At 40.7% G+C, this 72,089-nt stretch overlaps 1 protein-coding gene across 1 annotated transcript; it reads left to right on the top strand.

The window, feature by feature from the left end:
• Positions 1–48,506: 48,506 nt before the first annotated feature.
• MSL3 (MSL complex subunit 3) lies at positions 48,507–61,933 on the top strand. The gene is made up of 13 exons (XM_036271684.1): positions 48,507–48,653; positions 49,942–50,024; positions 50,424–50,519; positions 50,851–50,948; positions 51,782–51,867; positions 52,398–52,520; positions 53,076–53,236; positions 53,988–54,146; positions 55,458–55,720; positions 56,329–56,438; positions 58,629–58,728; positions 59,090–59,174; positions 61,171–61,933. The coding sequence occupies exons 1-13, from the start codon at positions 48,552–48,554 to the stop codon at positions 61,268–61,270; spliced, it is 1,566 nt and encodes a 521-aa protein (XP_036127577.1). The 5' UTR covers positions 48,507–48,551; the 3' UTR covers positions 61,271–61,933.
• Positions 61,934–72,089: the final 10,156 nt, after the last annotated feature.

Genomic DNA, 72,089 nt, shown 5'->3' with positions numbered 1-72,089 from the left:
TTGCTCCCATACATCAAGTAGGAAGTTGCTTCTTATTTCTGCAGTTTGGGTACATATACTTTCTTTCTTTTTTAAAATCCTCACCCGAGGATATTTTTCCATTTATCTTCAGATAGAGTGGGAGGGAGGGAGGGAGGGAGGGAGGGAGGGAAGAAGAGAGAGAGAGAGAGAGAGAGAGAGAGAGAGAAACATAGATGTGAGAGAGACACATCAATTGTCTCCCTCCTGTACGACCCTGACCAGGGCCAGGGATGAACTGCAACTGAGGTATGTGCCCTTGACAGGAATCAAACCGGAGACTCTTTCATCCAGAGGCCGATGCTCTAACTGCTGAGCCAAACAGGCCAGGGTCACACATTTTCTTTGGAAATGATCTTTGCTGCCCAAGTTCCCTTTGCTGTAAGACTTCTTAAGTTCAAACATTAATTGACATAAATTTTTAAAAAGATGTTACTTAAAATATTAAACAAAACAAGCTATCCTTGAGCCTAATCATCTATGGAATTCATCAGCTCTTAGTTATCTGCACTATGGCAAGGTTTACAAAAGACTGAGACTTCCAAATGATGAAAGAGTAGAGAATTGTGAAAACATTTACATTTGCTTTGAGATGTTATTTTAGTCTTTATCTCAGATGTCCTGGGGACTTACAATACTTTAAAATAATGGAATCACCCTGTTAGGATCTCATGGTCTTCCCTACTATGCTTTCCCTCCATCGCTCTTCTGATATTCTAATATGAGAAAACCAAGCAATAACAGAAAGCAAGGGGGGTGTTTTCTGAAAGGTACAAAGAAGGAAAGAAGAACATTTCTGAGAACCCACTGCATACTTGACAACTTACCTACATCCTTTCATTTAACCCTCAGAACAATCCTATGTGGTCAAAATTGGCAATAGGGTATGGAAAGAGTCTGGCGTCAGACAGTTGAAGATGGCAGATGCAGGTTTTGTACCCAAAGCTGTATCTAAAGCCAAAGACATGTCTGTACACATCATCTCTGGAAATGGATTTTTTTTGTTTGTTTGTTTATACCATCCTAGGACAAAGGGGTAATTATGTTGACTTAAAATTTTAGTTTACAGACTGGCCGTTGTGGCTCAGTGGTTGAGCGTTAACCCATGCACCAAGGGATCACTGGTTCGATTCCCGGCCAGGGTTGTGGACCTGTTCCCCAGTAAGGGGCATGCAGGAGGTGACCAATGGATGTTCTCGCTCATCAATGTTTCTATCTCTCTCTCCCTCTCCCTTCCTCTCTAAAATCAATAAAAGAAAAAAAATTTTAAATAATAAAATAAAATAAAATTTTAGTTACAGCCTCTAATAGACTATTTAAAGATTCTATGTATATTGACTGACTGACTCGTTAAGTTGGTGAAAATGTCACTATACTCTTGAATAATTGAAATCTGATTTTGTTATTGATATTTAATATTCATTACAATTAATTTAATAGTGATATGAATTTTGTTTCTCCCATTTCCAAAGAGTTGGTTCAACTTTCTTACCAAGTAAATCTGTTTGTCTTTTTGGTGTGAAGAATTTTTTGTGCGATTTTTTGATATCCACTAATTTATTTGCTACTAGTTAAACATTTTACTGTAACACACGTGATTTCTTAAAATAGGAGCTAGAGTTATTTTTACTAAAATAATTCCTCCTTAGAAGCCCATTTGCAAAAGTCTATTTCAGGCATGCCTTTTGAACTTAATTTTGATCTGTGTTTACTGTGTATCACTAGTCTTCTATTTATAGCTAGGGGATTAACATTCCCATGTTCCCTTTGACCTATTATTCCCAACATCTAATTCCTTCGCTGAGACCTAATTAAATGTAAATTAAAGTACTTAAGATTCCAAATTACTTAATGTGGTCTGTGTTCAGTAAGAATTTAAACATTTTCTTAAAGAACTGAAAGCTGACTTTATTTACCCACAATTATAGTTTATGCAATATTGAAGATCATATTAGTGTTGTGTGATATAAGAGCTGTAAAAAGCAATTGACCCATTGGAGCAGCTAAGTAAATCTACATAGGGTAACTGCCCTTAGAACTTTTGGGCTACTATAACTGAATACCATGGACAAGGTGGCTTGCAAATAACACAAATTTAGTTTCAGAGGCTGGAAGTCAAAGATCACGACACCAGTAGATTCTGTCTGGTGAGGGTCAGCCTCCTGGTTCATAAATGCCCATCTTCTTGTCAGGTCCTCACATGGTGGAAGGGGCAAGGGCATACCCTGGGGTCTCTTTTATAGGAACACTAATCCCATTCAAAGGTCTCTGCCCTCATGACTTATGGCTTCACCTCCCAAAGGTTCCACTTCCAAATACTATCACATTGGGAATTATGTTTCAACTTATAAATGTGGGGGGACATAAACATTGCCTATAGCAGTTACTAAGCATTTTTGAAGTATATATTAAGGGGATTGGTATCAGCAGAAAGCTGTATCAAAGAAAGAATCCAGATATGCAGACTTTGCTCAATACCTACTCTCTCTTTCTTCCCAGAAGTCTCATTTTCCCAGTCTGACTTGGAGCAAGGGTTGGCCATGTGACACTAAGATGATATGTGTAACATAAGCCAAAGCTTTCAGAGGGTTCTGAAAAAGCTTCTCTGCTCTCATGATGAAAGAAAACAGCTGGCATGGGCCTTTCCCATTCTTACTGCCTTGAATGCGAGTATGAGGTGTTAAACTGCAGCATCATTTTGAAGCCATTTACCAACAAGCATGAGGGGGAAAAGGCAAGAGAATCACAGCCATATTGGGCTTGATATCATGGAGTCACAAAACCAATGCTAGCAGCCATCTGTCACCTCTAGATTTCTTGATATGTGAGAACAAATCCTGATAAGCCATTCTTAGCTGTTGTGTTACATACAGCTGAGTGTATTCCAAGCAATACCACTTGTGAACTTTCCTTCTCAGACTTTGCCACTCAAAGTGTGGTCCATGTGACATGGAGGGACCTGGAGAGTGTTATGCTATGTGAAATAAGCCAGTCAGAGAAAGACAAGTATTACATGATCTCACTTATATGTGGAATCTAATGAACAAATTAAACTGATGAACAAAATAGATCCAGAGACATGGAAGCAGGGAAGAGACTGACAAACCTCACAGGGAAGGGGGGCAGGAAGAGATAAACCAAAGAACCTATATGTATATATGCATAACCAATAGCCACAGACAATAGTGTGGGGAAGGCAGGGAGGGAGGGGAGCAGGGAAGAGGGGTCAATGGGGAGAAAAGGAGGAATATCTGTAATACTTTCAACAATAAAGATAAATTATTTTCATTTAATTAATAAATGTATTTCAGCAAACTGCAGAAAGAAAAGCACCGTAAAGGAATACAAATGAATGAGAAACAAAAAAGAAAGTGTGGTCCATGCACCAGCAACCTCAGTGTCACCTAGGACCATGTTAGAAACAGAATCTCAGGCCCACCTCAGACTCTCTGAATATAAATATGCTTTTAACAGGATCCTCAAGTGGTCTGTATGCACATTACAATTTGGAAATAACGGTTCTAAGACATTATAGAAACAGAGAGAAAAAATATAATCTGTGTACAATACAGAATAACAGTGACTTTTCCAAGCAAGGAATCATAGGGAAAATGGGGGGAATAGGGGGCTTAGTTTCAAACATTTGTCTGTACACCACCTTCCGTGCCAGGCATTTTATATATATGTTGACTGCAGTTTATACTCATTATACTATTTAAACTTCAGAAATGGTAAGCATTTATTCATTGATTCACATAATGAGAAAATGAGGCTTTAAAAAGTGAAATAATCTGCCCGGCTGGTGTGGTTCAGTGGATTGAACGTCATCCCATGGACTGAGCGGTCCCAGTTCGATTCCCGATCAGGGCACAGACCTGGGTTATGGGCCCAATCCCCAGTAGGGGGCGTGCAGGAGGCATACAATCAATGTTTCCCTCTCACATCAATGTTTCTATTTCTCCCTTCCTCTCTCTCTAAAATAATCAACAAAAACATTTTTTTTAAAGTGAAATAATATCCAGAGCCATCCAGACTGAGCTGTTTGTTGAACCTAGGTCTTCTTGACTTCATAGCCCATTTTTTTCTGCTCTACTACGCTGACTTTCTGGACAGAGAATGAAAGGAGGTAGAAAATGAATAAAACTTTGAAGGGAGAAAAGATGTGCTTTAATAGGGAGGGACCAATAGAATGAACTCCTAGGGTCTGCATCTCTGGGCAGCATTTAGGAGGTTAGGGAGATCAAAGGCTCCTGGAGGAAAAGAGAACAAGATAAGGAAATATGGGAGAGAAGGGAGTTTACATTGTCAATGGCAAATTACAGGCACACACTTAATTCCAATGAAAAACTAAAGCTGTTACGGATAAAGAAGCAACCAATGTTATAAAATTGACTTGCTTTAGAAATCCTCAGCCAGGATTTTAAACTCAAGCAGTGTTTTCTGGCATGATGTCCAGGAGATCATTTCTTATCTGAAACACTCATTTTTGTTCATATTCATAGGCAGTTTTGCTGACTCTGCTGTTGGCTTAGTATTGCACATCTGGTCGGGGCCTCATTTGGGCAAATCTGAACTGCCTAAAATGGTGTTAATTCACATAACCTGTGAAAACACAAGCTGAAATCAACAAGCATTAGGACATATTTACTTTTGCTCAGGAATGATAGTGTTCAGTGGAAATGACCGTGAGGGAAGGTGGACAGACATTGACACTGTATGGATTAAGGGGAGGCCCTTTTTCCAAAAAGCCTTGGCAACTCCAGCAACATCATCATTAACAAACACCCAAAAAGAAACTTCCTGTTAACCTACACTGGGAAGGTGATAACATGCCTTGAACGTCTCACTTTACTACTTGAATCAAAATCTCTATTATTAGAGATCCTCTTAATTAACTTAGAAAACAAAGTTGAAGAATCATCCTCAGAAAAGCTCCACCCAATAAATGTTTTATAAAACTCAGAGAATGAAAGGCCAAGAGAGTCTTCTTTTCATTGGCCTCTTAATATTTATTAAACCAAGATAAATGGAACTTCCTAATACATTATTTTGATGGTGATATTTCTTTGCTTTAACAAAAAGACGATGACATGAATGTGTCCCCAGCCCTCCGTCATCCTCTTTCTTGTCATTCTATTTTGCATTTTCACCATGATTGTTATTATCTAAAATGATCTTGTTAATTTATTTTCTGGTTTATCTTTATCTGTCTTCTCTTTCCTATAACAAAGGCTCCAGGGCAACAGAGACTCTGAGCATCTTAGTCATCACTCCACGACCAGCTCCCGGAACTGTGCACAGCACTCCATAAATACTTGGTGAATGAATGAGTCATGTCCAGTATAAACAAGATAAACTCCAAACTCATTCCTATTTTCACATTTGAGACCTTTCATAGGCTTATTCCAACCTCAGTTATGCAGGCTTACTATTTCCCTTCTTTCACAGTTGACTGCAGCCACACTTGCCCTGTCATTGGCCCCCAAATAGGACTTTCTCTCCATCAGGGTTTCTTACTGAGTACCTCCTGCCTGCTGACCTTCCTTATCCTCTGCCCACGCAAATCCTGTCCATGACATGTTGATGTGTTTCTTTTTTTTGTGAAGCCACCTGAAGTACTGCCACCCATACACACCTGACTCTTTTCTGTACCTGCATAGTATCTGTTCATTCTGTGTACTGGTCAATCATACATGTTCTGCCTGCATTTTCCTGCTCCTCTCACATTGATCTAGTTCTTATTATCAATTTAATATGTTATTTTTAAATTTCATGTGTTTTTCCCAGTCGCTGTGGCTCAGTGGTTGAGCCTCAAATCATGCACCAAGAGGTCGCTGGTTCAATTCCCAGTCAGGGCACATGCCCAGGTTGTGGGCTCGACCCACAGTACGGGGCATGCAGGAGGTGGCCAATTGATGCGCTCTCTGACCAGTGTTTCTATCTCTCTCTCTCCCTCTCTGTTCCTCTCTCTCTAAAATCAATAAAGAAAAAAATTTGAATTTTGTCTGTTCCTATTTTTTTACACTACATGTATACTAAGCAACTATATTTTTTTCACTTTACTTCTCAAAATTGTAAGTTACACAGGGTTTTTCACATAATAAACTTTTTTTAAAAAGCTATTTATTGAATAATAAATTGAATTTGCTAATTGACACTTTGAAGTTATAAGAACCTAAGGAAAAAGTTCCTCATGATATGGGAATGTTAAGAGAATAATAGAAGAGGAATTGTCTTCTGACTGGTATTAGCCTATAGACAAGGGAGAAAGAATAAATTTCCTTTCAAAGGACACATTAAAAAACAAACAATTCTCAAAAAGCAACTTCCCATGCCATCTTGCTGAAAGTAGCAAAATCCATTGCACTTAAAAGTCCTGTTTGATTTTAAATGGGACTATTTTGGTGACTAACAGATTTTAAAAGTTATGCTTACCATGTTTGCCCTCAATAGATAATACATGGAAAACAACAGATAATCAATAGAATTGTAAAAGATTCACTTACGATCATCTCACCCACTAGATGATTTGGAAATGTATGTTATTATAGATAATCATTCTCAAAATCCAGTGTTAGCTTGGTCATATCATTAATAGCCACCTAACAAGTATCTGAACCGATTGGTCTTTCGGACATATCATCTAATGCAATGGTTGCTCCCCCCATTGTTATTTCCTATACAGCAGGATGTTATTTCTAACTGTGTAAATGATACAAAGTCAGTGCTTTTTATCAAGATGAATAGGAAAAGGATCACAGGTGCTGTCTTATTACCTCTTGGCTCATTTTCTTTTTCTTTTCTTTTTTTTTGGGGGGGGGCGGGGTACGTGCCCCTAGCGGGAACCGAACCCAGGACTCTCTGGTCCACAGGCTGACACTCAACTACTGAGCCAAACTGGCCAGGGCTCTTGGCTCATTTTCAAAGATTGACATTTATGTCTCAGTTACCTGAAGCATTTTTCTAAAGCACATATCTAGTCATGTCAGTTCCCTGATAAACTCATCCCATGGCCTCACCTTGGCTACAGGATAAATCCTACTCTTTAGCATGGCATATAAGGCCTCCAAACCTAGCCATAGCCCATGTTTCCAGCATAAATAATCATATATACTTGCCCTCATTCCCCACACCATGCTGGGGCTGCCTACATAACTACCCATAGAGCACTTCCCCACATCCAACCATCCAGCCTCTTCTTCATGCTGTTTCTTATTTCAACAGTTCCTCCCCACCCTGTCTACCTAGAACGCCTCCTCTCATTCCTTAAGATACAATTCTCATGCCTTTTTGGGTAGAAATGTATCACCATCACATAGGCAACTCTTTTAGGATTCAAGACTCACACAGGATTTATTAAGCATCTCCTTCCAAAGCCCTGATTCTTAGGGGCAGAGTTGCCTATGCCCTGAGGATAACAAGTTTGTATTTTGTGGCTGATTGTGCTAGAATAGGAATGCATGGTTGGGTACGCAGTAATGTAGGCTAAAATAATTATGGCTGTCTATCCTTTATGAATGTGATGGAGTGTTTGATAAGAATAAAAAGGAACCGAAGAATGTAACCAAAAACCTGTTTAGACAGTCCAAAGGAAGACTGTCCAGAGGTTTTCAATATTAAAAAAAAAATGTAATTTCATATATGTACCATTATTTGAAGCCCGCCTAAAGAAACCAGGTATAATAAAATAGCTGACTATAAATAACAATACCTGCAGCTTCATCTGTTTTCTGGTTCGTTTCCTGGTGGTATTGTTTTTTTATTTTTTAAATAAAGTTCAAGGAGGATTGAAAATTATGTTTTTCAGCCCTGGCCAGTTTGGCTCAGCGGTTAGAGCGTCCGCCTGCGGTCCTGAGAGACCGGGGTTTGGTTCCCACTAAGGGCACGTACCTCAGTTGCAGTTTGTCCCCAGCCCTGGTTGGGTCGTGCGGGTGGCAGCCACTCGATGTGTCCCTTTCGCATCGATGTTTCCCTCTCTCTCTCTCTCTCTTCCTCTCTCTCCCTCCCACTCTGTCAGCACAAAAAATGAAAAAATATCCTCAGGTGAGGATAAAAAAAAAAGAAAATTATGTTTTTCATATTTCATATGAGGATAAACAATTGTACTGTGGTCATCTTTTGTAAAAGGTGTAACTTTTCCATCAGAGTCCAGTCAGGGAAAGTGAAATCACACCAGGTATTTGAACAGAAATAATTGGATGTAAGAAATTAGCTGAATGGGTATAGGAATACTGAAAGGGCATAAAGGGTTCACTGGGGTAAGACAGACATAGTAGCTGCAAGAAGTAGCTACCATTCTAGGGCTGAGGGAATAAAGAGAAGACAGTTTGGGGTTGTTGGAACCTAGGAGAACAGAGGAGGAGCTGCAGAGAACGGGGGCCAGGCCTCTGAAGAGGGGCGCTGGTTGGCTGGTGCTGGTATCTCTGAGGCAGTGCAATAAGGCTGGTTCTGGGAATATGAAAAGAAAAAAAAAAACCTGGAAATTTGAAACAACTGCCACTGCCAGGCAAAGAGCCATTGCAGGAGTGACACTGTTGGAAACAAGAAGCAAAGAGTAAAGAGTAAGCCCCTTGTGCCTCTTTCAGCATTGTCGTCTCCCAGCTGCCACCCCACCTTTGTCCCATCATAACAGGGAGCCAACTGGCAGAAGAGAAATGAAGTTTGCAGACTCTCAGCCCCAACATCTGAGAGAAGAGTGTTGAAGACCAGGTTTGGGCTGTGAGACAACAGCTTAGTGTTCGGCACATGTCCTAGTGTTGGTTAGTTCCGTGTTGAAGTAGTGTAAGAAAAAATTCCATGCAGGAACAAATGTATGCAAATTTCAATTCTAAACATCTATCCGCTTCCATCATTAGAAGTTAATCATAAGTTACATACTCTGTTAATGTACTGGATTCATAATTTCAGGGCTCCTGTCAATTTTCAGTAATAGATGCCTTAAAAATTCTAAATCCAATTTGGGAATAGAATCAACATCAATGAGATGTGGATCTACTGAATGCACAGTTCAGAGTTAGCATCCCTGGCTCCTGCTCACAAGATGCCAGCAATGCCCCCACCTCCAAACTGTAACAACCAAAAAATGTCTCCAGACACTGTTAAATGTCCCTAAGGGGTAAGATCACCCTGAATGAGAACCACTGGTCTCCCGCCACATGAGCACAATGTTCATTAAATGTTTTTGACAACGAGAAATGAGAAATGGGTCTCGTATTTTCACCATCCCTAACTGGAATGGCCACTCTGCTAACTCAGTGTGCAACTTCTGTTTTTCAAAATCCTGTAAGCTTCATTTTGAAAAAAGTGATTTCTCATCTTTGGGGAGACCATTACTATATCTGGGCCAGATTCTTTCATCTATCCTTGTAACTAAACAGAGAAAATTCCTGAGAAAAATTTGAGTGTGCCTTGTTGCATTCCCCAGTATGAAGTTCAAAACACTGAGTTATGTTTTTTGTTTTTTTGTTTTTTAAACTGCTCCATACTATTTATCTTAGGCTTTTGTGGTCGAAAGCCAGAGTTCTCAGATATCTGAGTTGTGAAAGCTCTTAAACTGAATTTTTTTTTAAAGGTAGGTGAAAGTAGAAAATAATTTCCCTTAATAATCAGTTTTTAGATTCACAAGTAAAGGGACCATTGAATACAAATATTAAAGGCATAAATTTTTTTTTTCTATTTAGCAAAATACCAGGAATATTTGACATAATTGTAGCTAATATTTGAAATGTTGGTTTTTCTCTCTCTTTTTTTAAAATATGCTTTCAAGAGAAAACCTGACAGACATAAACACAGCACAAAAGAAATGAAGGTTTCCAAAGTACATTTGGTTAGGTGAACCAATAACTAATTTTGCTTAAATTTCCTTAAATATAGAAAGAGGGTCACTTAGCCCACCAAAGCTATTCCATACAATTAGTAAATATTCCATACAATTAATTCTATACAATTAATGAAGCCAATACTAACAGTCATAAATAGTTCAATCAAAAGCATGTCTCTATTCACTGATGATGTTAAAATAGTTTCTGTCCAGGGAGCTTTGCTCTGTCTCTTTTCTTTTCCCTCCTTTCTTCTCATTGCAGTACATAATACCTCCTGAATATGGAAAATTTACAAAATAAAGAAGAAAATAATCTCAAAAACCAGACAATATTTTAATGCATTTCATTTATTACAGCATTTTTTCTCTCCACTAGTTTTGTCAATATGTTATTCATTTATCAAAAAAATAGCTACAAATTGAGATTATACTTTCTTTAAGTTTTGTAGCTGAATGTTTAAAAACATATTTTCATTGATTTTTTTATATATAGAGATAGAAACATCCATGTTAGAGAGAAACATCGATCAGCTGCCTCCTGCACGCCCCCTACTGGGGACAGAGCCCACAACCTGGGCATGTACCCTGACCTGGAATCAAACCAGGACCTCTCAGTCCTTGGGACAATACTCAGTCCACTGAGCCACACCAGCTGGGCTGTAGCTGAATTTTTTATTTAACATTACATTATGTACATTTTTCCATAGGGTTAAATATTCTTCAAAGAGATCAAGTATTTTTGACTTGTTCATGTTAGAGTAACATTATGCTTAGTCATGTTTATGATTTTTTTCCTAAAAGTATTCACACTCATGGAATTAGCTTCTTTGATTTATTCAGTGTTTATATGACTTTTAAATTAAATTCCAAATCAACTGTAAAAAAGTTTCTAATTTTGTATTTCCTAGATTCTCACTTTATTTTCTGTATCAAAAAAAAAAAAAAAAAAGCTGAGATTTGGGAATTTGTAAAACACCCCTCGCTATGTATCTCTGATGTAAATAACTCCTGCTCATGTGAAACAGTTATCACAGTGCTGGTATATAGATTTCAATAAAAGTTTGTATTACTAGAATTCTCACAATTATTCCATTTGAAACTTCAGCCTTAAGAATGAAGTGAATTCAATAAACGGAGTACCTAAATATAAATTATTTTCATGTATTACTCTAGGTTGGGGTTTCTCAACCTCAGCACCATTGAAATTTGAAACTGGATAATTCTTTGTTGGGGAACTACTTTGTACATTGTAGGATGTTTGGCTGCATCCCTGGTCTCTATCTACTCATTGCCAGTGGCATGCGCCCCCCCCCCATACATACACACACAGTTGTCACAACCAAATGTGTCCCTAGACATTGTCAACTACCCCAAGTGGAGAAACTATCTTCTAGGTAAACTTGTTGAAACCATAAAAATATTCCTTTATAAAGACCTTCTGCCACGTCCAAACTTTAGCATGAATGTTTTATTCTATACAGGGTGAGGTTGCCTTTTCTCCTGAGAAGTCTCTTAAGCTTCCTTATGTTCTTCAGATACTACAATGTGGATGGTGCCAGAACTAGTCACCAGAGTTTCCTGACCTAATAGACTTGAACATTCATATAAAAAAGATATCTGACTGAAGGCCCGTGCCTTTGGAAAATAAACCTCCTTCCATTCTCATCAAAAAACCAGGACAGGACCCCATGAGGTTGGAATGATGAACGGCAATGCCTATGAAGAACACATCGCCTTCTCCATCTCTTTAATCTTCTCCTTAATTGTATAATATAAAGATCACAAATTACTTCAATATTTATAGCAATATCAAAGTAAGCCAAAATTAGTTTTAAATTACTAATATAACTAATATACCTGGAATACATAAAAAATTTTTATTGTGGAGGAAACAAAGTATATAGTATGTATCTCTATAGTTTGTCCAAAGTTGGGATTATATATATGTGTGTGTGTGTGTGTGTTTGCTTTCCATCTATCATTAGCTTAAAATCATATTCAAATTTAAAGGTATAATTAGCAGAATATCAACTTTAATGAGAATATAATAAAAGGAAAACCAAGCATGCCTTTTGAATGTATTAGTTAGAGTGATGCTAGCCAAGGTAGCAAATGAACCACTTAAATGTAATGCCTAAACTAAACAAGACAGAAATTTTGTTCTCACTTTCATAATAGACCAATTTGTTTATTTCCAATCACTAGGCAGACAGTTTTACTCCATGGAGATCTGCCGTTCCCTAAGGTCTCAGGTCCTCTGCCTCAAGCAAAGAGAATAGAAAAGGTGCCAGTGTCTTTGAAGACCCAATCTGAACTAACAAACTCAATTTTCTCCACTTTCCATTGGTGAGACCTAGTGGCAGTCACAATGGAAGCAAGGGCAGCTGGGCAGCTGCCTCGTGGCGAGCACAATTTTTGGTGGATAGTTAGCTTCCTGTCATAATGAATAAACTTCTTTAACTCAAAGTAGTTTTAAAAAATATTTAGTAATTGTTATGGGTTGAATTTTGTCCCCCCAAAAGATATGATAAAGTTCTAACCCCCAGTATCTCAGAACATAACCTTATTTGGAAATAAAGTCATTGCAGATATAATAAACATGAGTTAAGATGAGTTCACACTGGAGTAGGGTGGGCCCTTATCCAATATGACCGGTGTCCTTATAGAAAGGGGGGAGACATACAGGAATAAGACAGCTGAGATGACAGGGACAGAAATTGGAGTGATGCATCTACAGACCAAAAAAACACCAAGGATTGCTGACAAACAGACGAAGCTAGAACAGGCAAGGAAGATCCTCTCCTAGAGGCTTCAGAGGGTGCAAGGCCCTGCTGACAACTTGACGTCTGGCCTCCAAAACTGAGAAAAATAAACTTCTCTTGCTTTAAGTCATCCAGTTTGTGGTACTTGGTTATGGTCACCCTTGGAAACTAATATAGTAATCAAATGACAACATGTAATATAAAATAGTCATGTTCTGTCTACCTTTGACTCAAGTATCTCTGCTTCTGATTTGCCAAGGGAAGCATGGCTGATGGTGGAGGAAAGAGGAGGGGAGCTGGTTGGAGAAATAGAGCTATTTGGTCATGATTTCATTGGCCTCAACCAAAGTCCCACACAGAGGCAGTTACATCTCAGTGCATGTCTTTCTAAATTTTGGTTTCTTGAACTTCTGGAAAATGATCCTCTGCACTTAGCCTCTTGGGGTACTAAGAAAGCCTCATTTATAAAAGGAAGAGTTAGCCTGGCCAGTGTCTCTCAGTTAGCTGAGCATTGTCCATTGCACCAGGAGGTTACTGATTTGATTCCTGATCATGGCACATGCCTGGGTTGAGGGCTTGATCCCCAGAAGGGAGCGTGCAGGAGGCAGTCGATCAATGTTTCTATCCCTCTCTCCTTCTCCCTTTCTCTCTCTGTAAAATAAATGAAAACATATTTTTAAAAAGAAAAGGAGGAGTTACTCTAAGATGCAATAAGCAATATTGGACAGGAACTGTTCATCCTCACAGGCCCCCAAGCTTTCAGGATCTGCTTCTCTGTCTCCCCATGGGTCCTGTGACATCTCCCTCATGGAACCTCTGCTTTCTTCTGTCTGCTCCACTACTCTCTACGTCCTAACTGGCCAACGCTCACTGGATTCTTTCATCCAGATTTCACCAGGAGCTGGTCTCATCTACTAAACTAGTGTCCTCTGCCCTATTAGGCAAAGCCTTTACAACAAGTCACCCCAGAGGACTCCCCAAACTGTGGAGACTCCATAGTTTGTTCTTGGGCCACCTCAGTTCCAACAGAATAGCAACACCTGTGCAAAGAAAGAGCCATCAGTGATTCTCCATCAGAGTGCTGTGTATGGGGTGTGCCAAGCTAATAAAGAACCCTGTATTTTGCTGGTTAGTACATGTGATGCATCCAACACAGATCTAACATAGGCTCTGTTATTCTTTGCTCTATTTTAATAGCTTATTCTTTTTTTTCTTAATTATTTTATTTTTGTTACAGATGTTTCTCCTTTCCCCCCCACTGATTCCCCCCTCCCCCTTCCTTTCCGCCCTCTCCCCACCTTTGTTGTCCCTGTCCATTTTCATGCATACATGCATATAAGTTCTGTGGTTTATCCCCCCCACCCCCTCGGCTGGGGATAGTCAGTCTGTACCCCACTTCCACGTCTCTGGGACTACCCGATTCCTCAGACTGTTATGTTCATTATATTACACAAATAAGTGAGATCATATGATACTTGTCTTTCTCTGTTTGGCTTGTTTTGCTTAGGATGACACTTTCCAGGTCCCACCATGTCTTCTCAAAGGATAAGAGATCTTTCTTTCTTACAGCTGCATAGTACTCCATTGTGTATATGTACCACTGCTTTTTGATCCATTGGTCTACTGATGGGCATTTGGGCTGTTTCCAGATCTTAGCTATTGTAAATAGTGTTGCTACAAACATGGGGGTACATATATTCTTTTGGATAGGTGTTTCAGGCTTCTTAGCATATATTCCTAGAAGTGGGATCACTGGTTCAAATGGAAGTTCAATTTTTAATTTTTTGAGGTAACACCATATTGTTTTCCATAGTGGCTGTACCAGTCTGCATTCCCACCAGCAGTGTATTAGAGTCCCCTTTTCTCCACACCCTCGCCAACACTTGTTGTTTGATGATTTGTTGATGGCGGCCATTCTGACAGGTGTGAGGTGATACCTCATTGTTGTTTTAATTTGCATCTCTCTGATGATTAATGATGTTGAGCATTTCTTCATATGTCTCTTAACCATCTGTATGTCCTGTTTGGAGAGGTGTCTATTTAGTTCCTCTGCCCATTTTTTAATTGGGTTCTTTGCCTTCCTTTTGTGGAGTTGTATGAGCACTCTCTATATATTGGAAATTAACGCCTTATCTGATATATCATTGGCAATTATGCTCTCCCATACAGTGGGTAGCCTTTCCATTTTCATGATTGTATCTTTTGCTGTACAGAAGCTGTTGAGTTTGATGTAGTCCCATGTGTTCATTTTCTCCTTACTTTCTGTTGCCTTAGGTGATGTGTCAGTGAAAATTCTGCTGCGTATGTCTGATATTTTGTTGCCTACATTTTCGTCTAGGATTTTTATGGATTCAGGAGTCACATTAAAGTCTTTTATTCATTTTGAGTTGATTCTTGTGTAGGGTGTAAGTTGATGGACTAGTTTCATTTTTTTTGCATGTAGCTGTCCAATTTTCCCAGCACCATTTATTAAAGAGGCTGTCCTTACTCCACTGTATGCTCTTGCCACCTTTGTCAAATATTAATTGAGCATATTGCCTTGGGTCCATTTCTGGGTTCTCTGATCTGTTCCACTGGTCTATATGCCTGTTCTTGTGCCAGTACCAGGGTGTTTTGATTACAGTAGCTTTGTAGTATAACCTGAAATCTGGTCATGTGATCCCTCCAACTTTGTTCTTCTTTTTCAAGATTGCTGTGGCTATTCGAGGTCTTTTTTGGTTCCATATGGACTTTTGAAGTATTTGTTCTAGTTCTATGAAATATGTAGCTGGTATGTTTACAGGGATTGCATTGAATCTATAGATTGCTTTGGGTAGTATGGACATTTTAATTATGTTAATTCTTCCAATCCATGAACAAGGTATGTGCTTCCACTTTTTTATATTTTCCTCTATTTTTTTTTTTTTTCAATGACCTATAGTTTTCTGCGAATATGTCCTTTATTTCTTTGGTTAAGTTTATTCCTGGGTATCTTAATATTTTGTCGCAATGCTAAATGGGATTGTTTTCTAAGTTTCTCTTTCTGTGAGTTCATCATTAGTGAATAAGAATGCCATCGATTTCTTGACGTTAATTTTGTATCCTGCTACATTGCCAAATTCATTTATTAAGTCTAGTAAATTTTTGATGGAGTCTTTGGGGTTTTCTACGTATAGTATCATGTCATCTGCAAATAATGACAGTTTCACTTCCTCCTTTCCAATTTGGATCCCTTTTAGTTTTTTCTTCCTGTCTCATTGCTGTGGCTAAGACTTCCAATACTATGTTAAATAAGAGTTCAAAAGTGGGCATCCCTGTCTTGTTCCTGTTCTTAAGGGAAATGCTTTTAGTTTCTGCCCATTGAGTATGATGTTGGCTGTAGGTCTTTCATATATGGCCTTTATTATGTCTAGATATTATCACTCTATTCCCACACTGCTGAGCGTTTTTATCAGAAATGTATGCTGGATTTTGTAGAAGGCTTTTTCGGCATCTATTGATACGATCATGTGGTTTTTATTCTTCATTTTGTTTATGTGGCGTATCACATTTATTGATTTGCGAATATTGTACCAGCCTTGCATCCCTGGGATGGATCCCACTTGGTCATGGTGAATAATTTTTTGATGTGTTGCTGGATCCGATTTGCTAGTATTTTGTTCAGGATTTTGGTGTCTATGTTCATTAGGGATATTGGCCTGTTGTTTTCTTTCCTTGTAATGCCTTTTCCTGGATTTGGAATTAGAATTATGCTGGCCTCATAAAACGAGTTTGGAAGTCTTCCTTCTTGAATTTTTTGAAATAGTTGAGGAGAATGGGTATTCGTTCTTTTTTGAATGTTCGGTAAAACTCCCCCGTGAAGCCATCTGGGCCTGGGCTTTTGTTTGCTGGGAGATTCTTGATTATATCTTCATTTTTTTTGTTGTTGTTATTGGTCTGTTCAAGTTTTCTCTCTCTTCCCAGTCCAGTTTTGGGAGAATATGTGTTTCTAGAAAGTTGTCCATTTCGCTTAGATTGTTGAATTTGTTGCCATATAATTCTTCATAGTAGTTGTTGACAATCTTTTGTATTTCTGTGGTGTCAGTTGTTACTTCTCCTTTCATTTCTGATTTTCTGTATTTGGGTTCTCTCTCTTTGTTTCTTGGTGAGTCTAGTTAAGGGTCCATCAATCTTATTTATCTTTCGAAAAACCAGCTCTTTGTTTCATTGATCCTTTGAATTTTTTTTTTTTTTTTGGACTCTGTCATTTATTTCTGCTCTGATCTTTACTAATTCCTTCTTTCTACTTGCTCTAGGGTTTTCTTTTTGTTTGCTTTCTAGTTCTTTAAGTTGTGAGGTTAGGTAGTCTACTAGAGCTTTTTCTTGCATCTTGAGGTAGGCCTGTAGTGCTATGAACTTCCCTCTCAGAACTGCTTTCACTGTACCCCATAGGTTTTGTGTTGTTGTGTGTTCATTTTTATTGGATTCCAGGAAGTTTTTAATTTCTTCCTTGATCTCCTTGGTAACCCATTCATTGTTTAATAACATGTTATTTAGCCTCCATGTGCTCAAATGCCTTTGTATGTTTTTGTTGCAATTGATTTCTAGTTTCATGCCATTGTGATCTGAGAAGATGCTTGATATGATTTCAATCTTCTTGAGCTTGTAGAGACTTAGTTTGTGTCCTAACATGTGGTCTATCTTTGAGAATGTCCCTTGTGCACTTGAGAAGAATGTGAATCCTGTATTTTTGGGGTGTAATTCTCTGTAGATATCTATTAAATCCATTTGGTCTAGTGCTTCATTTAGAGTCTCTGTTTTCTTGCTAATTTTTTGTCTAGAGGATCTATCCCGTGATGTCAGCGGGGTGTTGAAGTCCCCTGCTATGATTGTATTGCTATCGATTTCTCCTTTGAAGTCTTCCAGAAGATTTTTGATATATTTTGGTGTTCCTATATTTTGTACATATATGTTTATCAAAGTTATATCTTCCTGTTGGATAGATACTTTCAATATTATGTAGTGGCCTTCTTTGTCTCTAGTTATGGTCTTCATTTTGAAATTTAATTTATCAGATATGAGTATTGCTACACCAGCTTTTTTTTTCCTTTCTGTTTGCTTGGAAGATTTTTTTCCATACCTTCACTTTCAACTTATGTGAGTCTTTTGTTGTGAGGTGGATCTCTTGTAAACAACCTATAGATGAGTTATCCTTTCTTATCCAGTCAGCTACTCTGTGTCTTTTTATGAGAGCATTCATTCCATTTACATTTAAGGTGATTATTGATATGTATTTATTTATTGCCATTTTTGTTTAGTGTGGTTCTATTTGTCTTCCCATTTCTCCTGATAATTACAGCAGTCCTTTTAATATTTCATGCAGTGCTGGTTTGGTGCTAATATATTCCCTTAGCCTTTTTTGGTCTGGGAAGCTCTTTATTTGACCTATTTTTTTTGTTTTTTTTTATCCTTACCCGAGGACATTTTTCCATTTTTTGTTCAGGTAGAGTGGGAGGGAGAGAGAGGAACAGAGGGAGAGAGAGAGAAACATCGATGTGAAAGGAACACATCGAGTGGCTGCCACCCGCACAACCGACCAGGGCCGGGGACAAACTGCAACCGAGGTACGCGCCCTTAGCGGGAACCGAACCCGGGTCTCTCAGGACCGCAGGCCGATGCTCTAACCGCTGAGCCAAACCGGCCAGGGCTGACCTTCTATTTTGAATGATAGCCTTGCTGGGTAGAGTAGTCTTGGATTTAGATCCTTGTTTTAAATTACCTTGATTACCTCATGCCATTCCCTTCTGGCCTGTAGTGTTTTTGTAGAGAAGTCAGCTGAGAGTCTTATGGGGTTTCCTTTGTAGGTAACCTGTTGCTTCTCTCTTGCTGCTTTTAGGATTCTCTCTTTGTCTTTAATTTTTGGTATTTTAATTACTATGTGTCTTGGTGTGGGCCTGTTTGGATTCTTCTTACTTGGAGCTGTCTGTGCTTCTTGAACTTGAATGCCTTCTTACTTCACCAAATTAGGGAAGTTTTATGTCACTATTTCTTCAAATATATTCTCTAACACTTGCTCAGTTTCTTCTTCTTCGGGGACTCCTATGATGCGAATGTTAATACGTTTCCAGTTGTCCCACAGTTCTCTTAAGCTGTCTTCCTGTTTTTTAATTGTTTTTTTTTTTTTTTTCCTTTTGGTTTTCTGCTTGGTTGATTTTTTTCTACCCTATCTTCTAATTCACTGATCCGGTCCTCAGTTTCCTCTACTCTGCTATTTAGACCTTCCGGTGTATTCTTTATTTCTGATATGTCATTCTTCATTTCTTCTTGGTGGTTTTTAATTTCCAACTGGTTCATTTTCAACATTTCTATGTCTTTACTCATGCTGCTCATGTCCTTACACATGCTGTTGAGCTTCCTCAAGATCATGGCTCTGAATTCTAGTTCTGTTAACTTGCTTACCTGCACCTCATTTATCTCATCTTTAGTAGAGGTGTCTTGTTCTTTCATTTGGCTTTTGTTTCTGTGTTTCACCATTTTGGCTATCACAGTGGGCTTTGGAGCCTGCCAAATTTTCCCTGTGGGTGTTGGTGTTCTGCTGTTTGTGGCTCCCTCTCCTGGGTTTGGATGAGGCAGGGAGGACCCACATTAAACAACACTGTCAAGTCTTACTTTCCTGGTTAGAGTTGCTAGCCCAGGGAATGGTCCAGTTATCCTCTAGCTTTTTACCTGGAGGTATCAGTAGTGGTCAACTGAAGAACCTTGGTTTCTGAGTTGAATGAAAAACTCCCTCAGGTGATCAGTGTAAGAGGATTTCCCGAGGGTGGGGTAGATGCTGGTTGTTAATGGACCTCAATTAGCATTTCAATGGCCACCAAGTGGGGTTGAATCTCTGAGAGAGGGGCCACCTCCTCTCCTCAGGGCCCTGGGAAAAAGTAAGATGACCACCTTCCTGCGTGGCTGCAATTCAGCAAAAGCTCTTAGCGCCCTCCATATCCTAAGTGTCCCCACACAGTTCCAGTCCAGTCTTCCCTCCCTCTGCCGGAGCTGAAGGTGAGTGGCTGCTGCTATTTTAGCCTGTGTCCCTGCTCTCTGCTGTGGAGCCACTTGGGACTTTAATGCACGGGCGCCACTCCCAGCTAAAGCTGTTGCTCCCAGCTGAGGCCGCCGCTGCTGCTCCCAGCAGAGGCTGCAGCTCCCAGCCGAGGCCACTGCAGACCTTGGGCTCCCAGCCCCCTCTCGCGTCTCCACAAGCCTACCAGGATTGAGTCATTGTCCCTGGTTATGTGGTCCTCCAAGCTGCATTTCAGTTACCTTTTCCTGATAATTTGTCTTTATTTTTGTTGTAATTCCAGTTTGGTCCTGGGAGATGGTCTGTGTAGCTTCCATTCACTCCGCCACCATTTTTGGTCTCCATAAATGCTTATTCTTGATGCCCATCATTTTCTCTCTTGATGTTGTGTGGTTGCTCAACATGAATAAAGGCCCCAAAGCAAAGCCTGGAACTTTAGTGGGCTAGTTCAAAAGCTATGTGATGGGAGTAATAACAGCTCCTACTAGTCGTTAATTCTTACAGAGAACTTTCTAAGAAGTTGACAGGCATGAAGCTCCTGCAGAAGTTCAGGTTCAGGGGAGAGGTTCTAAACTGAGTGGTGGCAAAGGCAGTTGAGATAAGGAGCAGATAGTCAGAAACTCAAAGTCCTATAGGATTTTCAGGGTAATGAGAGCAGCTGTTAACAGTAAGGGTTCAGTTAGAGAAGGGGGAGTACTAGGATAGTATAGATTGAATTGTGTCCCTCCCCCCCTAAAATTTATATGTTGAAGCCATAACCCCCAATGTGATGGTATATGGGTTGAGGTCTTTGGAAGATAATCAGGTTCAAATAAAGTAATGAGAATGGGGCTCTCATGATAGGATTAGAGCCCTTATAAGAAAAGACACCAGAAAAATGCACTTGCGCGCGCGCTCTCTCTCTCTCTCTCCTCTCTCTCCCAACCTCCCCGTCTTTCTCTTTTTCTCTCTCCACCATTGGACACAGCCAAAGGTGATTATCTACAAGCCAGAAAGAGGGTCCTCACCAGAACCAGACCATGCCGGTGCCTTTATCTTAAACTTCTCTCCTCCAGAACTGTGAGCAATAAATTTCTGTTGTTGAAACCACTCAGTCTATGGTATTTTGTTATGGTAGCTCAAGCTAAAACATAGGGATAGAGAATAAGGGTTGACCTATGAAGGATAAGGCTTATGCAAGTGTGGGAGCAGGTGGAGAACTCTATGGAGACCAGCAATCCAGAAGGAAAGCTCAATTCCTTTGGCGAAGCTGGTGCCCTTTTCAACTGTCAGCGCACCTGGCCCAGGCCTTGGGGAAGCTGAGATGGGCATTGATAGGAACTGGAGGATCTGTGGTCTTGGTGCTGCCCTGATGCCAGCAGATTGGTGATAATGCACTTGGGCTACCCCAGTACTTGGAGCCCTGCACAAACCTTCAGAGGGTACATGATGTAATTCCTGCTTCAAGTCCAAATTCAAAATTGCACACAGAAGTCTTATGTGGCCAAGATTACCCAGAACCGAACAAGGAAGGAAGTGCTGGGAAACCTGGTCCTAGCTGAGCTATACTGGCTGGTACAAAGGAAACACAGCAGCAGATGACAAAGAGGGGAGAAGTGAAGATTACTCCAACTTTGTGTGTGGTTGACTAGAAGAACGGTGCTGATCCTGGGAGATGAGGGTTTGGAGGAAGAAGTTGGCAAATATAGTTTTGCTGACTTTTGTTCTTGGCATATATGTAGAAATAGCTGGCAAGCAACTGAAGATTTAGAAAGGGGAGGCCTGGAAATAAAGATGTGAGAATTACTAACCAAGAAGTGAGCACTGAAATCCTTTTTAAATCAAACTTTAGCCCAGCCAGTGTGGCTCAGTTGGTTGAGCATCGTCTCATGCACCAAAAGGTCACTAGTTCAATTCTCAGTCAGGGCACATGCCCAGGTTGCAGGCTTGTGCGGGGCATGCAGGAGGCAGCCAATTGATGTTTCTTTCTCACATAGATATTTCTATCTCTGTCTCGCTCTCCCTTCCTCTCTCTCTAAAAAAAAAAAAAATCCATAAAAGTATATTTAAAAATAATAAAATAAAATAAAACAAAACTTTATTCTTTCTTTTAGTGACCATTTGTTGAGCACCTGTATGAGTTCTTCATAGTGGGTCAAAGAGAAAATCCAGAGTTCCACAAACAAAATCATTTTTAATATCTCAGATCAGATGCTTAAAAGTTGTGTCTATATTTCAGAAGCTGCTCTGAATATTATTCTTGCAAAACAAAGGGGATGGCTGTTTGGAGGGTCAATATATGTGAGATGTACAGACTTCTGCATTTACTCCTTACTTTATAACAAGAGGTTATATAGTTTGGGGGATGGATGTATTTTGTAGAATCAGTGAATTAAGAGAACAGACCCACTAGAAGATCACAAGAGAAAAGAGCCTACCAGGAAGTTTCTGCCCTGTGTCTCTCATCCTGAAGAGTTAAAGGAACTTCAACATTCAGGCTACCAGCTTGGCTTCACCCACACTACCTAGGTTGGTCCTAACTGAGTCTAGCATTACATTCATAAGGGCTCTGGCTGCCTCTTCACATAGAGGTCGTCAGTCCCTCATTACATCCTAATCATAGTTCCCCTTTGGGAACTCTGAAAAACCTTTCAGCCCCTTTCCCTGGGCATTGAAACTTGAGAGGTCTCTTTCTCCACCCCTGCCTATGAAATGGGCCCCAAGGTTCTTGTTCCCCTTTGGATCTTGTAATTTGGACAATCAGTCACCCTTCTAGCCACGCCTAAAGACAAGAAATCTCCTGAAATCAGTATCTTTAAATTTGTGCTCTTCAGACCACCTGCATTAGAATAAAATGAGGTGCTGATAGAAAATAAAATTTAAAAAAGGAGAGAAAGAAAAAAAGAAAGGAAGGAAGAAAGGAGGGAGGGAGGAAAGAAGGAAGAAGAAAAAGAAAATACAGGGTTTTCAAACTACTGAGGCAGACTCGCTAATAGTGAGGCTTGGGAGTAAAAACACTTTTAGCGAGTATTCTAGATGATTCTTTGTACATTACAGTGTGACCACTGCATTAAATCAAGCATAGATAGATTACAAACTCCTGGGGTGCTCCGACCTCCCCCAAAGATAAGATTTGGGCCACAGCTCCCCACAGAAGCTATTTTGACTTTAGTATGATTTAGCTGATATCTAAATTCAGGCTGTTCACAAAGCGTTCTTTTTAAAATTATGCATAAGTTGTCTCTAGAAGAATGTTGACAAACCTTTGAAGCATCATTGCATTTGCCATCTGGTGGTCACATTAGGGAATGGCTGGTTTTCCTGAGAGAGAATGATACTGGGGGAGTTTTAAGTATTTCATTGGTTTCTTAAGGGATTGACAATCACTGTCTTTCTTTTTTATCTGGTGTGCTCTTAGTTTTTTTTTTTATATCAGCAGAGAATTCTGACACACAGCTGTGGAGTGTACTTACACTTTCAAACAGAAATGATTTTGATTAGATGATCTAGCCCAGCAAACTTTTTCTGTAAAGGGTCAGATAATAAATATTTTAGGTTTTGTGGAGCATACGGTCTCTGTTGCAATTACTCAACTCTGACCTTGTAGGATGAGAGCAGCCACAGACAGTATGTACACAAATGGGCATGGTGTATTCCAATAAATCTTTGTTTATAGGCACTGATATTTGAATTTCATGTCATTTTCACATGACAAAAAAAGTTCTTCATTTTTTTAATAATTTAAATATTCCACAACCATTCTTAGGTCATGGGCCTTGCAGAAACAAGCAGCAGTCAGGATTTGGCCCATGGACCACAGTACGCTAACTCCTGATCTAGCCTACATACTTCCCTATGTGTTGCCTGCCTTCAGGATGATTCTGAAGGACACCTACTGCATATCTGTACTGGGTGTCTTTTGCTTGTGTCTCCATACATTAAAGAAATGTGGGGCAGTGGGACTAATGTCCATCTAATCCAGAAACTTCAAACCCTGCAGAGCCCTGATAAAGACAACCATGAAAAGCAAATAATAGGCTGAATAAAGGACACCCCTATAGATCATTTCTTCTAAAGATGAGCTCTCAGACAAAATTTGTAAAACATGTGAGGAAATCAAATGCCATGAGAAATAACAAGGATAGCTAGATAATGGATTAATCTGATTTGATCATTAAAATAAAGGACTCAATAAATGAATTGAACAATAGGGTAGACACAGCTGAATAGAGAATTGTGAATTAGAAGAGAGATCTAAAGAGACCAAATCAATACAGAAGAGTAAAGATGAAGACTGCTAAACAGAAGTTAAGAAACAAGACATGATATGGTTAGCTCTAACATACAATTAATAGAGTTACAGCTGGAAGGATGGAAAGAAGAGGAGAGAGGCAATAATTAAAGGGATCATGGCTGAGGTAGTTCCAGCAAATATTCTTGCAGACATGAGTAAAATTAATTTAAGTCCCATGTGGGACTTGAAAACATGGACTTTAGAACCAGGTAGATTTTGGTTTGATCATGGCTCCCTCATCTGCAATCTGAAATCTTGAGCAAATAGCTTCTCTTGATTTTTTCAGTTGTCAATCTATCTGCCACATAAAGATGGTGACAACTATTTCAGTTACTATTACTGTGACTGGGGAGCCCTCAGCTAGAGTGTGGAATTGATTTTGGAACTAAGGTGGCACCTTGGATTTCCTCATTTCAATTCTTGAAGTGTTGATCTCTCCCATAATGTTCCTATGCAAATCATTTGTATTTGTCTTCATGTCTGTCTCTCTTTTGGGGGGGAGGGAATGTTTTGTTTTCTTTTTACTTTTTCTGTCCTCTCATACTAAGTTCCCATCATGGCCAGTTTCCCTGGTGAGAACTACCACTGTATAATTACTGTGGTATTCCACTTGGAACCTCCAATGTCACTTGGATATCTGGTGTTTCATATGTACATGGAGTTCTTTTAATTTATTATCCTCTTGTCTTGAAGTTAGAGCCTCATGGGACCTTTTGGAAATGAGAAGTCCATGTCAGTTAGCCATCCTCAGGACAGCAATTGAAAATAAAAATAAATAGATTTCTTTGAACACCAAGTGATTTCTCACTCTTAAGTGACTCCTATTTTATTTATTTTCTTTTCCTGGAGCTTGGGGTAATACTACTCTATCTTGTTCTCATGAATTTCAACAGGAAAGGATGCTTGACTCACAGGGAAGTACTGGCTGCCCTCACTGTGCCATTGTCCCTGAATTAGCACCTCTACTTGGATCCTTCATGTCTACCCCTGCCTCACCTCCAAAGTCTTCTATAAATGGAGATTATTCTTTTGCAAAAAACAAAACAAAACAAAAAAAATCAACTAACATTTTGTAGAATTATAATTACGAAAATGCCCTAATATCTCTATTTTAGGTGATAATGGGAACATCAGTTTGGGTGAAATTAAAACCAGGAAAAAAACCCTTGTTCAGTATTGAGAATCAAACTAGGTGACTTTGGTAGACTTGGGCCACAGTTCTCCTTGGCTTCACTTCTTTGGCACTTCACTTCATACAGAGTGAAAACTGGAGAAGGCCTGAAAATCATACCATCTTTGTTCTTTGCTTTGCCAATCAACCAGTCGAGGTCCAGAGAGATCAACTGAGCAGCACCTCCCACCTCCTGCCCTCTGTACCTCTGCTTTTCCTCTGCTCCTGTCTTCTTCTCTGAAGACAGCATATTTAGATATCTCATTAGTCAAGGGTATGATTTGGGATGATGAAATACTGATTACCCCCTTTGAGAGCTGTGGACTTTAGGATCCCCTGAAATGATTATTATAGCAGGTGCATTAGCTTTCTATGGCTCCTATGATAAATTACCACATACTCGGTGGCTTAAAACAATACATTTGTTTCTATTATCTTACAGTTGTAGAGGTCAGAAGGCTAAAATGGGTCCGTAGGACTGCCTTCCTTCTGGGGGCTCTAGTGGAGAATTTGTTTCTCTGCCTCTTCCAAGTTCTAGAGGCCTCTTGAGCTCCTTGGTTTGTGGCCCTGCCTTACTCTTATTGACTTCCCTCTTCACATCTCCTTCTCTGTCTCTGATCCTCCTGATTCCATCTTAGAAAGACCTTTATGATACCGTTGGGCCCATGCAGGTAATCCAAGATCGTCTCTCCATCTTAAGAGCCTTAACTTAATCACACCTGCCAAGTGTGATTTGCCATGCAGGGTACCATATTCACAGGTTTGGGGGATAAGAATAAAGACATATTTTGGGGCCATTATTGCCTAGCACAGAAGTATTGGCTGCACTTGTCACCAATGACATGTCTTCCATTAGTGTCTTGGTGTATAGATAAAACATCTTATTGCCATCTACTTTTTTCAAGTGCATGTCTTCTCGCCACCATTATTAATGTAGTTTTCTTGAAAGTACAGATTCTCTCTTAGGAGCTTTTGTCTCCTCCAAGGTCAGAACTTCACACGTGGTAGCTGCTTGGCAATACTGATGCACCCAATGGATTTTGTCTAAGAGTACACCACATTAGAGCATGATCTTGGTGTAGGTCCCTGATGTTTTCCTCCATAGAACATATACATCCACTTCAAAAAAGAATGCATAAGGGTTAGTGCCACCAGTACATTCACAAAATGACTATTGTAGGCCAAAAAAAAAAGTATAAAATAAATTAAACTGCTGGAAATCTGTAATTCTCCTTTCTTCATTCTTGTGTATTTTCTCTACATTCATCTACATTTCCTTTGACTGGTTGACTCTAAGTTATGAGTCAATCCCTCACACGTGGAAAGTTAATTGTTGTCTTCACATGTTGAAACTTAAGTGATGCTTTATGATGTTGATGATATACACTGAAATGTACTGTGACAATCAACATATACATACTGAGAAGTTTCTATTTGTGAAGTTTCCATATTACCGATGTTACTCATTACCACTTAAGTGTCCTGAAGTGGAGGGGAAAATGGAGTCTATGAAGTGATTGAAAATGGCCCCAAATCTTTGCATATGCAACATGGATATCTGAACATACAACCAATATTTGGAGAGCCAGTAAGGAGCTGTCTTTATACTTAGGACACCCCAATGGCTTTCTTCCACCATTTTGATAAAGCTACATGCAGCACTTATAAGACAGACTAGCACCAAGATAGATTCTTGGCTGCTCAGTGTTAGGGATGGGTAGAAACTCACACTGACCATCTATCTCCTTTGAGAACCATTTTTGCTACATTAAATATATATAATATGTCCTCCCCTTTGTGTATAAAGATGCTTTCACTGATTCCTCTCACCAAGGAGTCAGTTGAGAATAAGTAGTGGCACTGATTTCAGCATTGTCTTCTTGCTCCTTCTCATTTGTGAATATAGATAAGGATATTTCAATGATGAGCTGGGATCCACAGGTAAGGAATAAAAGGAAATAAGTGTACCTCGCCCTACCTGACATCATATATAAATCTTTAAATTCACTAACCCCCTAACAAACTGTGAAACAATATGAACAAAAGGATGAAAATAATGCTCAGATCCATCTAAGGTATGTAGTGTGTATATGTGTGTATGTTCACATGCACATATACATCTCACAAACCAATTTGAAATATAAATTAATTTACAGAGTTATATCAATTAATCTTTGTAAATATTTCAACCAAGAATGATGACGATGGTGCTGAAAGCCAAGACAATACCATCCATGTGAATATTTGAACATATAAATGGGCTAGTTGTAGAGTTCCCTTCAAGTTGCTTCAAGGGTCCTCTGATCTGGCATGACATTGTTCAACATAATTCACCTATTTTCTAGTGAATACTTTCATTTTGGAATACCAGACCAAGTTCCTGGGCTGTATGTTACAATCTCCTAAAGTGGAATTAGCCAGTGGTCTATAAGAACCATTTTGATAGCCAAGGATCTGTCACAGGTATGTTTTGATTTTCATTGAATTCAATTAGAGGATATTTTCAATAATTCAGGATCCTGCCTTCTTACAAATAAGTAAATTTTGAGGAAAATGTAAATTAAGGCAACTTTTTATGCTATCTATTGTCAGATAGATTTCTCTTCTCCCACTTCTCTTCAACTCCCAAGTTGTATTCAATGTTGGTTCATCTTCCACTGTAACTAATAGAGTTAGCTGAATTAGTTTTGCTTAAGGAAGAACCTTGAATAGAATGTTTGTGCCACAATAGGAGACAAAACTTCTGAAGAAGGTGGTTATCATTGTAAAATGACAAAAGGTAGGGTGAACAACAGGGCCTGGGGTCCTCCCCAGATCCCTTGAACATACTGTGAACATCATATGGTAGCTGCCTCTTCCACTGGCCCTAGGATGCAGTTGTTAAAAGCTGGACTGCTTTTATTTGTAATATGCATTTAGAAAAATTCAATTAGAAGAATTCTTTTCTTCTCTGATGTATTTCAGAAAGAAAAGAAAAATAAGTAATTTCACACATTTTTTTAAAGTTTTGGAGTTCTTTCTTTATTCCAACTACCTCCCTCTTTCTCTCATTAGACCTACCTTTTTCTCTAAAAGAAAATGATGTCTTTAAGACTGACGAGCTGCCATATACAAAACAGATTCAAACATCTGGGTGCCAGACAGGAACAGATGTTTATGAATCCTGTTCTGCAGCAATCTCCAAACCAATTCACTTGAAGTGAACTGAGCAGAAGACCAGCAAGGAAAGAAGGTGGAGGAGACATGAAACCTCACAGCAGAGGTTAAATGTCTTTGTCCTCTGTTCTCACCTGTTCTCTCATTCTCCTCACTCTTTGTTGTTCTTCTGTCTCTCCTCCTTGTTCCTGTTTCTAGTTTTCAATCACCATATTATAGTTCATGAAAATGAATACTTCATTCCGCAAATGATAGTTTTTTTTTTTTTTCAGACAAATGCTTTGTATAGAACAATTCTACCTTATGAATTTTTCCCTCCTGTGCACACTTCTGGGTACACTGCTGTGGAACAGGGTTTCTCAACCATGCCATGAAACTATTGGGGGCTGTCCTGTGCACTGTAGGATGTTTAGCAGCATCCTCAACCTCTTCCCACTAGATGCCACTTGTACCTTCCCAAAAGAGTGACAACAAAAAGTGTCTCCAGACATTGCCAAATATCTCCTGGGGAAGAAGGAGCAAAAGTGCCCCTGGTTGAGAACCACATATTTTAAAAATATATATAGTTCTCATTCCCTCAGGTTACAATAAATTTAATTGATTTTTAAAAAAACTACAATTCTTGTGCTGCACCTGGATATTTTTATTCTTAAATCACAACTTGTTTCATATCATTTCAAGTGTCCTTAGCAGTCTTTGTAGTCTAACCAATATGAAGCCCTTATAATTTTGAGATTGTCACATAAAGTTCACGTCACCATCAAGCTTAGTGCTCGTGTGTGGTGGAGCTACAGCTGCGAGCTTCACCCTTTTCATCCCGTGGTGCACATAAACTAATTTCTAAATTAGTTTATATTTTTTGGCCAATGTGATAAAAAATAGATTACACTTTGGGCCAATGTGATAAAAATAATAGGTATATTTTTGATTCATTTACACTAGACAGCTATTGTCGTGTTGGCTGTTGTCATTTTTTTCATTTGACTATCTAAGGGAAAATAACTCAGTGCCCCTGACTAAATAGTCAGGTATTGCAGGTTTTAAAAATTCTTGCATCACACCAGTGTGCCAGGGCACACCAGTTGAAAATCACTGAGCTACAGTCCTAATCACCATTTCTCCTGCATGTTCATACTTGCACACAAACCTATGTCATAGTCACAATGGCAACATCTGGACTTCCTCCCCTGCTCTTTGAATGTAACCCCATCTTCTATCTATTTTCCATCCTGTCTCATTCTAAACTTTTTGTTTTGTTCTCTAGCCAGTTTCTCCTTTTTCCCAGGGTTCCATCAAGAATCCCTGCTGCCTTGGGTTTAAGCAGCCCATTAGATGGAACAGTATCAAAGGCTTTCTGAGAATTGAGATTATCCATGTTGCATGCATTACCGTTTTCCAATGTGTCGGTAAGCTGCTCCAAAGTATACAAAAGAGCCAGTGAAGTTAGATAGATAACATCTTTCTACATAAAACCCCTCACTCTGTCTTCTTGAGGCCAAAACACCCATCTGAAAGGGAGAAAGATGCTTGTCAAATATGTTTTGAATACAATCCAAATATTTGGATGCTTGGCATCATGTCGACAGCCATCTGGAAGGCTGATAAATTTTTCTTCTAGATACTTTGGTGGTGTGTAGCCAGAGCTTCTGAGTTGTCTTGGAATACTAGCAAATGTGGCTGGTTCTGCATTGACTAACGTTTAGAGCCCTTAACAAATATCACACAAACAATATGTATTTCATTCCCATGAACATCCTATATGGTATGTGTTTTTGTTCCTATTTTACAAATAAGAGAAATGGGTCTCAAAGACAGATCACAAAATAAGTGGTAGACTCAAATTTGAACTTGGGTCTTCTGACTTCTACTTCAGTGTCTCTCCTTCACAACACAGAGGAAGAGCATAGTGTCCTGTGCCTAATATACAAGTTTTAATTTTCATTAACTCTCCATTGTTACTATTCAAAATGTGGTCCTTGAACCAATAATGTCAGCAATATTTATAAGCTTGTTAGAAATGCAAATCGGAGGTCCACTGTGGGGGTCCACAGAAGACCTACAGAATCATAATTTGCATTTCAATAAGATCTCCAGCTGATTCCTATGTACATTAACTTTTGAGAAGTATTGCTCTTCATCTCTATGAATATGGAAAGATAATCACCTAGTTGGTCACTATACTGTGTCCCTTTGCAATATCAGGTTGACCAGCTACTCAGCCATTTCTTGTTGTCCCTGCCTACCTTCCTCCACCAGGGTACTCTTACATCTTCCTGAGTATAGCATTCTGCCTCACATTCCAGACTAGAAAAGACCAAGAGGTCTCAACTCCTTTGCCAACACCAATGAATCTGCAGTGCCTTTCTAGAGCTCTCTGCTGATAAGGATTCTGAGGCTCTTATCTGGCTTACGCTGATAAGAGTCTGATGTTTAGTATGCCTAAATCTGGGGGTCAAGAGAAGAATCTGACTGAACATTTGGGAGTAACAGAGATACAGAAAGAGAGAATCCTTATTGAATGATGGGGCACTGCATTGAACAATGGTTCTTAATCTTCTTTTGAGAATTTAATGGACCCTATGGATCTTTGCTTCAGAAAAAGGAAAATTAATATATACAACTTCACATGCGATTTTAGGAGTTTAAATACTCTCTAGGCATTCATGAACGTCAGGTTATAAACTTTTGATGTACACTCATCTAGGATAACTCTTCAGGTAGATCCTTATTTTGCACCTCTCATCAAAACACATTCTGATGAATCAAAGATTTTATTATTACAAAAGAAAACATGAGAGAGATATAAAAATAATCTTATGATGATAAAGGTCTTTCTAAACATAAGACAAAAATGCCTTACTTATGAAAGAAAATGCTAACAAATTCAACCACATAAGAGTAAGTGTGTGTGTGTATGCTCTGTGTGGAAGTAAAATAATAAACAAAATCAAAAGGCAAATGACAAAATGGGAAAACTATTTGCAATTCTTATCAAAGACAAAGGGCTAATTTTTAAAATGGTAAACACATTCATATTACTATTAAACACAGTTGATAAAAGAACTAATAATTCAATAGATGTGAATAAAAAGTTCACAAAAATTTATACAAGATCATTTTATATAATATCTGAAAAGATGCTCAGTTTCATTCATAATACAAAATATATCATTTTTACTATTAATTTAAAAAATATATAAAAGACTGAACATAGTCTTAGTGATGGTACAGGGGGAATACCATACATATACTGCTAGTGGAAATGCAACATGGACAACCTCAGTACCCATCTAGCTGAAATGTGCACATGGATCACTTGGGGATCTTGTAAAAATGCAGATTCTGGTTCAGTGGGTTGGGAGAAAGGCCTGAGGTTTTGCATTTCTAACCAGCTCTCAGGTGAAGCCAACATTGCTGGTCTATAGACCAGTCTGTGTGTTATAAGCTCTAGTAATTTTGTGATATTTAATAAAAATTTTAATGCACATATTTATTAAACCAATGATATAATTTCTAGGAATTTATCCTACTTATATTCTTGCATATGTGAAAAATAGTGTGCATACAATGGGACTGGGTGGAATAACAAAAGATATTAAGCAACATAAATGTTTGTCATCATAAATGTGCCACACACAACTTTCTTACTCCCTTCTTTGTTCCTACTCTGTATTCACAAGAGTTTAGAAAACTAAAAACGATATTTACAAGACTCTCATGCTGCTAGGCTTTGTGACATGATTTAGATTTCATCAATGAGCTATGTGTATAAAACTTTAAATAAAAATTATTAGAATTGATGGACATACAGAGTTTCCCAGACAAGAAAAAGCTAAAGGAGTTCATCCCCACCAAACCAATATTATATAAAATGTTGAAAGGACTTCTTGAGGAAGAAAAAGATAAGAAAAATGAACAAAAAAATGACAATAAATACATATCGATCAGCAATTGAATCTACAAACAAAATGAACAAGCAGAACAGAAACAGACTGATGGATACAGAGAACTTTTTGTTGCTTGCCAAATGGGAGGGGGCTTGGAGGGATGGGCAAAACAGGTGAAGGGGTTAAGAAGTACAAATTGATGGTTAGACTGAGGAACTCAGAGGGAAGGGAGGAGGAAGGGTGGGAAGAGATTAACCACAGAACTTATATGCATAAACAATAGATACAGACAACAGTGTAGGAAAGGCAGGAGGGGGGCAGGAGTAGGGAGGAGGGCGTCAATAGGGGGGGAATAAAGATAAGTTTAAAAATAAATAAATAAAAATAAGACATTGTTCTGATGTTTTAGAGTCTGAAAACAAAAGTGAGGTACACATGAGCATTTGCAGCAGCTGGACTCTACGTTCCAGAGTCTACCCACTAGCTCCATCAGTAAGAAGCTCAGCTGTGACAGTAGGGACAACAGCAGTAGCAGCTTCTTGACTTCTTAATCACAGCAGCTATGGTATGACCTTTAAACCATTAGCACCCTGAATTCAGCTCCTGACTAACTTCCAAAGAGTTTTCAAGCATCTAGTTCACTATAGTTAATCCCTTTCGACTTGAAATACCTAGTGTGTTTTTTCTTTGTTTGTTTGTTTTTTCTGCATCTAACTGTAACTAAAACATTATTTTGCACCAAGATGAAGAACTGAGATTAAATATCTAACCTGCTTGGTTTTCATGGCAGTGATAACTTCATCACCATACTGGCTTATATCATCCCACCATATAAATAACCTAACCAGCTGAAATAGTATTCAAAAGCCAAAAAAACATGGAATGGTAAATGAAGAAAGAAATTTGTAAACACCAAGTACAGCCTTGTGATTAGTTGTCAAATTAAGGAATATAATAGCTACATATATTTTCCTTTGTCATTTGATGAACAGACCTTTATATATTAACAAAATCCCCTTTATACCTCCTCCTTTCTATTATTTTATTTCAAGATGTATAAATACTGGTCATTTGCATCATTTAGTCCTTGGGTTATAGGGTATAAAAGTTCAATTATGACTGATTACAAAGAGTAGTAAAATTACCTAGAGATGGATTCTTCAGCTGATATAATTGGTTCTCTCTTTTACAGGGAGAGGGTGAGTATGTTTTCCCTTGCATAAGGTATAATTACATTACATAAGGCGTAGTGACCATGGTATTGCAATTTAAGGACAGGTGGGAGGCTGGATATTTATGCTGAATAGACAAAGGAGTGTTGGTCAATTGGCACATGGTATACAGTTCTACTCCCTTTTCTATTTAGGCTCTGCCATTAGTTGCTCTTATATGACAAGAAAGTGAATACAAGCTGGAAGTGTCCAAGCTAAAAGAGAGACAAGGGCTCTCCCTCTGATATTGTGCAGGTTGCAAACAGTCAGACAGGCATGAGTGTGTGTGGTTGCCAGCCTCCATCTTCCAGGGTCAACTCTCCAGCTTCATGGGTGTGAGACATCAGTGACACTTTGTGGCTATAGTGACAGCAGCTTCTAGAATGCCAAATCATGGTTAAGGTTGTGTCATTTTGAAATCAACATTCCAGTGCCAACTCTATGACTTTCACTTCTTGGTCCCTTTCAATCACTTCATTGTCATCTAAATCCCTTAATTAAACCTCTTTATGCCAGAAAGAGTGAATTTCTGCTTCCTGCATTCAATTCTGACTGATAGAAGAGGGCTGGTTAAACAAATCATTGTACATCTGTATGTAGGGATAGTCTATATCTACCAAGAAAAAAAATGGATGTAGCTCTCTATATTCATATATGGAACAAGATACACGATGTATTACTAAACAGTTGCCTTAGTCGATTCAGGCTGTTATAACAAAATACCATAAACTGGGTAGCTTCAAAACAACAGAAAGTATGTTTCTCATAGTTCTGGAAGCTGGAAGTCTGAGATCAGGACACCAGTATGGTCAGGTAAAGACCCATTTTGGGTCAGAGATTTCTCATTGTATCTTTACATGGTGGAAGGGGTGAGGTATCTCTGTGGGGTCTCTTTCATAAAGGCATTAATCTCAATCATGAGGGCTCTAGCTTTGTGATCTAACATCTCCCAAATGCTCCACCTCCTACTACCATCACCTTGAACATTAGATTTTCAACATATCAAATTTGGAGGAACAAAAACATTCAATCTCCAGCAGCAATAAAAGCCTGATACACAATAATAACACACATGGTATCATATAGTGCCTTGTGTGTGTGCCTACATATGCATAGACTGACTCTGCAAAGACACGTAGGAAATTCATAACACAGGTTCCCCCCAAAAGAGAAATTGGGTAGCTGGGAGGAGAAAGAAAAGAAGACTCTTCACTCATCACTCTTTGAGCCTTTGGATTTTTCTACCAACTGAATATATTACTTAAAACAAAGGAAGTTTAGGGAAGAAATAAATTAAAAAATGATTTCTGGAGTAGGGGGAAAAGAAAAGAAGGCCTAGAAGAAAATCCTGAGGAACATCAAGAGATAAAGGAAGGGGAGCAGACAAAGGAAACAGAAGAGAGTGCCAGAGAGCTTGGAGCAAGAATGGTGAAACAGAGGCAAAGGGGGTGTTTTAGGAAGGCAAGAGTCATCAACGAATGAAATATTGTGTGAAGGGCAATAAGAGGGAGACTGAACATTGAATTGTCACTTGGTGTGGCAACAAGGTCATTGGAGGTCTTAGTGAAAGACATTTTAATGGAACACGCAATGCATCCCTCTGAGAATACAAAGTGGTTATTGGATTGAAAGAAGAGACACAAGTTTATTTTTTCCGAGGTTGTACTGGTTGTTTAAATGCTAAGTCAATTCGGCCTGGCCGATGTAGCTCAGTGGTTGAACACTGACCCATGCACCAAGAGGTCACCAGTTCAATTCCCAGTCAGGGCACATGCCCAGGATGTGGGCCCAATCCCCAGCGGGTATTCATTTTATAATGAGGCAGCCAATTGATGTTCTAGCTCATCAATGTTTCTATTTATCTCTCCCTCTCCCTTCCTCTCTCTAAAATTAATAAAGAAAAAAGATTTTAAAAATAAATAAATAAATGCTGAGTCAATTCAGATGGATTCTAAAGATTCAAATCATTTTGGAGACTCCTATATACTGCTAAGACATACATACCAATCAACTTCTGTGATTCGAATGTCTATGTATTACTTGTTAAATGAATTGTCATTTAGGCAGAGCAGTCATTTACTGAAATTTAGCACAGACCTGCTAACATAACTTCCTAGGAAGTAACTTGATTTCCAGTAGGATCTGGCCTTTTATTTCCAAATTTTAATCCTAGTCCTTTACTACCATCTTCATAAAGCCTTTAAGAGGTTGGTGATTGTTATAATTAGGAAGGTAACATGGCTACCTTCAATTTGTATATGGACAATGAGATTCAAAGGATTAAAGCATTCTCAAGGCTAAAGAAAGGGTGATTAGGAAGAAACAGTGATAGCATGGGTTTTGAATTTATTTTGTTTTGATTTCTTCCACTAAATGTATGTTAAAACCCATCACCTTCATTAGCCTTCCAGAATAATTAGATAACTCAGTTACCCTTTTTGCCCCTGGGAACTTAAAATCGAGTATAAACAACATTGATATGGATATTCAGTGATACAGACGGCATAAAGCTTAAACTGTGTGTATTGAAAAAAATATACATTTACATATGATATGTGTGTGTGTGTGTGTGTGTGTGTGTGTGTGTGTGTAAACTGTATCATTCTCACTTAGGAAAGAACTTAAAAATCAGAGCACTACAAATTTTGCTGTTTTCATGCTCCTTTTGGAAGGTCTGTTGGTTTCAAGTCTGTAAGAGACCTGTCTGCAAAATAACCAGTTCTCATTTTTAAATCACTTGGAAAATGTTAGTAAGCTAATAAAAGTGAATTAATATTTAGGTCTAGTTGAAATAACACAGTTTAAACAACGAGTAAAAAAATGCATGACTTGTCCCAAGTGCTATTTTACAACAGTAGTTTATTATGATCCTAAAAACTGTTTTTTTTAAACATTGTTGGATGAAAATTTTTAAAGATTTCCAAAAAAGGGAAGTTTGATAGCACAAGTCTATTTGGTCAGAGACACTGTCTTTATAGGGAATCTAGGAGTGCTCTGTTTATAAAATGAATCCAGTATTATTTGTATTTTTTCCTTTGGGATATAAACAAGGAAAAATGGTAGAAAAGATTCAATCCAGTAAACCATAAAGTTATCGCTTTTAATCTACCAATCTTAGTGAGAAGATCCAAAGATATTTATAAAATAGGTGACTTAGATCAGACACGATCCAGTACATGGACTTAGGAAACATAGCAAGCTGATGTGACATCCTTAACAATTTTCCACTGTCAACTGTGGTCAAAGAGGCTACACTGGGCATTAAGCAACTCCTGAAGCTCCCTCTGATGTCCAGACTTCAGGCAAAGCAGACTTTGTTCACATCTTCTAAATTTTTGCACATGCTTGTTTCCTCACTGGGGAGTATGATGTACATAGACAATAGGATTGGGGCTGAATCCTGTATGGCACTGAACAGCCATAGAAGTTTGAATGTTCAAAAAAATATGTTTGTAGTAGTGCCCTGGCTGGGTAGCTCAGTTGGTTGGAGCGTCATCCTGATACGCCAAGGTTGCGGGTTCAATCCCCGGTCACGGCACATACAAGAATCAACCAATGAATGTAAAAATAAGTGGAACAACAAATCAATGTGTCTTTCTCTCTTTCCAATAAAAAGAATTATATATATATATATATTATATATATAATATATTATATATATATTTGTAGTAAATTATTAACATCTAAACAATTGAACATGAAAATCATTTTCAGTTACTTTTGAGCTCAAATTTGCCATTTTTAGTTTGGATTTTACTACATGCAATACAAGTAAAAATAAAGGATAATTTAAACCAGTAGTTTTGAATTTGGTGATTGAGCTAATTGTTTTCATGATCCATTAATCCATGCTCACATGTTATTCTCTGCATGAGATTCTATTTTAAAAACATCAACATAGCATCTTATAACCATTAATCATAGATCTGAGTAAAGAGGAAGTATACACATGTCATGACTCCTGGAAGAACTGAATGCTAATAATACACATTTATTGTAGCTCAATTCTCTTTATCATTCCTTCTTCAAAAACATAACAAACAAATTAATTACAGGAACTAAAATCCTATTTTGCAAACATGATATAAAACCAAAGTACATTTTTTAAGTGTCGTTGTCTAAAATGTGAATGCTTAAATGATCAAGAAACTAACACATTTGAGAATATGGTTAACAGAAAAATTTACAGTTTATATAAATTTTGTTCCCCAATCAAGGTTCACCAATAATTCAAATATACAATTAACAGGAGTAGTTTAATTATTAATAATACAAAGTAATTCTTATGTGAAATTAGCCAAGGATATAGTTATTTTACTCAGGAACATCATCTGATCCTTAAGCAAAGCAAATATGAGGGTAATAAGACAGTCAATGCTCCCCTTAAAATTCTTACACCAAACTTCAATTAAGCTTTAAAGAGTCCTTGGCATTTGGAGACACACATTATTATGTAAGTGAAATTTTTTCAATGATTTGGTATTTTTGACCTCGTATAAAACTATTTTCTATAAATTTCTCTGGAATTCTAACTGTAAGGAGACTTCTAATCTGGCTCTTGTAGCTGCTATGATTCTCAATATCATAAAGACTGATTCTAGGACTAAGTTCAGTGTACTTTTGTCATGAAAATGATATTCTCTTTGCTAGCGCTAATTTGATATGTCACAGGTGCACAGAGCCGTATTAAGACATAGACATTTGAAACCTCTTTATATTTTGCCGTGCCTTTTTCAAAGCTTGTAAAACTTGTTGGGATGTTAACAAGTAAACTGAGAAAGTAGCAGGACATGGGAACTGGAATCAGACTGGAAGGCACATTTATTGATGTGCCACCTTGGGCAAGTCTCTTAATGACCCTGAGCCTTAGTTTTCTTGTTTATAAGTGGAGATAATAATACCTATCTTGGAGGACCGTTTATGGGATTAAGCAAAATGATGAATAAAAAGCCTGGCATGTAGCCACTTCATAAATACCTGCTATTATTATTTGGTTCTGTTACACAGAGTAAGCCTTAGCTTCAAACATTTCATCTTGGCTAAGAAGGTTGAGAACGAAAAGTTCTTTCTGGACTTGTCACTAGGGACAAATCTAATGCCAACAGTGGCTTTACTCAAACTTGCCAATGGATGTAAATAATCACCTGCACCATCTTCCCTGCACCATCTTCCCAAAAGCACCAACTGACCCTGGTTAAGAATCATGTCTAGAGAGAATGTGAAATAGTCATGTCCCACAGCTTTGAACTCATCAGAACCCAATTATATGCTGTGTGTTGGCCATAGAATAGGAAACCCTTGAAACACCAAGCTTAGCCTGTATAATAAGTTGGGATTCTTGGGTGCACAGATGCTGGAGCCCCACCATTAATATTTTGTCTCAGTGGGTCTAAACTGCAGGTTTAAAAGGCTCCTCAGGTGAGTGGGGATTCAAATTCTGTTTTGTAATGGTTTTTTGTTGTTTCTATGTCATTAACAGTTTTTCCATGTCCATCAATATCCTTCTACAACATGATGTTAAGTGGCTTCATAATATAGATGTTCTGCTATAATTTATTTCAGACTTGTGATTGGCTTCCAGTTCAAGCTTGACATCACACATATTAACACCCTTGCTATTTACCAAGTGATCCTGACTTAAGTCTTACTGCCCAAGCATAGTCTATGTATTTTTTATCCTTATCTGAGGGCATGCTTAGAGAAAGGAAGGGAGGGGGGAGGAGGGGGAGAAACATCGATGCAAGAGAAACATTAATGGGTTGCCTCCTGTATGCGCCCTGGCCAGGGATTGAACCCACAACTCTGATATGTGCCCTGACCGGGAATTGAACTGGCAATCTTTAGGTGCAATGGATAACATCCAACCAACTGAGCCACTCTGGCCAGGCCAGCCTATGGTTTTGTGGAGAGGACTGGTTAACGGCACCATGGGCTCTGATGCCTGCCTGAACTCACACCCCAACCTTGGGCAAGCTGGTTAGCAATGCAGGTCTCAGTTTCCACATCTGTTAAATAAGAATGATCACAATGCCACCTCATAAGGTTGTGAGGATGATTCAATCCGAACGTGTGAAGTGCCTAGCACAGCGTAAACACTTAATAAACCTTAAATACTGAGGATATAAAAGAACAAATAAGCAGTCTTTGACATCTAGGAGCTGGCCAGGCCTTCATAGCTGAGCCTGGCTGTTCTCCTACTGACCATAAACGATATCAGTACTTGCATGACCCACCGTGTAATCATACCTGAATATAATTACACAGATAAAACATGAATGCTGTCCAAACCACAATACACGAAACAGTCCCTCTTCTAGCAAATGAGTGACAGCTGCTTCTTTGCCAATTACAGCTTCAGCGTTAGTCTAGTGTCCTCCTAGGTAAGTTATACTCAAATACCCAATGATAAAATCCCCTCTTCCTGACAGCATCCAACCCAGAGCAAAACCCCACCCCAAATCACCTAACAGAAGCCCAAGTTCCCTAATAAGTACTTTCTACCCCCTCACTGAGCTGGCCCACAGCTCTCCATGGTGCACCTTCTCCCTGGCTGCAGCAAGCGATAATCCAACTTGATCCACCCAAACTGAGCTAGTGTGTTCCTGGTGGTCTTTGGCTGGCGCACATTGACAGTACTACTCTGGAATCCATTCTTTTTTTTTTTTTTTTCCTTTTATTGATTTATTTGTTTCATTTAAAATGTCATTGTAACCCTAAGAAGCCTGAAACACCAATCAGAAAGAGTATATGTACCCCCATGTTTGTAGCAGCACTATTTACAATAGCTAAGATCTGGAAACAGCCCAAGTGTCCATCAGTAGACGAATGAATAAAAAAGCTATGGTACATATACACAATGGAGTACTATGCAGCTGTAAGAAAGAAAGATCTCTTATCCTTTGAGACTACATGGAGGGACCTGGAAAGTATTATCCTAAGTGAAACAAGCCAAACAGAGAAAGACAAGTATCATATGATCTCACTTATTTGTGTAATATAATGAACATAACAGTCTGAGGAATCGGGTAGTCCCAGAGGCGTGGAAGTGGGGTACAGACTGACTATCCCCAGCCGAGGGGGGGGGATAAACCACAGAACTTATATGCATGTATGCATGAAAATGGACAGGGACAACAAAGCTGGGGACAGGGCAGGGCGGGAGGGGGAGGGGGGAATCAGTGGGGGAAAAAGGAGAAATAGCTGTAACAAAAATTAATTAATAAATAAATAAAAATAAATAAAAAAATAAAATGTCATTGTATTTATTTTTTTAATTCTTTTTAAAATTTTATTAATTTATTTTTGTTATAGATGTTTCTCCTTTTTACCCCATTGACACCCTCCTCCCCATTCCCCCCACCCATCCCCAGCTTTGTTGTCTATGCCCATTGGTCATGCATACACGCATGTAAGTTCTGTGGTTTATCTCCCCTCCATCCCCTTCCTCTGAAGCTTGTCAGTCTGTACCCCACCTCTATGTCTCTGAGTCAATTTTGTTCATCAGTCTGTTTAGTTCATGGAACCACAATGTAGAGAGCTTTGTGTCACCTTGGAACTACACCTCTGTATCATTTGAAATACTAAGGAGTGGGAGCCAAGAAGCAAAGGTTATTTTCACTTGACTTGAGAAGCATGGCAATTTTTGTAAAAGGGTCACTACAACTGTTATACAAATTGCTGAGGTCCCAGGAAACCTCAGCATACTGTTCGCGGATTCCAAAGAAATAACCCACAGGACTGGCTGTGAAAGACATGGGTTTATTAGGACTTTCCCAAGCACTGGTGGCAGCCGACCAGTGATGTTTACCGCCACACCGGCTGCCACCCATGAAGTTGAATCGCTAAGTCCCATCCAGCCTGGGGACAGGCCACACCAGGAGCAGCCGGCTGGTGTTATTGTTTCACCACCACCCAAACTTTCCCAGCACAAGGGTTTACAGAGTACAGAAAACAGAAAAACAGGGCATGCAGGGAGAGGGAGCCATGCCTGTGTGAGATCAAAACACTAGATGTTTTCAGTCCAGACTCACATCTAGAAGCAGTTTCTTTGGACTTTCTTAGACCGAGTTTCTGGCCAGGTTCCCAAGGCCTCACAGTCCACTTACTGATGGCCTTCACTATATTCCCACAGGGTGGGAGGGGGAGTTAGAACATGGGAAGGGACCCATTTTTCCATTTACCATGTAACAACTTTTTATCAGAATATTCATTACCACAAAACACCTTCTTAGAATGTAGGTCTGCATATTACTGAAGGCCAACATAAGAAAAAAAAATCTAGTTGTAAGGTCAAAGGTGTAAGGCCATAGGTTATTCCAATTTATAAATGGGTTGTTCTAGAAATTCATTTAAAGTTTGTTTCCAACATAAAACAGATTCCAGTGGAAACTGTATCATAGTCATTAGGTGAACCTTTCATCCCCAAAGCCTATTTAAGCTTGAATAGGTGTGAAGTACTATTTCAAATGCACCATCACGTATGTCTTCACATCCGGGTAAAAATACATTCTCATCAAGAGAGAGCCATCTCACCAATATCACCAAAATTAGCAGTATAGATCATGCTAGGTGCCAATAACTTAACTTTCTAAACTTCAGAAGAGGTGTGATCAGGATAAATTAAACTGCATAGCAAGAAGCCTGGAGTTAGGCAGCAGGGTTGATTTCTCAGTGAATCAGGAGCTCAATAACACATCAAGGACCCAGGTGAGCCACCCCACCCTAACTTTTGCCCTCACCTTCAGAGCATCTGGGCTGACTGGCTTCGTGGTGCCAAAATGCCCACAATCCACCCAAACAATAAAGCCCAGTGAGAAAGAGGAGAGTTTATAGCACATCGATCTCTTTTTTAGGGAGAGAGGACGTGCCCTCTCCTCTGCCCCCATCCCCAAATCAACTGGGAGCTTTGGAAACAAAATTCTAATGTTTGGCAACAGGTTTGAACAGTTCCACAGGTGTATACTCAGAAACCAGCCCCACTGATTAGCCTAACCAGGTCTCACCCCCGCCTGAGCTCTAGTGGGAAGTCTACTCTGAGAATTTGAGAGGGCAAACACCTGAACAAAACTAGGGCTCCACCAGCAGCCATGGGGCAGGAAACAGAAGAAGGCCACAGGCGAGCAACCAACTAGATCTGCCACGTGGACATGTTAGTGCAGCTAAGAGAAGGGACCACTGCAGGCTAGTTACCCACTAGGTGGCGCTCTACAACGAGAAATGAAGGTATGTTATAAAAGATTTGATGGCTACCTCAAGCCTCTAATCCCCTGCAAAAACTGAAAAATGAGAGAGAGAAAACTTAGAAACTTCAAACTGTTAAATTAATTAAACACGGAGGCCATTAGGCTGAGGCAGCTCCAATGCGGTGGAGGCCCAGGTCAGCAATCCTAAATCTAAGCCAGTAAATGCCTCAAGGTTACAGAAGCCCAACCCTAAGAGCAACCAATCACAAAGAACCAACTAGGCCTGAAGCTATAGCCAATCAATCATTCCTTTCTTTGTTTTCACACTTTCTCTATATGTCTCCCCTCTGGCTCCAGTCAGCACAGTGCTCCTAACTTCTGGTTTCAAGCTGTCCAATTTGAATCGATTTCTGCTCAAATAAACTCTAAACATTTTTAATATGCCTTAGTTTATCTTTTAGCAGTTGCGGTGTCAGAACAGGGAACCGAAGGAGACACCCAACAGCCTCCAGGAAGAACAAGCCACCAAGCATAGGTACCTGCCAAGTCCCTTGAGTATGCTGCTGTCTCGCTGCCTCTGGACATGGTGGGACCATCCCTCCAGGAAAAACCGAGCCAGATTCGGGGACAGACTGAGTCCCACTTAGAACCTAGAACGGGGGCGTGTGAGGCTTCAGGTGAATAAAATTTTGCTTTAAATCGTGAATTACAGTGGAGAACTTTTTTTTTTTTTTTTAATCCTCACCCGAGGATATTTTTCCATTTTTTGTACAGATAGAGTGGGAGGGAGAGAGAGGAAGGGAGAAACATCGACGTGAAGGGACACATCGAGTGGCTGCCACCCGCACGACCAACCAGGGCCGGGGACAAACTGCAACCGAAGTACGTGCCCTTAGCGGGAACCAAACCCCGGTCTCTCCGGACCGCAGGCTGATGCTCCAACCGCTGAGCCAAACTGGCCAGGGCACAGTGGAGAACTTTTCACCATCTTTGATAACCTTATCCATTTCCGAGGTACCTTAGAGAAAAAGGGGTCTCAGCCAGGCACTCACTATAAAGGACAGAGGGAAAATTACTTTTCCATCTGTGTACAGTTTCTGGTGACTAGGATGAGACCCGCTGGGACACCCCACTCGCTCTGGAGCCTGCAGACAGCATTCTGCAAACTTGCAGAAGCCACCAAAGGATAAGAGTTCTTGCCAAAGTCAGCTCGCTGGGGTCTCTACCTGTGGTGCCCGGTCGAGAGAGGAAGGTAAAATTTCACGTTGCCCTTGCCTTTCAAAATTCACATGGGCAGGAAAAAACATTGCTTATTGATCCTTTCTCTCCCAGGGACAGCTATTGCCTTCTTGTGTGTCTCATTTTATGTCCCGAGAGCTTGGCTTGGCTTGGCAACTGTCAGGTTGGGGGCCCCCAAAATATGGCCAGACTGAATTGTGGTTTGTGTGCCATTCGTGGTTAGATGGCTGGGCAGGAATGTGGGTTGTACTGCATTTGTATCTAGGGTCCTACTGACTGTCCAGCTCTCAGGAGAATTGCCCAACTCTTTCTTTTCTTGGTTATCTTTGGGAGCTATTCTGGACCTTGGGAGGGTAGTATTTCTTGCACCCTCTCTGAGGGCCCCCTTTGGGTCCCTATGGGGTTGCTCAATATTGCTGGGAATATTCATTATTTGTCCTGGCTGAAACCTGACAAGGTATTTGGAAAAAAAATGTTTTTATTGATTTGAGCAAGACAGAAAGATCGATTTGTTGTTCTGATTATTTATGCATTCGTTGGTTGATTCTTCTGTGTGCCCTGACCTGGGATCAAACCTGCAACCTTGATGTATCAGGATGATGCTCTAACGAACCAAGCTATGCGGCCAGGGCTTGAAAGGGTTCTTTTAAGTACCTCTATGATCTGAAGTTGGCCAGATTGGAGGTTGATATTCAGAGCCTGATAGGAACTTTTTTGAAGGCCTTTCTCCTTAGATAAAATGAAACTATGTACCCAAAGGAAAAGAAAAACATTCCGAAGCCATGGTGGAAGAATTTACTAAAACATTCCAAAGACACACAGGTCTAAATGTAAAACATAGGAATCTTCTGATTTCCATCTTAGTTGAAGATCTCCCTGCTGTAAACAAGCAAATTGAGGATGATGTAGTAGGATGGCTGGGTCAGTGTCTAGATATTCTTTAGGTTGCAACCAAACTCTCTGAGAAAGTATAAACAACCGTATGTCTTACGGATTGAGTCAATGAGACAAGAGCAACGTAGCTCTGATGGTAACTGAGAGCAGCACTAATACCAAATTTTTAGTCTATCAATCATGTATGAGAGGATGAGCACAAGGGGGAATTATTAAATTAAAGCCAATCTAAGCCGGTAAATGCCTGAGTTAGGAAATGAAAATGCTAAGGAGAGCCAATCACAAGCAGTCAACTAGCCTTTATATTATAGTCAATCAATCATTGTCTTATTTGTGCCTTTTGTATATAAAAGTCTCTTCCTGAGCTTCTGACTGTGAAGCTCTCCTAACCACCTCTGGTTTGGTGCTACCCAATTCCAATTGATTTTTGCTCAAGTGAACTCTTAAAAGTTTTAATATGCTTCAGTTTTTTGGTGGTGTTGTTTAAAAAGAACAACTTCCTGCCCGGCCAGTGTGACTCAGTGGACTGAGCATCATCCCATGAACTGGTCAGGGCACATGCCTGGGGTTGTAGGCTTGATCCCCAGTAGGGGGCGTGCAGGAGGCAGCCCATTGATGTTTCTCTCTCACTTGGATGTTTCTTTCTCCCTTCTTCTCTCTCTCTAAAAAAAAAAATCAATAAAAACATATTTTTAAAAAAACAACTTCCTCTTTGGAGCTTTTTCTGACACTGCCCCTCCTCCTAGAGAGAGGTAAACAGGGTGTCTGTCCTCTTCCGTACCAGCCTTACTAGAGCACACGAGGCTTGCATTTGCTTACTTGCTGCTCTGCCCTTCTTCTTTTTTTTTTTTTTTTTGTGTGGTACATGCCCCTAGCAGGAACTGAACCAGGGACTCTGGCCCGCAGGCCGACACTCAACCGCTGAGCCAAAGTGGCCAGGGCGTGCTCTGCCCTTCTTGAAACGTGTCTTTTTTTGAGGCTAGGAGTAATATCTGTATTCTGCTTTGCATGTCTATCCAGCACACTGAGGCTCAATAATATTTGTTGAATGAATGAATGAATGAATGAATGGATGGATGGATAGGAATGGTGGACAAGGAGAAATGGTTGAGGAATATTAATAGCAAGCATTTACCTAGTACTTATTTTATGCCAGGCACTAGGCAAAAGCATGTACATACACTGAATAGACTCATTTATTCCTAACAAACCCTATGCGGGAGGAGCCACTGTTATCTTCACTTTAAACGTAAGAAAACTGGCCCTGGCAGTGTGGCTCCAGTGGTTGAGCATCATCCAGTGCACTGAAGGGGCAGGATTCCACTCCAGGTCACAGCACAAGCCTGGGTTTCAGGTTCCATCCCAGTTGGGGTGCATTCGAGAGGCAGCCAATCGATGTTCTCTCTGTTTCTCTCTCACATCGGCTTCTCTTTCTCCCTGCCCCCTTCTCTAAAATCAATTTAAAAACATATGTTTTTTAAAATGAAATAAATGTAAGAAAAATGCCTCACGGAGAGACTTATCACTTGTCCAAGTCACAAACTGTTAGATGGGACAGGGTCTCAAGGTCCAGGCTATACTAAATGTTATGCTTGCTAAATGTTAAAATGTAGCATAGTATTTTGCAGATGCAGCTGTAAACAGGATGAGCTTGACAGGAACTCAACTGGATAAATGTAGCCAACTGCAAGGAAACAATCAAAATGTAATTGAGCTAGTAGTATTTATAAGCAATGGCTAAGCCTCCCTTTAGGGAGACAGAGCTTTGGATATGAATCCTGTTTCCTTTACTTGCTGCAAATAAATAAAACTACTTTGTGACAACATCTCATTCTTGAATACAGCAACTCAAGTGGCTGGTAACAAAAGTAGGAAGTGACAAGTGTGGAACTCAATGCCAGAACCCACCCCATTTTTTACCTTTCCACCCAACAGTAAAGATAAAAAGCATGCTCCACCCACAGTAGAGATGGAGACCTCTCCAGTGGCTCCTGATACGGAGGAAGGCTGCAAAGGATGCTGCCATTGGTGGGATTTATAGCTTTTAGGATCCTGAAGGCTTTTGCATTCTTGGACCTTTCAGGGGGGACGCGGGAAAGGCTTTGCTCAAGGAAATATGGGGTGAAAATGAAGAGAAAAGAAAGCATCTGATGTCTTGCTCTGAAAGGTTAGTCTGAAGAGGAAATCTGCATTCACCAGCCAGAAAAATAAAAAGGCTAATGTTGCCGTTATGGTTTAGCTATGACATGCAATTGTGCCCCAGAGCTCCCCCTGCCATGTACAGGGAATGAAGATCTCAACCCTGATAAACCATAACCTGAAGAGGAATCAAGGCTCCAGTTCGGGCTGCTCCACTGTTAATCTATCTGGCTGTCTTCCTCCAACCTGTCCCTACTCTGGTAGCCTTTACTCTGGCCAATGGACCTATCACCCACCCAACTCATTATGTAGAAGGAAAAAATCTGTAAGCCTCCCAAGATTCTTCCTTCCCTCTCATGCCTCACATCCAACTGGTCGCTGAGTTTTGTGGACTCTATTTTATAAATCTGTAGTCTTTTCATTCCTTAAATATTTATTGTGTGCCGGGGTATGCAATGATGAACTGGAGATTTCCCCCAGCCCCTCTCCCTGCCTGAAGGAGCTAAGCATCTCTGAAAGGGGGCATTTTTCAAAGGAACAGCCCTTTCTACTGCTGAACAGTAAATGCTAGAAACAGTTAAGTAGAGGGTGGGGAGGGAACACTGGGGAGTATATAATTCATCTAGGGAACCTTGAGGGTTTTTCTGTTGGCCATGTCCAACCTGAAGGGCGAAGGATGTGTACCAGAAACCCAGTGATGGGGGAGGCAAGTGCAAAATTTCTGGAGGCAAGAACAAAGCTCAGACTGTGGCTAACTCCCAGTTCACTACGACCTCAGAGCCTCAAAGCTGGTCCCAGCCGGGTGTTAATCCAGTAACTGCACTGCCCCAAAACTTTCTATTCCTGAAAGGAAGGAAAAATAAAATAAAAACCCAGCACCCAGTCTTTTCTGTCTCTGGAGGTTTGCCCTTCAATAAGTCATTGGGTGCTTGTCATTGAGTACTTGCTAGTACCAGCCTAGCAGTACTTCCCTCCTTTAGAGACTTTTCAATGAATTGGACAAGTCAGACCTTGGGGGTTGGGAAACCATGCGGGAAGCAGAGACTTAGGATGTTAACGACCTGGTAAGGACTCATCAGACTCACTGCTCACCCGCTATCACCGAGGGGCTCCAAGCCTGCCACCTGCTTGTCCTTGCCCAGGTTTGCCTCAGTGCTTTCTTCACTCCCTCACCACCCTTCGCTCCTCGCCCAAGGCCACTACCTCTCTAGACCCGACTCCAGCCCCAGGTCCTCCTCCGGTAGCCACACTGGGTGAGGTGCAGTTCTGCTAAGGTGGCCGGTGCGGAGGGGCCAGGGAGCTCCTGGAGAGCAGCCGCTGGAGGGCAGCTGCCGGCCGGCCTCCCCACGGCCAGTTCCACGCCAGGCGGGCTCTGTCCTAAGAACTTCCCACACTCAGGCTGAGAGCGCGCGCGGCGCGATGATATCGTGGGAGCAGCCCACGTCAGCCGCCTTTCCCACAAGGGCGGGAGAGGACGCCCTGCGGGGAGACCTTGGGCACGGCTGGCGCTCTGCGATTTCCCGACCGGGGCACACTCGGGGTGGGGGGGGACGGGGGCGGGGCGCGCGTCCGGCGGCTCCGAGGTCCAGCAGCGGCTTGGGGCGGGCAGAGGCGGGACCGAAGGCGGGGCGGCCGCAGCCTCCGCCATTCCCCGTTCCCTCCCTCCCACCCCCGCCGCAGCGCACCACCTCCCCGCCCCCACCCTCCACCCCCGTCCCCCACCGCGCGCGCTCCGCCCGCCCCGGAGCCTCGCCCTCCGCCACGATGAGCAAATGAGCGCAAGCGAGGGCATGAAATTTAAATTCCACTCAGGGGAGAAAGTCCTGTGCTTCGAGCCTGACCCCACCAAGGCGCGAGTGCTGTACGATGCCAAGGTGCCGCCGCGGAGGGACAGGGAGGAGGCGCGGGTCGGGGACCCCGGGACGGAATGTGGGTGCGGGTGCGGATGGCGGCGCGGAGAAGGGGAAGCGGCGGGGCCCGGGCGCTCCCTGCCCGTGACACCTGGGCCTGCACGGCGCCGCGCGGACGGCAGGGAGCGCTCGCGGGCGCCGCGCTGGGGACTCGGGGCCGGAGCGCTTCCGCTTCCGGCGGTTCACGTAGCTGCGCACGCGCTGTCTGAAACCTCGCGCCTGCGGGGTTGCGAGGCTTTCCATCGCGCGTCGGTTTGCGCACGTGACGTCAGCGAGATCCGCGCATCCAGGAAGCGGTTCACGGATGGCGCGTTAAATCTTTCTTCATCCTGCGCGGAGCGCCGCGTGGGCTCCCGTGCGACGCCCTGACCAACCGACCCAGGTCCTAATCCATAGCGCCACAGTGCTGACCGTCGACTCGCGACGTTGTTGTCCTGGGGCCCCAGTTGTGTTTGGGCCCCTCCCGTAGGCCCCGGGGGCTAGGTTGACCCGGTATTTTCTTGCTTCAGGGCCTTTATGTTTCCAATCCCCGAGTCGCGCCCCTTGCCCATCACCTAAGTTTCGGGGGTTCGCGGGGGGACTGAGCCACATCTGCAGCTCCTCAGGTCTGCATGGCAAGAGGGAGTGGGCCTCGCAGTCCGGGGGTGGGGGTTGGCCCAGGGTCCCAGGTGCGTCTGAGCAGCGCTGCCCATTGGGGACTTCCAAGGTCCCCGGGCTCTTCGAGTTTTACTTTAGGGCTCCGCCCCCGCAACCCTTGTTTCTGTTTTCTGTTTGACTTCCCCCCTTCTCCACCTTGAGTCTCCTCAGGGGTGACACGCCCCACCATTTGCCCCACATGTTCCCTCTGGGGACACCGCCGGACGGGATGGGTAATCATTCAGCCATCCTGGCCCTGATCGAAGGGGACCTGGGGAGACTACAACTCCCAGAGGTCTCAGGGCTGCTGCTCTCTAGTCTGGCCAGGACTCTTCTTTAGTGACAAATTCGCTGGCCAATGGCTTCAAAAGCTGCACCCAGTCCCACACTCAGAGGCCAATCACGGGGAGTTTGGAGGGATGTTTCCTATTTTGAGGCATCCAGTCAGGGAAAAAAATGGAATTGAAAGGAAAAATGTTTCAGCCCAGCTCCCAGTCTAAAAAAGGAGCAAATGCTTTCTTTTCTTTTAAAACAAGGTCCATGATTTAGTTTTCCTCATCCAGCATCCACTGTTTTATATATTCAATGATTTTTGGACAATATTTTCTGGTTTCAGATTGTGGATGTTATTGTTGGGAAAGACGAAAAAGGCAGAAAGATCCCAGAATATTTAATCCATTTTAATGGTTGGAACAGAAGGTGAGTGTACTTGTTAGACCTGACTGAAAATTGATCATCTCTGCAGCACAGGAACATTGCAAACTTCCTTGTAAAGTTTTAGAAACACTTGTAGAAAAGTTTTGTGTCCTGTTTTTGCTTTTCATCAAACCTTGCCTATTTGGAAGAATGATTACTTTTAAGTTGAATAGATTTGGGTTCTCTATGGGTAATTCTGGAAACCCAGTTGCTTCTGTGTCTAAATGAGTTCCTTTTTCAGTTTATTTGCATTTTTTGTAATTTTAAAATATTTAAATAGTTTTCTAAAATATAAGTCATTCTGGGACACTTCTGTTCCTATGAGGTGCTTTTAGCATTTGTTTTATAGCAAATTAAAATACTGAATTTTACATCCTTTTTTCTTTTGTGTTTTTTTTTTAGCTGGGATAGGTGGGCAGCTGAAGATCATGTTCTCCGTGACACCGATGAAAATCGGAGATTACAGCGTAAATTGGCAAGAAAAGCTGTAGCTCGCCTGTGAGAATACAAAAATCATGACAAATGTGTTTTCTCTTAGTGTGTGGAATTTTTATGACGTAAAAGTAAAAATAGGACGAACATGGTTTATTATGCAATTTGACTTACTAAAAATATGTTAGCAAAGAGTGTTTCTGTTGTATTGTAAATAACTGCTGTGTTTTCCGAGAGGGTATTGTATAATCTGAAATGGAGATCACCATTTATGTTCTAAAGTTTAATTAGTTGTCAGAGGCTTAAGATTCTTTGTTATTATATCTTGTTTTTACCTCAAGACCCATATCAGTCAACACCAAAATTTATTTCAGTCGTTTTTGCTTTTGTTTCCCAGAAGCACAGGAAGAAAGAAGAAGCGCTGCCGGTTGCCTGGTGTGGATTCTGTCTTAAAAAGCCTCCCCGTTGAAGAAAAAGCTAAAAATGATGAGAACTGTGAGTAGCCAGACTTATTTTCTCTGATTAAAAGAACTTTTACCTCGTTCTTTTATACTGCAGGATTGAGCGGGGAGGAATTACTGAAATTACAGACAGGGAAGTGTTTTAAGCTCATTATATATAATAGTTGCCCCTTTTGTTTTTGACAAGTAAGGTAGTAGTCACAAGTCCAGAATTAGTTCTCGTCAGTCATCCTCCTGATGGCTGTCTTCCTGGCCTATGTCTTTATACTCATCTCTCAGGGGTCCATGCTCATGTTTTCTTCTTGGTACCTCCTGAGCCTTGGCCTCACTTTCCAATGCAGCAGGTAACCAGAGGATTCTAGGAGACTAAGCACTTTCACTAAACTCTTTGTGTGAGTTTCCATTCATTGAAATTGGTGTTATATTTTTCAAAATAAATTTCTGTTCTTAAAAGTACAGTATTTGGCCCTGGCCGGTTTTGCTCAGCGGTTAGAGCATCCACCTGCGGTCCGGAGAGACCCGGGTTCGATTCCCGCTAAGGGCACGTACCTCGGTTGCAGTTTGTCCCCAGCCCTGGTTGGTCGTGCGGGTGGCAGCCACTCGATGTGTCCCTTTCACATCGATGTTTCCCTCTCTCTCTCTTCCTCTCTCTCCCTTCCACTCTATCATCTGTACAAAAAATGGAAAAATGTCCTCGGGTGAGGATAAAAAAAAAATAAAGTACAGTATTTGTGTTCAGCATTTAAAATATATGTAGGATTGCAGTTTATTGTTACCAGTAGTAGGACACACATTCCACCTTAAAGAATTGTCAGAGTGAGGGAAGTTTATAATACAGGTTTGCTTGGTATGTTTTGTTTCACCCAGCAATAAGCACTTCCTCTGATGACAGTAGTGAAGAAAAGGATGAAGCAGTAAGTGAAGAAAGTGACATTGAAGAAAAGACTGAAGTGGTAAAAGTTTTTATTGTGAAAACTCATTGTCTTTGGTATATATTTTAGTGGTGAAATTCACATTTTTTTAATCAAGTAGTATAAAGTTGCACTTCATACTTAAAGGGAAATAACTCTTATTTACAGTCACTGTTACGAACCTCTCGGTGGCTCTTTATAGCCGTAAAGTATTTCCGCAAATCACATTTACCTCTTTTCTCTTCAATGAAATTGGGAACTTTATTTTTATAATGGTAACTGTTTTCAAATGTTGTGTCTCGGACTTGGGCATCTTCTGCCTGCCTTCAAAGTTAACATAAATCCTACTGATAAAATGAAACGAGGTAAGAAGAAAGAAAGTAAGCATTTGTAGTGTGGTTAGTGTCCTAAAATGAGTTAACTTGGCCTTTAATGTATTTTGCATTAACGCATGTGTCATTACTGGGGTAAAGGTTGATGTTTAACTGGGTTTGTATCATAGTAGGCTCTCATGTGTTAAGTCTTTTGGATATGGACTCTCCTGTTTTAAGAGGTTTATTGTGATATTACAGAAGGAAGAGCTGGAGCTGCACAGGAAAAGGGAGATGGAAGAAAGAACAATAACTATAGACATCCCTGAAGTTCTGAAGAAGAAGCTGGAGGATGATTGTTATTATATCAACAGGAGGAAACGGGTATACATGGATTTGTAACAACATGTATTTAGCCGTATTTTGTAATCACAGAGCCAAAAAATTGAGAACACTTGGGGGACTGATATTTCTATTTTAAGTTTTGTACTGAGTCAGGTTTGGAAATCATTTGACAGCAGTGCTCTGCTGCTGATTAAATTCAAGTGTGTAGTCTTTCCCAGCTCTGGCTACCCAATAGAATCCTCCAGGGAGCTTTGCAAAGACTTGATGCCTGGGCACCACCCAGAGGGTATGAGGAAATTGATCTGTGGTGTGGGATGGCTTCATACATAGTCTTAGAGGCTCCCCAGGCGGATCACTAACATGAGAATCACTGCTTGCATTTATTTAAAAAATTAACACTGTAATCTACATAGTGATGTGATCAGTAGACGGAAAACATCAAAGAGCCTCAAAGTGTATTTATTTAAAAGATTCTTTTTGAACAGAGTAGACTTTATTTTTTAGTTTAAGAAGTAATACAGACTAGCCCACGGTTGGAGGATTTGGTTTCTACAGTGGGATGAGTGCATCAGATGTGTACATTTTTGTTAACAGTTAGTGAAACTCCCGTGCCAGACCAACATCATAACTATTTTGGAATCCTACGTGAAGCATTTTGCAATTAATGCAGCCTTTTCAGCCAATGAGAGGCCTCGTCATCATCATGCTATGTCACATGCCAACATGAATGTGCATTATATCCCAGCGGAAAAGAAGTGAGTGGGAAAAGGGGTGTTGGTGTCTTGTGGTTCTGTGTTTGTGTACCAGAGAAGTGACTTTCATTTAGAAGAGGTAACACTGTCGCCATTTCTGTTATTACGAATTCATTTAATATATCACCTAATATACCATTTAATTTAATCAAACTATTACTTCTTTTTGGAAACGTTTATTAATAACTAATTAGTCTGGATGCAAAACTAAGACCAGTTTGTTTAGTGATATAATTTAGGGGCAGATAACTTTTTCCTTGAGAAGCAACAGAATGGGCAATAAGAATTTTATCAAAGTTTGTTTACAAACACATCTTTATTCCAGTCTTTATAATTATCCTCATAGTCTGCCTTGGCGCACGGGATTCGGCTGGAGTAGAGTTGGACAAGTAGGGTGTTTGAGTCCAAACAGGTGTAAGGCATTCTTTGGGTCTGCCCGCTTCAGCCTCCGATGGTTGGGGGTCTGTCAATCTGCAGCACGAGCTGCTTGGGCCCCCTGTGGGGCACTGAACATAGTCATCTGTGTTCAGTGTTGTAAGTTAAAATTATAGCATACTCTGGGCATTTTATATTATAAACCAGTGTTCCCATTTGATTCTTAATTGTTGGTATTTACAAATTCATTTCATTCTTTGTGTAGGTATAATATATAGGGTTGAAAACTCTGCCTTATTAAAAATGTACAACTTCATTGTGACATTTTGGAAAGTTCTAGTTCTTGCATCTCTAATCTCTTTCTTTTTAATCCTTCCAGCGTTGACCTTTGTAAGGAGATGGTGGATGGATTAAGAATAACCTTTGATTACACTCTCCCATTGCTTTTGCTGTATCCATATGAACAAGTTCAGTATAAAAAGGTGACTTCGTCCAAATTTTTTCTTCCCATTAAGGAAAGTGCCACAAGCACTAATAGGTAAGTTCCAGCATAGAGAAGTTGGTTGGATTTTGGGTGGCTATCCCCCACTCTTTTCAAAGACAGTGGAATGGAGAGACCACGGCCCGAGAAGAGTAGATGTGGACTTGAATGTAGCTCCCTCGCTTTCTGGCCATAGGACTTGGGCAGGTGCCTTCTGAGCCTCTTGCTTCCGCCTTTCAGCCGTGGAAAGAACATCTGCCCCCCTGTGTAGTTACTGTTAAATGAGGAAGTTTATGAAGGGCCGGCCACCTGTGGCCTTCAAGTAAAGGGTAGTTTCCTTCCCGCTGTGCTGCGTCACCAGTTGTGCCGTTGGTGACCAAGCATGTCCACATCTCTCTTTGAAGGAAACAAAAGTCCCTGACCCGCTTTCATCTGTACAAGCAACTTTTCCCGAGACAGGGGTCTGTTCTCATGATTGCCACTCCTCTTGCCTGCCTGCCATCTGCCTTTGTCTACCACTACCCCTGCCGACTGCTCCCCAAGGGAGGCCACTCGCCACACTGTGCTCTGAATCAGCCACCTTTCCCTTGCGTCCCCTCCTCCTCCCATGGCTCCTGTCTCCTGGTTCTCTCTCTGCCTCGTGCCGTCTTTTCTCAGCCTGTCTTTCTTTCCTGTTGGTGTCACCCCAGGTGAGAGGCCTGTGCAACCCATTGGGGGACCTGCGTCGATGTCCCCATGCCCTACTTCGAACCTCTAGGTTCCCAGTGTCCCTGGTGAACTGTATCTTTGCACACATTTGAAGCTTTCAGTAGTTACTTTATGGTGAGATAATACAGTGTTCTTATTCTTGTGACCAGGATTTCTCAGCTGTGGCCCTATTGATGTGTTTTGTTTTTTTGTGTCATCTGTGGTTGTTATTAATTTTTGTTGTTGAAAGTAGTACAGGTGTCCCTCTTTTTTCGCCCTATTGATGTTTTGAAACTTGTTATTTGCTATGGGGCGTCCTGTACAATGTTGAGCAGTACCCCTGGCCTCCACCCATTGGATGCCAATAGCACTTTCCCAATTGTGACATACCAAACTCTACACAGGGCCGATGTTCCCCTGGCAGGCCAAAATCACTCCCAAGCGAGAACCTTCTCTCAGGTGCACATAAAAGGGACAGTGATTGGGAGGGAAAATTATTAGTCACTTTTTAAGAAAGCACTTGTTTTGGCACACTTGGAAGTGAATGTTTATAACCCTCCTGGAGTGGAGTTGAGGGTGTGTTTTCTGTTTTGTCTGAAGGAGGACATTCAAGAGCCCCTCGAGGTTTTGCAAAGATTCTGCAGGCTTGGGGCACGTGACATTCTCCACTTTCTTCCGTAGGAACCAGGAGGAGCTCTCCCCAAGCCCACCTTTGTTGAATCCATCCACCCCGCAGTCCACAGAGAGTCAGCCGACCACAGGTGAACCGGCCACCCCCAAAAGGCGCAAGGCTGAGCCAGAAGCCTTGCAGTCTCTGAGGCGGTCCACACGCCACTCTGCCAACAGTGACAGGCTGTCTGAGAGCAGTGCCTCGCCTCAGCCCAAGCGCCGGCAGCAGGACACATCCGCCAGCATGCCCAAGCTGTTCCTGCACCTGGAAAAGAGTAGGTCCATCCCTGGGTGCAGAGAGGAGTCAGCCAGCAGGAGGGCTGGAGAAGGAATGGGAGGAGTGCATGGCACACCCCGATTTGCCACTCACCTATGGGAATTCATTCGCCCTGGCTGAGGCTCAGGAGGCCTTTCCCTAGCCTGGGAGCAGCTGGCTGGGAGATGGGAGCCAGCGTCAACTCTAGCTTGGCGCCTAGTGGTTTAGCTCTGGATCACAAAGCACATCAGTCACTCCCCAGCCCTCCCCAGCCCTGATACCAGGCAACCACTGCTTACTTGCTGCCCCTATGGATTTGCCTTCTCTGGGCATGGATTCTTATAAATAGAATCATGCAATTTGTGGCCTTTGTCTGTGGCTTCTTTCACTCAGCATCATGTTTTCCAGGTTAATCTATGTTATACTACTTTTAGTAGTATTCAATTCCTTTTTCTTTCTTTCTTTCTTTTTTTTTTTGCTAAATAATATTCTAGGTACCGTCTTATAATGGAAGTCTTATTGTTAAAGATTAATAACGTCTCTGCTATTAGTAACTGTCTTCTAGCAGTCTTTAATTAACAGCCATGTGATTTATAAGTGAATAATTAACATCTCTTCCTTTTGAAGAGACACCTGTGCATAGCAGATCATCTTCACCTGTTCCTGTGACTCCTAGCAAGGAAGGGAGTGCGGTGTTTGCCAGCTTTGAAGGCAGAAGAACTAATGAAATAAATGAGGTACAGTTAGTGTCTGCTGCTCGTCCCCAGTGAGCCCTTCCTTGTGTGGTTGCTTAAGTCCTGTGGCAGGAAACTGGGTTTCCTTAGAAGCATCATGTTGCTCTCACTGTGGATGTTAACAGAATCGTTCATATACTGTAACATTGTGTTTTGGGTTTCTAAAATGAGAAAATTGATAGGATTCCAGTCCTACACTTACTTTTATCTTAGAAAACTAAGTACTGAAATATGAATATAGTAAGTCCCCACTTAGTATCGCGGAGAGGTTTTCCAACTTCAAGCAAAACAACATATAATAAAACCAGTTGTACCATAAGCTAATCGATATAAAGAAGAGTTAAATTCCTACAGCATCTCAACAACATTACAACAAAATGATGTGGTCCGTGGACCTACTGTATTTTCATTTTGTAGACTAGGCATCAGAACACTTTCTCTTCAAAAGGTCAGAGAGTAAATATTTTAGGCTCTGCAGGCCACACAATGTCTGACAAGACTTCCCAACTCCAGAAGTAGCCATAAACATTATGTAAATGAGTGTGCTGTGTTCAAATAGAACTTTATTGTGGACACGGAGATTTGAATATCAGATAATTTTCATGTGTCATGCACCATTGTTTTTTATCCTCACCCAAGGACATTTTTTTTTGCATTTATCTTCAGATAGAGAGGGAGGAAGAGAGAGAGAAACATCGATATGAGAGAGACACATCGAGTGGTTGCCACCCATGCGACCCCAACCGGGGCCAGGGACAAACTGCAACTGAAATACATGCCCCTAGTGGGAACCGAACCCGGGACTCTCCAGTCTGCGTGCCGACGCTCTAACTGCTGAGCCAAACTGGCCAGGGCCCATTGTTTTTTTTGCTATTTTTCCAACCATTTAAATATAAAGTCCATCCTTAACAGTAATATTAATAGCCATCCCTTTGTCCGTCAGCATTATGCCAGGCACTTGACCTAAATTTCATCAAATTCTGACCTTGCACCGGGTTTCCATTTTACAGATGGGGAAAGTTTCCATTTTAAAACTCTGTTTTTAAGATCACTTAACTGTTGTAGGTAGTGAGTGTTTCAGGGATTCCGGAGTCTGGTAGGATATACTGTGAGTCTCACCCAGGAGGTGGGATGTCCCTGTTTCTGTGTATGAGGGAAGATGACTACTAGGCAGAGAGAACATTTGATGATGGGTCAGCAAAGGATCAGATTGTTCAATATTTTCAGGGTTGGCGTCTGTTTTCACTTGTTTCAATGGGTCAGTTAGTTTCCAAAGTGAATATAACATCTCAGCAATTAGGGAATTTTGAAACAATATGTAGTAATGTTACTCAGAATATTTTTGGGTTACTTTTTACTGCTGCTTTCTCAGCAGGATTTCAGATCAAGGAAAAGGGGCAAAATGACCAAAACAGTTACAACTAATTTATAGGTAGTAGCTGTTGAAAATTTGGCAATCAAGTATTTCTTGAATCTAACTTTAAATCTCCCAAACACACAATTTTATTTATTTTTATAAGCTTGTTTTTATTTTGATGTAGTGGCATATTTTTCCCTCTACATACAATTTATTATAATTTTGGGATGATTAGAAGTGTCTCCCTATTGTCAAGGAAGGTGAATCCTGTAATTGATTTAAAGGGCAAAAATGTCTTGAAAAATTATAGTAGAAAACTAATATATATGTTAATGTGTAGTCTAAATGGAAAGCATATCTATATTTTCTCATGCACCCTATATCATAGTTATACGAAGAAATGAACATTAACGTTTGGTACATACTTGGTGGTTTTTTTTTTTTCCTATGTACTTAATTTTTTGCAAGTGTTGTATTGAACTTCATTATTCTGTAGCTTGATCATCTTCGGCCTAATACATTGTACTCGCCTATATTCTGAGATCATGCCCGCAGAGAGCTCCATGGGAAAGCGAGAGGGCTATCTGCAGAACTTCCTATTGGTTTGTTGTCACTGTTTCCTCCCCATTTTCTGGTCCAGCTGTGGAGCAACTCCTGAGGTTCCAGAAGCATTAGAAGATTAGGGGCAGGAATGTGTCACCTGATTGGCGACATCAGCCTGCTGGCCTGAGAATATCAAAGAACATATATTTCTGTCAGGATTCCAGATGTTGAGCTCTGTTGGTAATGTAGTGTTAAGATATAATAACAAAGCATTCAATTCATGCTTTTCCCAGGTCCTCTCCTGGAAACTTGTGCCTGACAGTTACCCTCCAGGTGACCAGCCACCTCCACCCTCTTACATTTACGGGGCACAACACTTGCTGCGATTGTTTGGTGAGAAATCTTGATCCCTGCTTTCTTCTTTCCTTTTTTTTTTGCTTTGCTTTTAACACTCTTATTAGCTTATGTACATCTTGTGGTAATTTGGGAGTCTAAGAAAAATTACTGAAAGGTGACCTCTTCCAAAATAAAAAGGCATTTAATGAATCTTAAATTTCTTAAAAATTATATTTCTAATATTTGTGCTACTACTCTATCTTTGTGTTCACTCAGAGTTCTTAGTTTTGTTTGATAATGTAGATGTTAATTTCAATTCCAATAAGGATAAACAGAGACCCAGACGATCCCTGAGTTCATCCTACCCGTTGTCAGATTCTGCTGATTGTAAATTATCTTGCTTTTCTTTTTAATGCAGTGAAACTTCCAGAAATCCTTGGAAAGATGGCCTTTTCTGAGAAGAATCTGAAGGCTTTACTGAAGCACTTTGATCTCTTTCTGAGGTATTTTTATTATGTCAAAACTTACCTCTACTGCCCTATTATATTCAACTTTTCTGAATGGCTCTTCAGCAAATGTGGAAGCTTGCTCTGATATTTTAAATAGTAGCAGTATTACCTAAGTATGGTTGCTTCAAACTATAATTGTAATATAGGGGGTTTGGGGCTATTTCTTTTTTCCATAATTTATCTGCTTTCTGAATTATGGGTATTCATTGTGTGGAGGTAAAATTCTGTGCCCTTAGAAGAATCCAGTTGGATAACCTTATGAAAAGAAAATTGATTTTCTATAGTAGAAATGATTAAGATTGATCATTTAGTTTTGAATTTTTTTTTTTTCAGGATTACCCTGAGTATTAGACTCTTTGTTGCAAGTGCATAAACTAACTTCAGTATTAGCACTTAACAGATTGAATTTTGGGGTTGACGTTAAGATAAATGACTATTGTTGACAGTTTGTGAATTCAGAGAAAGGTATTATTTCCTTCATCTGTTAGAGCTAGTCATTTTAGTTTATCATCAGATCATTTGCCCCAGCCTTTTACCCCCCACCCCCACCCCAACCATGCTGTGGGCCCGTCCTCCTTTATGCCTGTTGTCTGGTTCTCTCCCTCTTCCCTACCCGGATGTCTGTTGACCAGTTCCTCTCCTTGGCGGTCAAGGTTGGTCATCAATCACCCTGGCTCACCCAGCTTGTCCTCTCTCCCTGACTTTGTTTCTTCCTTCTCTTTAAGAGGGGGCCTTTTCCTTGCAGTCAGGCCCCAGGCTGCAAGAAACTGATCAAGGACCACTGAGTGGAGAGCGCTCCAGCCAGAGAACTCAGTCTTGGAGTTTTTGAAAGACATTTTCATATAGGAATTTTGAATAAAGTACCCATGAGTGGAATTAGACTTGTAACATTTTATTTTATTTTATTAGAGACAAGTTTCAAAATTATCCTCTTCCTTTCCAGCCTCCCCAGCAAACAAACCCACAACTCGATTTTTATAAGCTGAAATCAAGTTCAGTATATAGAAATCAAATAATGTCAATGCAGTATGAAGAGATAGCTGCAAGTTAGCATAGGAAAGCCTGCTAATTTTTAACTATGCTCAAACAAAATAGAAATTAGGATTTTTAAGAAGTAACTTAAATTTATAAATACATACAGTAATTGGTTTTGAAAAGGCATCAACTAGAGAAATCAGTGGACTCAATACTTGCTGTAAAAAGGGTACAGTCAAAGAAGAAAAAATTCACTCTTGAATGAATTTTGGCTCAGTTTTTACTGAAGAAGGTATTGGAGAGGTCTATTGAAATTTTGAGGAATTTGGACAGATGGGAGGAGGCTGGGGAAACAAATGTGAAACTAATTAGCTTATTAGTTAATGAGACCCATGTGAAAATGTTTTAGCCCTCCATGTTGAAGTCTTGGACACTTCAGAGCCAAAGTAGCATCTCTGTGTTACAGACTTTTGAGTGGCCACATTTTAACATCCATTGTCAGACGGAAGTCGATCTTGCTTATGTGTTTTGGCTTGAAGCTGGAACTGTAACACTTCTGGCATAGCCAATGAGGACACAAAATGCTCTTTACTCGTTATACCATTCAATTTTGGTGTCACTTAGCCCCTGTAAGCAATCTGAATTTCTCCAATGACATTTGCTGAGTTTATTTTATTTTTTTTATAGTTTGTTTTTAAAAGAGAAAATGTAGAAATAGTCCAGGCCTTTTTGTACAGAAGTGTTTATATAACCAAGACTGCCACCTAGCGGAGTGTAGGTTCTATTTTTATTTGTACACTTGATAGTGAAAGGATTCTGATGAAATAGTAATTAACGTAGAAGCAGGATATGTGCAGGGAAAGTAATCAGTATATAGAAATCAAAATCATATTCATTTTTCTTCCCTGATACCAAAAAAGAGTGACATGTTAGAGTGGTTGAAAGTTAAGCTTTTGCTTGCTGGTATTTAGTCCTTACTGTGGTAATCTGTGGGGCCCTGTTTTTCTTCTTCCAGGTTTTTAGCAGAGTACCATGACGACTTCTTCCCAGAGTCTGCCTATGTCGCCGCCTGTGAGGCACACTACAGCACTAAGAACCCCAGGGCAATTTATTGAAGTTTCGATGGCTCTGGAAGAACAGCTTCTCTGCCTAGCTTTGTGTTCTAGGTCCCCAGTGGAGAACTGGGGAGAGGGTGGGAGATGCGACGCCCACCCCAGGGGGGCTCTAGCAGAGGCGGGCCCAATTATTTGAGTTGTTGCATACTGTAGTTATTTCTGTTAAGGAGGATTTCCTCGGTGCCTGAACAGCCTCCAACATCTGACCCTGGCCACTGTGCATGTCATCTGTGGCAGGAGAAAAGAGCAGTGTTCCCAGTGAGACGTTCACAAACACGCGTGAGTGTTAGGCTGTTCCCGTGGACATCGTTGGCATTGTTAACAATAACCACCTTTGTTAGTTATTTGTTAACACTAAGCAAAATTGTTTTGTATACCGTTTTTTTTTTGTTACGATGAGACTGAGCAACTCTGTCTAACAAATTTTAGTTTTGCCTAGAAACTGCAAAGTAGTCCCAAAATATTTTACAGGTAATTGAAGGCAAAAGAAAATTTGCAGCTATACATTTGCTTTTACAGTTCCTTTTCTGTAAAACTTGATTTCTGGGATCTAAAAAAAAAACGTTGCCTGACTCGTTTGAGATTTTACAGCTATACTTTGTTGTGTAATGTTATGATTCCCGTTCTGTAAAATGTTATTTTTGATGTTCTAAATAAAGCAGAGCCCGTCTTATTGGAAAGAACCAGGAGAGCGAGTTTTCAGTCTGGCCTTGTCCTCTTTCTTTCTTGCAAAGGGACAATAAGGTAACTTCTTGACTCATAACTTTGTTTTACCTTTGTGCCTTTTTGGTTAAGGCCTTTTGTTTTCCTACCCTTTGACTTTGTGTCACTTGGCCACTTGACTGGAAGGTGGTTACTGGAAGTTGGTGCTCTTCTCTGTCTTGTCACTGCTTTCCGGGCTGACACATTCACCCCCCTCCATCATGGCCAGCTGATGGTCTCTCAGGTCCCCCTTCTAATCCTCATCTTAGTCTCTCACATGCCTCCCCCCTCTTCCCTCCCCCAGGATGTTTTAGAAAATCCTAACTCGATGGAAGGGATGCCAGTACCACATAAGCCTTGAGTAATAAGCCTTGAGTACAGCATCAGCCTTTTCTTGTAGCTCAGCTTGGTTGACCTTAATTTTCAAAGATCACTGGTTATGAACAAGGGTCACAGGGGATTTTTAAAAAATTGTTAATGGGCCCAGCCGGTGTGGCTCAGTGGTTGAGCATCGATCCATGCACCAAGAGGTTGCTGATTTGATTCCCGGTCAGGGCACATGCCCAGGTTGTGGGCCCGATCCCCAGTGGGGGGCGTGCAGGAGGCAGCCAGTCGATGATCTCTCCTCGATGTTTCTCTCCCATTCCCTTTCTCTAAAAGCAATAAAGCAAAAAAAAAATTTTTTTTTAATTGTAAATGGTTTCACCAAAGAAACTTCTGCATATGCACTGACCAGTGAGAATCAGAACCTCTGAATTGGAGTAGACATCATCCCAGTGTACTTTGTTGCTAGGTAACTTGGGTTTTGGTGTCTGATCTGGAGTAACATTTGGATTCATGCTGGGTTTCATCTCCACTTGCTTTACATAGTGTCTGTTTAAAGCTGGTGCACCTGCAGTATGTTCTAGATTGTTGGAAAAGTGTAATCAGTCATTATTCATGGCCTGAAAAAAAAAGTTTCCCTTACAGGAATCTGCTTGTTAAATGTCTCCAATGAAATGGAACACAGACTGTCTCTTGGAACATTTACATATTTACATACCTTGACTTTTCTAATAATGAAATATTATTTTCTTCCCCCAAGGGCATTTCTGAATCACAACTTCCCTTAAGCTGATTATTCGCAGCTTAAGTTGATTTAAGTAACTGTTGAAAATATTATCTCTTTATTGTATAGTAATAATTTTTCAAATAATTATCAGTTAAAATATGATTTAAATGTCTAGACCATCCTTATAAAAATTATGCATTATCTTGTCAATTAAAAAAAATTTTTAAGGGGGAGATAGAGAAACAATGTGAGAGAGATACATCGACCGGCTGCCTCCTTCATGCTCCCTACTGGGGATGAGCCAGCAACCCGGGCATGTGCCCTGACCAGGAATCGAACCGGGACCTCTCAGTCCATGGGATGACGCTCAAACCACGGAGCCACACCAGCCGGGCATTTTGTCAATTTTTAAATTGTTACTTTCCTAAACTGTCAAACCTGCAGCCGAGTGTCACATTCATTGTGTAAATGTTTTCCTTTTAAGTCATGTAAAGGTATATTGAAAGGAATATTTCATTAACTTGCATATCAGAATCTTACACTATAAACCACTGACCTATACACTTTTAAGGTGGATTTTATGGTATGTGAATTATATCTCAGCTAAAGCAGATCTAGGTATTGGGTATGGCTAAAACTCAAGAAAAATACACCCTGAAAGCCCATTTTTGAGAACTTCAAAGCATGGCTTCGTTCATGCATCACTGCCCAAGGCCAACCAGGGTTCCTCCTCTCCCTGCACCGAGTTCACACCTCACCTGAAGTTCAGAAAATCCAGTGCTGTGCCTTCATACAGCTGCTTTCATAAGCAAACATGGAGTTGACAGATTTTCAAACTTCGTTGACTTCCAAATTCTGCATGATGAGACATGGGAATAAAGTATATCCTGATATGTTATTGTCAATATAAGGTTAATAAGCAGGTTAGGGACAGCAAAAATAACATGAATTAAGAATAATGCAAATCATAGCCAGTTCATCTTTATAACTCTTAATGTTTTAGCATTTTCCAACATCAATCTTCATCCTTCCAGAAGGTCATGAAAAACTATCGGTAGTAAAGTGCTTGACGCTGTTTTCATATTGATTTCTACTATTCTCACTCAGGTTTACAATGTTCAGTGGGATGATTTAATAGGGTATTTGGAGATCTGCCTTGGCACAAGGTAAATTACAGCAGCCTGCAGTTCTATTTACTGCTCAGTCTTCACTATTGTAAAGGTGACTTGAGACCATTTCAGGTCATCAGCCTCTATTAGTTGTCCATTATTATCCAGAAAATAATTTGGGGTGAGATGATTTGTGAGCTGTATAGAAACATATGTATTAGTTTCAGAGGATGAATGCTGTTTAAATGTGTTTGGACAGTACATAAAACTAAGTCTGAAAACCAAGAATACTATTGGAGGGAAAACCTAGTAAGATGTTCTTTTGATATATGATAGTTCATCTTATCTTCTATATTCTGTAGCATATAAAGCTTAACCAATCATTGCATTGAAACCCTTTGTTAATTTGGTGGTCCATAAGAAGCCATGGTATGGTAGACAGATTGAAAAATGTTTCTAAACCTTCACACACACACACACCATGTCCCTATCCCTAATCCTTGAAACGTGAGTTTTTCAGTTTCTCTTATCAAGAGATAGGATCTATTTTCCTTCCCCTTGAATTTGGTCTCGATTTTTTCTTTCCTGTGCTGGGGGCTGACTTTGCAATAGATCAAGGAAGCTGCTCTGCTGTGTATGAAACCCTGACTAGTCTGGCTTTGGGACTTGCCTTAGCCAAGGAAATCTGGCAGAAGTGATTTCATTTCCCTTCTCTCCTTTAGAATCTTGCTGGATAGGTGAACAACTCCGGACTAACCTACTGGATAAGAGGTTGCCTAGTTATTCTCACCCAGCCAACAATCAGTTGACTGCCCAACATGTGAGTAAAAGCTTTTATTTTTCAAATATTTTTTATTGTTTTTTAGAGAGAGAGAGGAAGGGAGAGGCAAAGAGAAAGAGAAACATCAATGTGAGAGCAAGACATCAACTGGCCACCTCCTCCATGCCCCCTACCAGAAAGGGAACTGGTACCCCTTTGGTGCACAGGACATGCCCAACTAACGGAGCCATACCAGCCAGGGCCAGTGAATCCCTTTGAGACCAGCCAACCCCCAGCCTACCTACCAGCCCACGACAGATGCATAGACAAGCCAACCAAAATCTGCCAAGCCTAGCCTGGGTTAGCAGAACCACCCAGTTGACCCATATATTGTTGATCAATAATGAATGCATATTGCTTTAAGCCCTTGTGTTTTGCAGTGGTTTGTTAGGCAGCAATAGCTAACATCACTGTGCCTTTGTGGTGTGTGTGTTTTACAGCCTATTGATGGAACAGCTCACTTCATTGCCTGGGCTGAAATTGCTGAAATTCTGGGATGTTCACAAGCAACCAGCTAACCAAGGGACATGCACCTGCTCCTGCTCATATAACAAGAAAGAAAATAGAAACAGCCACACATCTTTGCGATCTCGTAGCTAGCACATTAGTTTTATTTTGTAAGAAATTTCAAGTTTGCAGAACACAGGAAAGGAGAATATAAAATATGTTTTCACCATAAAATTAACAACTATTATTCTTTTGTAAGATTTGTTTCCAGCCACTGTTTTTCAAAGAAAACATTTTGGATTTCACTAAAATTCCCCTGCATTGTGTCCTTTTTCTAGAGGCAATAGTACCCTGAGTTCGAGGTGTGGATTCAGTTTGTACACGTGGAACTCCTGGCCCTTATACTCTCCATCATGGTTTTGACTTACATAGAGAGCTGCATATGTACACACACATATACACATACACTTTTACATATGTGATATATATAATATACATATACATAACGACATCAGTTTGTGTTTTAACATATACACATCTAGTTTAATCCTTTTAACTGCTGTATGAGGGTCTATCACATGGATGTAGTACCCTGTATTAACTCCTTTGCCATTGTCCGACATTTACAGTGCTTCCAAGTTCCCCATTTACTAATACTGTAGTGCTACAAAACAGCCCTTGTACGCAGTTCCTTGTATCCAAATGCCAGTCTTTCTCTAGATCAGACACCCAGAATTGCTGGATGGGCAGACATGTGCTTTTCACATTTTCTAGAGTCTAAAGTTACCCCATTAGACAGGGACCTGGCTTTATAAGAGTCCCCAGGTGTTATGTTTCAGGGCAGTCATCTTGTGGAACAGATTGATAACACGGAGCTAAAAGAAAAGAAAAATTGGATGAAAACTTGAAATCATTTTGAAACATTCCACATTACCTCATCTCACATCACCCCACCCCCCCAATGTTTTTCTGCAGTATTGGCCATTATTATTGGGTGGTCTCAAAGAAATTACAAAAATTAAACAAAATTAATTTACAGTGGTAAAAAGCAGGAGAAGAGGTGATGGTCTGCTCCTTGGCTCACTAATTTGTTTCCAGGGCAACTATTAATGGCATTATGGAAAGGAATTGATTAGCCATCCAGAGAATATTTCAAATATGTTGAATAGGACAAACTCACCACATCTGATGATTTCTGAAGGGTCTCAGGTTTACTCTTCAGTAATGTAAACCAGTTCTTTTGATTTTCTCAATTGATAGGTCAAGTTTAAAAACCTGTGTTTTACCATGCCAAGACACGATGTGGTCAATATACCAGGCATGGTATGATCAAGGTTAGGTCAAACAATATTCTCTGTAAACAGGAGAAAATCACTCTTGTTATCTAAGCAGTAAGTATTAAATGTTCTTAGAGTTTACACATCTCCTCTCAAAAACAAATTAGTACACAAGCAGACTGTCCTCATAATAAATATTCTTTTCAAATAATTGTGTGCACCCTTTGTCCTTTGGGTTCAATCCAGACCAGCTGATCTAATAAGATGATGTCAACATCACCGTATTGCTTTCAGTGTGTAAGCAGGTTTGAAAGCTGCTTGAGGTTTTTCGAATTATGTCAAGTTACATTATAGATGCTCTGCAATGCAGCTGCTCTTGGTTTAAAATTCTTATAAGTGATAAGAATTGCTGCTTTGTAGAAATAAGACTATCATGCATTTTTTATAGAAAAATGAGAAATAAAACTATTGGAAAAGTACACCCTGTCCTTAAAACTTCCAAGCCAGACCGATCACAAAGTCATGATTAAAATGAGCAATAAAATACTCTTGCTTGTTCCCGGAAAACACTCTAAAAGGAACATCTATTCTAGTTTTTCAGTTTGGTCCTTTAAGGTTTCTGGAATCAAGGCTCTCTACTGGGTCGTTTCTCTGAAAAGGGGTGTCTGCGCCCGCGTTCGTCCTACGCCATTCGCTTCCGGATCTGCCAGCAGAGGGCACTGGAGAGGCGGCCCAGGACGCGCGCGGGGCTGCGTCCCGACCTGCTGGCTCTTCCCGTCCCGGAGGCGACAGGCACCTCGCGGGGCTGCAGCAGCTGCTTCCAGGGCGGCCACCCAGGCGCGCGGCGCCTCCTCTTCCGAAGCCGGAGCCTTTGCTCTAAGGGCCCTTCTCCAAAGCCCGGGGCCCACAGCAGCCCGGCAGCCGCGCTCCCTCCTCCGCAGGTACCAGCACGCACCCTCCGCACTGCCAGGGCTCTTGTGCATTTGCCAATTTGCGGTCCAGACGGATGACTGGACTGACCCTCTCCCTGGTTTTGCACCAAAATGCTTCTAGAAAGCCCTCTCCCACTCAGCTGTGGTCGTTCATTAACTCATCGATGTCTTTCCCCGATGTTTACTGTTGAACTCTGCAATTCAGTGGTTCCCAAGGGCTAGCAGAGATGGAGGGGTTGCGACAGAGACTGGGTGACAGAGACTGTATAGGCCACCGCGCCTCAAATAGGTATGAGCTGGTCCTTTACAGGTAAAATTGGCCAAACCTGGTCTGGCTCTTCGTCTATATTACAATCGTGCCTGCCTAGTTTTTACATTTTCAGTAGCTGTTGTTAGGTCCATTTTCCTCCTTTTTTATTGATTATGTTTGTCAAAGGTGATCACCTCGATGTGTATTTTTTTAATAAGAAATTTGCTCTTGGGTTTCTAAATGTTGTATTTATCTGTTTTCTAATATATTTAATTTTATGCTTTAGTTATTTTCTTCATCCTACTTCGACAAAAAAGCATTTTCTAAAAATACAAAGGTAATGATTTATTATTCTTATTATTATTAGTAGTATTAAACAACCAATCCCCATTTCTCTGAAAAATCACAAGATACTAACATTTTCAGCCCCCCCAAAATAAAACCAAGTTAAAAACTAAAAGGCACAGACCATTTTCTTTTTTAAAACATTTTTTTTTCTTTATTGATTTCAGAGAGAGAGGAAGGGAGAAGGGAGAGAGATAGAAACATCAATGAGAATGGCCACCTCCTGCATGCCCCCCGCTGGGGATGAGGCCCACAACCTGGGCATGTGCCCTGACAGGGAATCGAACCGGGTACCTCTTGGTGCATGGGTCGATGTTCAACCACTGAGCCACACTGGCCGGGCAGCACAGACCATTTTCTCTTTTTTTTCTCTGGGAGTACTTATCAACTTTGATCCCTTTAGCATTAGTTAATTACTAGTTGCCTCTCATCTAGAGACTTACTTAAACTCAACAACTATCTTTTTGGTTTCCTTCATCTGACCTGTTTTCTGTGTAATAAGACAAGTAGAAGGGAAAAAAAAATGCTTTCTTCAAAAATGAGATTTTGAAAACCCAACACAGAGATGGTCAATTAAAAAATATATCTATCCAGAGTTTAGTTTATATTTTGTCTCTTACTGCTGTTGCCAGATGATTTCACTGTCTTAGATGACTTTCTGCGTCTTCCCTTGTAGTTTAGGAGAGGTTTTTCATTCACACTGCCATCTGAACAGAATAGTGTTTCTTGCTTTTAAGATATAAAAGAAGATGGTGGAGTTGGCTTGTTTTAGAACTATTTTTAAATATCTGGAAGTTTTGAAATACTAAATGGAGCACCAACACCTTGAGTTCATTTATTGCTGTGTCATGACAAAGATTGGTGATTTCAAACAAGGATTTCTTTGTACTGCCCTGTGAATTGCTTACAGGGAGCCTGGGACCCCTGGGGCCGGGCATCCAAGACAGCTTCACTTAGACTGTCACCATAGCTGGGGTGCCAGCTATGTCTGGGGACTCCCCTCTCTAGCAGGGGAGACAGACTTTCCACGTGGTGACTCAGGGTGCCAAGAGCAAATGTGACTTCTGCCATATTCCGCTGTCAAAGCCAGTCACAGGGTCACTCACCCAGATTCAAGGGGACAGAAAACAGACTCCATGTCTGGATGGAGAGAGCAGAATGCGACACAGGGAGGGCAGGACTAAGCTGTATTTGTAGGGATAATCCACCAAAACTTCATGTAAATCCCATTTGTCGCATTCAGGGAAATAACACACTATACACTGAAATTTTACGTACTTGATATTTATTGTGCCCTAGAGACAGTGAGGATAAATAATGAAATGTCTAGTGCATCGGGCCAGATGATTAATAATTTAGGCTTTGTGGGCAGTCGGTCTCTGATGTAATCCACTATAGGTGAAAGCAGCCAGAGACAATATGTATGTACATCAGGGAACAGACAGAACTGGTTTCCAACACAACTTTCTTTACAACAAAACAGGTGGTGGGCAGGATTTATCCTGTGGGCTGTATTTGGCTACCCCAGATGTAAAGAAATAGTACTTTCCCTGCATTCTAAAGGGATTTAAAAATAATTATAAGAAGGAGATTCCAGAGTCTAATAATCCCCACATAAACTCTCTGAAACTAACTAGAGTTAATGTAATCATGAGCAGTCGTGGGCTTGTACCTGTTATTTTTATATCATTAGTATCATCAAGTGTCAGATGCGGACTGTTTACTATTTGAGAACAATGCATGGCAAGACATCCTTTTTCTTCATTGGGTTACCATTGCCTTTTAGATTCTAGAAACTCACTTCATGTCCTCAGAGAAAGGATATTTGATAATGTGGAATCCTGCTTGGTAAGCAAAAGGCAAACAGTGGGCTGGTTTCTATTTTTAAAATACACTTACTAGATTTATGTTCCCACAACTCCAGATATTTGAGTTATTGGAGTCTTAATAACGAAGCAGAAGAAAAGTCATGATTATAAAATCCTCTTGACCACATTTTTTTTTTACCTCTGCATTTTCCTATAAACCCTCAACATCTCTTATTTCATCTGTGATACATTAGTGCTTTAAAAGGTCATAGTTTGGTGGGATTTTTTGTTTGTTTCTTTGTTTGTTTTACATCCACACATGTCCATAGGTGTGTGGTAACTGGAGAGATGTTCATCAGTATGAGATCCCAGGGAAAATAATTTCCATCCTCAACACCAAATACACTTCTTTTCATCTATTTTCATGTATGTGCATTATATAAATCAAATATAATATTCTTCTCATTGCTGCATTATGGTTTGCATTAAATTCAAAGAGAACTATTTCTTTTTTTAATTCTCACCTGAGGATATTTTTCTATTTGTCTTCAGAGAGAGTGGGAGGGAGAGAGAGGGAGAGAAAGGGGGAGAGAGAGAAACATCGATGTAAGAGATACACATCGACTGGCTGCCTCCCTGCACGACCCCGACCAGGGCCGGGTATGAACTGCAGCCGAGGTACATGCCCTTGACTGGAATCGAACCCATGACTCATTGGTCCATGGGCTGACGCTCTACCACTAAGCCAAACTGGCCAGGGCAAGTATTTCTTTTGGGAATTAAAATAGGGAAGCTGCACAATAGGCAATCTCGTACAGTATATGAGTGTGTTTTCAAAGTTTTAGTCATGGCATCACCCTTTCCAACTCTCACCCATAGTTAACATACTTTATTTTCTACCTGCAGATGGCACACCAGAATAGAAAAGCTCTTGCTGCCCACTGGGCCTGGCACGACCAGTCTGCAGGACCCAGTGTGAAAATGTTGCCTTTTGTTGTCCTGAGGTCATATTTTCCAGCTTGCCACCTGGTTCAGGCTGTCACCCCACACACACACCCTACCCCAGGCCACAGAGGGAGGGGCTTTAGGCCTAGTTCAGGTCTCTGCCCCCTGGGAAGCGCAGCGGAGGTTTTGAGAGAGTATGCCCCACTGTATACACGGAGGGAGTGAGAACAGCCACAACTCCACGTCTACCAAGTGCCGGCACTGTAGGTGTGAAGGGACTGTTAAGCTGTTCTTGGGATCCCTGTCTGGATAGATTGAGTTTGCTTAAAATAGCAGTGGGCATGCGTTCAGTGGCTTCACGTAGATAACCCTGAAGTGCTTTACATGGGAAATGTACATCATGTCAAAGGATAGCATTTCTGCCTGTTGCTCCTCCTGCCCCAGAACATCCCTCTTCTCTGCTCCTGTGCCCACCATGAGTCTCTCCAGGAACTGTCTCAAAACTGAAATGAAAATAGAATCCATTCCTAACACCTTTGTTTGGAAGTGGGTTTTGCCTTCCTTCCGCTTAGGCCCTTTCGAATGGATGCTTCCTCTGTGTTATCTTTTCATTTCATGATGTTCCCCTTCAACTCTGAGCACTCAGCGTGAATCTCGGGGAGGGGCCATTTTTCATTTATGCTTCCTTGAGGAAAAGCAATCAATCCACAGCAATGCAAAGATTTTATTTTCTTTCATCCAGCAGCCAGCTGACTGGCACTTTTTTTTTATACATATGAAGTTACCAGGCGTTGGGTGTTTCTCTGAGATTCCTTTCAGAACCGTGTCCTCTGATTTTTGTCCCGTTTCCTTTTCTACCGTCTGTTGAAATATCTTCTTTAGAGATATTGAAATTGAGACATTAAAGATGTCTGTCAAGCTGATGGCTGATGGGGATTCAAGGTTTGAGAAGGCAGTTGAGGATGCCCTATGAAACAGAATACAGTAGACCCCTCGTCTGCGGTTTCAGTTCCTGCGGTTTCCATTACCCGTGGTCAACTGTGATATGAAAATATTAAACAGAAAATTCCAGAAATCAACCGTTCATGATTTAAACGATGCGCTGTCATGAGGACTGTGATGAAATCTCACAC

This window comes from Molossus molossus, unplaced genomic scaffold (genome assembly GCF_014108415.1).
Source record: "Molossus molossus isolate mMolMol1 unplaced genomic scaffold, mMolMol1.p scaffold_m16_p_2, whole genome shotgun sequence".
NCBI lineage: Eukaryota > Metazoa > Chordata > Mammalia > Chiroptera > Molossidae > Molossus > Molossus molossus.
The sequence above is the reverse complement of the archived record's forward strand: the minus strand, read 5'-3'. Positions and strand labels throughout refer to the sequence as shown.

Excerpts from the sequence above, each read along its gene's own strand:
- MSL3 (XM_036271684.1), top strand. The coding sequence starts at position 48,552 with ATGAGCGCAAGCGAGGGCATGAAATTTAAATTCCACTCAGGGGAGAAA. Across the intron at positions 50,520-50,850 it reads AGAAAAGCTGTAGCTCGCCT|AAGCACAGGAAGAAAGAAGA; the intron begins GTGAGAATACAA and ends TTTGTTTCCCAG. Across the intron at positions 53,237-53,987 it reads TATATCCCAGCGGAAAAGAA|CGTTGACCTTTGTAAGGAGA; the intron begins GTGAGTGGGAAA and ends TAATCCTTCCAG.